Source organism: Xenopus laevis, chromosome 9_10S (assembly GCF_017654675.1).
Source record: "Xenopus laevis strain J_2021 chromosome 9_10S, Xenopus_laevis_v10.1, whole genome shotgun sequence".
Lineage (NCBI taxonomy): Eukaryota > Metazoa > Chordata > Amphibia > Anura > Pipidae > Xenopus > Xenopus laevis.
In genome coordinates, this window is record NC_054388.1 from 49,042,054 (window position 1) to 49,110,827 (window position 68,774).

The 68,774-nt window shown below is 42.5% G+C and overlaps 1 protein-coding gene and 1 pseudogene across 1 annotated transcript; one reads left to right on the forward strand and one right to left on the reverse strand.

The window, feature by feature from the left end:
- The first annotated feature begins 14,038 nt into the window (after positions 1–14,038).
- LOC108702239 lies at positions 14,039–15,849 on the forward strand (annotated as a pseudogene).
- Positions 15,850–25,941: 10,092 nt separating this feature from the next.
- Positions 25,942–60,737, reverse strand: slc15a2.S (solute carrier family 15 member 2 S homeolog). Its single transcript, XM_018238666.2, has 25 exons — positions 60,629–60,737; positions 52,017–52,120; positions 50,754–51,059; positions 43,923–43,987; positions 40,734–40,821; positions 36,863–37,004; positions 36,452–36,544; positions 36,100–36,199; positions 35,412–35,502; positions 35,106–35,183; positions 34,076–34,158; positions 33,890–33,976; positions 32,558–32,647; positions 32,370–32,414; positions 31,525–31,557; positions 30,744–30,832; positions 30,567–30,648; positions 30,156–30,290; positions 29,835–29,996; positions 29,352–29,398; positions 28,411–28,515; positions 28,136–28,229; positions 27,876–28,022; positions 26,785–26,889; positions 25,942–26,537 (listed from the first exon to the last, which is right to left on the reverse strand). The coding sequence occupies exons 3-25, from the start codon at positions 50,788–50,790 to the stop codon at positions 26,364–26,366; spliced, it is 2,172 nt and encodes a 723-aa protein (XP_018094155.1). The 5' UTR covers positions 50,791–51,059; positions 52,017–52,120; positions 60,629–60,737; the 3' UTR covers positions 25,942–26,363.
- Between the last annotated feature and the right edge of the window lie 8,037 nt (positions 60,738–68,774).

Consider the following 68,774-nt stretch of genomic DNA (forward strand, 5'->3'; position numbering starts at 1 on the left):
ATGTGCAATCTGGGGGGTGGTGGTTGAGGACACTCCACGGTGGCATGCTTTATTCACGGGGGGGTTGGGTCACAACTCAGAGGGATGGTTTCTTCCAGGGGGAAGGCTATAGATATATATATATAAACACTGGGATAACAGTCACCCTACTATAGTTCCAGGGGTACACAGGCACAAATAAGCATTCACCCCAAATCTCACCCTACTGGCCTTCAGGCTGCCCGCCCCTTAACTCATAACAAGGTTACAGATCTATAGAAGCATTGGGGTAACAGTCACCCTGCTATAGTTCCAGGGGTACCCAAGGCACATATAAGCACCCACCCCAAATCTCACCCTCACTGGACTCCAGGCTGCCCCCATAGCTCATAACAAGGTTACAGATATATAGAATCACTGGGGTAGCAGCCACCCTACTATAGTTCCAGGGCTACAGAGGGCACAAATAAGCATTTACTAACTTACTTAAATCTCATCCTAAATGGCCTTTAGGATGGGCTTCCAAGTTTATCTAGGAGATCAAATAACCATTATCTCCAATACTTACCTTAAGTGGCTTTGTGGCCCCCGAACCAAGGCTTCAGAACTACATATTTAAAAGGGAACTTCCCCAAAAAACAGTTGTTTTTTTAAACTAAAAGGAAAACTATACCCCCAAAATGATTACTTAAGCAACAGTTTATATCAAATTAAGTGGTATATTAAAGAATCTTACCAAACTGGTATATATATGCTGCGGCGCTGCGCCAATGAGGCAAGTTGAGAAACTTATAACTGGCAGCAGTGCCCCTCTAGGTACCATTGGCAGCAAAAGTGCCGCTCTGGGTACTTTAAGAGCCGAATTTCCGGCAATTGTACTCTCTGGCCCTCTCCGCCTCCCTCGTGGACCCCCTGAACCCAAAAAAGTGAGCACACGGGGGGGGGGGAGGCAACAGAAAGTTGCCTCTGGTGGCAGAGGGGCCAGGATCGCCCCTGTATATATATATTTAAGTAAAAATTGCCCTTTTACATCTCTTGCCTTGAACCTCCATTTTGTTATGGTCTCTGTACTGTCTCAGAGATCACCTGACCAGAAATACTCTAACTGTAAAATGAACTTTTACCCAATGACACATACTACTAAAAAGGTACAGTATATTATTATGAAAATGGTTTATTTACATGAAGCAGAGTTTTACATATGAGCTGTTTTATGTATTATATTTTTATAGAGACCTACATTGTTTGGGGGGTATAGTTTTCCTTTAATTATAGAAAAAGAGATTCAGAGAAACAGTATGACTCTGACTGTGTTTTTTAAGGCAACACGACACCTCTTTCCCCTGGAAGACACCCCTACATGTACCTCACCAGGATACCCTATGAAGAGTCCAGTATTTTCAGCAAAGTCAATGTTGTTGACCCTTTATTTCAAGGGTCAGCCCACATGTGGTCACTTTACATCCAGGCCAGGTAACTGGACATCACTAACACTTAATCTGCTTTGTTTCCTCCTGTTTTTCAGTTCACTCTGACATGATGGGTTGATTCTAAGCAGGATTTATTCTATTTTTTGCCTGTGACAGGGGTGGGGATACTCTCCCAGTGCTAATGGAATTAGGCCCATGGTTGCCCCAGAAAGGGGAACTAATTTTCTGGGGGGTACAGGAGTAATGCTAAAAAGGCAGTTAATATTCTGATAGCCAGTGCCATCCATTGAGTCAATCACATTAAACAATGAATAAATATTGCAGGAGAAATGTGAGTAGGCAGAATTATTATTCCGCTCACTGCTTGGTTTACCATACACTCCTGAGCTTAATTTATAGCCATTTGGGCTGGGAGGCGCAGCAACTCTGCACATTCACATATTTAAAATGTATAGGCTGAAGCTGCCCATAAATATATCGATGGTGCCACCTTCTGGGTATATACAGAGAAGCAGGGAGCTGGCAACATTGTTTCAGGAGTCAGACCTAGCAGTGCAGAGAATGTAAACCGTGAGATAATTGCTGCTTTGAATAGCAATTACATTTACACACAACACTTACAGTCCTGCAGACTATTATCCTGTGTGTATATATGTGTGAAACTGTGGGAAGGTAACTAGCACTATATAGAGGGGCAGAGGAGGATTGTGTGTGTGTAGGAATAAAGGGTACATGTTACCTAAAAAAAACAGAAGGTGCAAATTGGCACTAGTTTGTAGTCGGCAGAAGGGAAAAAATGTGACAAATATTTAATTTAAGGCTGTTGGCAGTTTGTACTTAGCAGAGCACTTTAGTAAGTGAGGCTGTTCTTGCCCTGTAATTTGGGATTGAATGGCTGGGGACGCTACAGGGCTGTGCGTTTCTCTACCATTAAAGGGAAAATCTTGCTGCTGAATGAGCCAATCAATCAGATGCCATTGTGTCTCCACCACACCGGCCCCTCTGCCATTTACTGTACTGCTGGAACTGGGGGAGGTGGGAAGGAGATGGGCGCACTGGGGATTTAGCTCTGCTCTGGCAGCCAAGTGATTTTTGCTGTGAAACACTCCTTTATGTGCCCTCCTTGCTCTGTTACCCCCTCTCCCAGATGAAATATAGTGGGCACAGGAGAATGAGAGAAATTGGTGTGTGGTGCTGCATAAATCACAGAGGACCATGTTAACTAAGCAGTGCTCTTCTGCTCTGCACTGCTGCTAAGCTCCAATATACGGAACCATAGAACAACCAGGTCATTATATCCGCAGGGAGATAAATAAGGTTCTTCATCAAATAAACTCCTGAAGTCTCATATGTCTGATTCTAAACAAGTTCCTTATAACTTGTTTAACAGGGGGAAAGACAGAAGCCCAGTTGAAAGGAACGCCAAAGAACACCAAAAAATTAAAGTGTTTTAAAGAAATGACAATGTTATGTACTGTTGCTCCATGCTGGCAAAACGAGTGTGTTTGCTTTCGAAACACAGCTATAGCTTATATAAACAAACTGCTGTGTAGCCATGGGGGCAGCCATTCAAGCACAGGATACACAGTAGATATAAGATAAGTTCTGAAAAATCCCATTGTATACTATAGATCTTATCTGTTGCCAGCTGTGTATCCTGTGCTTTTTCACCTTTTTTCCAGCTTAAATGGCTGCCCCGATGGCTACACAGCAGCTTTTTTATATAAACTATAGTAGAGGTTCTAAAGCAAACAGATCAGTTTCACCAGTGCAATACTACAGTAAATTATATTTTCATTACTTTAAAACACTTTCTTTTTGTTGATGTTACCACCCAGTGTTGTTACTCCCTGTTTAGAATCCCATCAATGTGCTATGTTCCATTAACAGTTTAGACTTCATATATTTAATTATTATAAAACATAAATGGTTTTGTTTATTCTACATCAGCAAAGCTGCTTGATCTTTTCTCACTGGTACTTCCAGTCCAGACAGCAGTGCTGTAACTATAAAAATGCATTTGAGATACAGTGTTATAAATTTTGCCATCTGTAGCTCTGTTTCTGTATGGGGATTCAGAATTCCTGCTTGAAAACAAACTGGGACTGCTGTGCCTTGATAGAAAGGAAGTAACAGCAGTGACATGAGCCCTACGCAATATTCTTCCCCACGCAGGCACAAAACATAACTAAAAAATGACCATTGGGACAGTTTGTGTGAGTGATTTTTTACTCTCTCCCTGCGCAGGTTCCTCACTGGTGTTCAGTCAGTTAGGACATCACTGTCAGCATTAATTCCTGGAAAGAACTGGTAAATTAATTTCACTTCCAAATTACTTACAGACAGTGGCCCTTCAGCTGTCGTTAAACTGCAACTCTCAGAACCCCCAGAGACCAGTGGCCCTTCAGCTGTCGTTGAACTGCAACGATCAGAACCCCCAGATACTTTGGGTAACAAAGGATGCTGCACTTCAACAATATCTGGCTGCAGGCTGGGCAAATAATGATAAAATCCTGAGACCTTTTACAGCAAAGGGATTTTCTGCACATTTCTTAAAATGAACTTCACATTTTCTAACCCAATAATTAATTCATCACCACAAATGTGTATTATTCTTCCTTTTGTGACCTGTCCACATTCTTCCTCTTATTAATAATGTAGCCTTGGATAATAGTGCCAATTTCAGCTTGTCTTGCGCATAATGGTTTTGTGGCTAATGAGAGCATTTTAGTCTGCGGAGAATGGGATTAGCGGCGAATTTCAGACAGGCGGGTGTAGATTGTGGCCTATTGAATGCATAAATTACTATTGCATTACTGTATACTGTATTAAACACTTCCATTAGCCTAGTCATTTACTCACAGGCACATACTGGGGTCTATTAATATGTTAGCCTGGAGGCTAACACACTGTCCATTACCTTGTTTAGTAGGGAAATAACTCTGTGTAACTGAGTTATATATTGGCTTATAATTTACTAAGGGGCTCTCTATCTGTTAGTGAACTACAGTACCCAGCATGCTCTAAGTGTTGTTGGAATACAATTCTTCAGCTGTTGGCTGATGTTGGGATGCAGAGTATTATAGAATTGCAACAGGTGTCCCTCTGGTTTAGTGTTGTTCATTTTTGTACGACAAGGTTGTGTGTTTTTGTTTAATAATCAACTTTGTTTTTGGCATTAGGTGGCAGGGGTCATTTGAATGTGAGAGTGCAGTAGGGAAGAATGGGAAACAGAAGGTCTACATGAAGTAGGGCAATATGGAGACAGTAGGTAAAGGTAGAGCCATTAGATCTCCTCTTGGGCTAAGATAAATTCGCTACTGTGCAGTGGCGTAACTAGATATTACTGGGCCCCACAGCAAATTATTTTTCAGGCCCCCAAAATGTTTAGAGGTTGACTTGTTTCTCCAATATTTATTGAAATTGTATATGAATTAGGGCCTCATGGGGCCCCTATACCTCCTGGGCCCCCCTGCAGCCGCAGGGTCTGCTTCCTCTATAGTTACGCCCCTGCTACTGTGACCAAGAGGAATATTCACTTGCAAACCAGAAAATCTCTTGGTCTCAATAGCGACTTCGATGTAATATGTTTCTTTTATGTTCCCTTAGAATTGCCCCCTTTAGGGTATACATTACTACTATTATGCTTATTTTATATTTTACTTTATGTATTTCTATTTCTTTTTTATTCTCTTTTTTCATTAGGCAGGCGGGTAGTTTTTTCTTTTTCCGGTTGCCAGCTGGAGCCTTACCAAGGCAATCAATGACATTGCTAGAGATGTCGCGAACTGTTCGCCGGCGAACTTGTTCGCGCGAACATCGGGTGTTCGCGCTCGCCGGAAGTTCGCGAACGTCGCGCGACGTTCGCCATTTTGGGTTCGCCATTGTTGGCGCTTTTTTTGCCCTCTCACCCCAGACCAGCAGGTACATGGCAGCCAATCAGGAAGCTCTCCCCTGGACCACTCCCCTTCCCTATAAAAACCGAAGCCCTGCAGCGTTTTTTCACTCTGCCTGTGTGTGCTGAAGAGATAGTGTAGGGAGAGAGCTGCTGCCTGTTAGTGATTTCAGGGACAGTTGAAAGTTTGCTGGCTAGTAATCGTTTTGATACTGCTCTGTTATTGGAGGGACAGAAGTCTGCAGGGGTTTGAGGGACATTTTAGCTTAGGTAGCTTTGCTGGCTAGTAATCTACCTTCTACTGCAGTGCTCTGTATGTAGCTGCAGTGGGCAGCTGTCCTGCTTCTGATCTCATCTGCTGACTGCTGCAATAACAGTAGTCCTTGTAAGGACTGCTTTTATTTATTTTTTTGTTGTTTTACTACTACTACTACTACTACTACTATAAGAGCCCAGTGCTATTAGTCTAGCAGTGTTGGGGAGTGGGACTGGTGTGCTAATCTGCTGCTCCTAGTAGTTCAGCAGCACCAACTTTAATTTTTTTTTTTTAATATTCATTTTTTTTTATTTTACTTTTTTTATTTTACTACCGCTGTAGTAGTGTATAAGTTGACCTTTTAGGCATTATTTGCCCTGTAGGCATTATTTGCACACTTTTTTCTTCAACCCGCCATCGAGCTGTGTGACCTTGTTCACATTCTGTCTAAATATCCATAATATTACCGTCTCCAGAAAAAACACCGGAGTCACTTTTTTCAAGCAGCATTCATATATTTTACGTAATCCGTATCCACCGCTGTAGTAGTGTATACGTTGGCCTTGTAGGCATTATTTGCACACTGTTTTCTTCAACCCGCCATCGAGCTGTGTGACCTTGTTCCCATTCTGTCTAAATATCCATAATATTACCGTCTCCAGAAAAAACACCGGAGTCACTTTTTTCAAGCAGCATTCATATATTTTACGTAATCCGTATCCACCGCTGTAGTAGTGTATACGTTGGCCTTGTAGGCATTATTTGCACACTGTTTTCTTCAACCCGCCATCGAGCTGTGTGACCTTGTTCCCATTCTGTCTAAATATCCATAATATTACCGTCTCCAGAAAAAACACCGGAGTCACTTTTTTCAAGCAGCATTCATATATTTTACGTAATCCGTATCCACCGCTGTAGTAGTGTATACGTTGGCCTTGTAGGCATTATTTGCACACTGTTTTCTTCAACCCGCCATCGAGCTGTGTGACCTTGTTCCCATTCTGTCTAAATATCCATAATATTACCGTCTCCAGAAAAAACACCGGAGTCACTTTTTTCAAGCAGCATTCATATATTTTACGTAATCCGTATCCACCGCTGTAGTAGTGTATACGTTGGCCTTGTAGGCATTATTTGCACACTGTTTTCTTCAACCCGCCATCGAGCTGTGTGACCTTGTTCCCATTCTGTCTAAATATCCATAATATTACCGTCTCCAGAAAAAACACCGGAGTCACTTTTTTCAAGCAGCATTCATATATTTTACGTAATCCGTATCCACCGCTGTAGTAGTGTATACGTTGGCCTTGTAGGCATTATTTGCACACTGTTTTCTTCAACCCGCCATCGAGCTGTGTGACCTTGTTCCCATTCTGTCTAAATATCCATAATATTACCGTCTCCAGAAAAAACACCGGAGTCACTTTTTTCAAGCAGCCATAATATATTTTACGTAATCCGTATCCACCGCTGTAGTAGTGTATACGTTGGCCTTGTAGGCATTATTTGCACACTGTTTTCTTCAACCCGCCATCGAGCTGTGTGACCTTGTTCACATTTTGTCTAAATATTGATAATATTATCGTCTCTAGAAAAACCACTTGAGTTACTTTTTTTCAAGCAGCATTCATATATTTTACGTAATCCGTATCCACCGCTGTAGTAGTGTATACGTTGACCTTGTAGGCATTATTTGCACACTGTTTTCTTCAACCGCCATCGAGCTGTGTGACCTTGTTCACATTTTGTCTAAATATTGATAATATTATCGTCTCTAGAAAAACCACTTGAGTTACTTTTTTTCAAGCAGCATTCATATATTTTACGTAATCCGTATCCACCGCTGTAGTAGTGTATACGTTGACCTTGTAGGCATTATTTGCACACTGTTTTCTTCAACCCGCCATCGAGCTGTGTGACCTTGTTCACATTTTGTCTAAATATTGATAATATTATCGTCTCTAGAAAAACCACTTGAGTTACTTTTTTTCAAGCAGCATTCATATATTTTACGTAATCCGTATCCACCGCTGTAGTAGTGTATACGTTGACTTTGTAGGCATTATTTGCACACTGTTTTCTTCAACCCGCCATCGAGCTGTGTGACCTTGTTCACATTTTGTCTAAATATTGATAATATTATCGTCTCTAGAAAAACCACTTGAGTTACTTTTTTTCAAGCAGCATTCATATATTTTACGTAATCCGTATCCACCGCTGTAGTAGTGTATACGTTGACCTTGTAGGCATTATTTGCACACTGTTTTCTTCAACCCGCCATCGAGCTGTGTGACCTTGTTCACATTTTGTCTAAATATTGATAATATTATCGTCTCTAGAAAAACCACTTGAGTTACTTTTTTTCAAGCAGCATTCATATATTTTACGTAATCCGTATCCACCGCTGTAGTAGTGTATACGTTGACTTTGTAGGCATTATTTGCACAGTGTTTTCTTCAACCCGCCATCTAGCTGTGTGTATTATCGTTTCCAGAAAAACCAACTGAGTTTTTGTTGTTGTTGTTGTTTTTTTAAAAATAATGCCAGGCAAAGGCAGGCCGCACGCAGAGGCCGTGCTAGGGGCCGTGCTGCTATGCAATCCTGTGGCCCTAGCAAATTGCCCAGTTTTAAAAAGCCAATGACCCTGAACTCCCAAAATGCTGAAGAGGTAGTTGACTGGCTTACACAGCACACCCCATCCTCTACCGTTTCTAACTTTACCACAACATCCTCCTCATCCTCCACTGCTATGGCCACCCACGTAACACTTCCTCCACCACCGGTGCCCCTTCTTCACTGGGGTCAGAGGAGTTATTTTCCAATGAGTTTCTTGAACTGAGTAATGCGCAACCATTATTGCCAGAAGAAGATGAAGGAGATGAGGACCTTACACCAGATTTAATTCTGGCAGAGAACACGATAGAGATGGACATAATGAGTGATGAGGAGGAGGTCCCCGCTGCTGCTTCCTTCTGTGATGTGTCAGAAGAAATTGATGCATCTGAGGAGAATGATGATGAGGAGATTGATGTTTTGTGGGTGCCTAGTAGAAGAGAGCAAGAGGAGGGTAGTTCAGATGGAGAGACGGAGAGTCAGAGAGGCAGTAGGAGAATAAGACTTAGAAGAAGCAGGGAGGACAGCCCGCAGGGATCAGTAGGGCAACAACATGTATCGGCACCTGTGTTCAGCCGGCCAACGCACCCGCCATTGCCGCCAATACCGCCAACTCCGCCAACTTCTACTGTTACCGCCAGATCGCACACTTCCAAAAAGTCAGCAGTGTGGGATTTTTTTAATGTGTGTGCCTCTGACAAAAGCATTGTAATTTGCAATGAGTGCAGTCAGAAACTGAGCCTTGGTAAGCCCAACAGCCACATAGGTACAACTTCTATGCGAAGGCACATGAGCGGCAAGCACAAAGCACTTTGGGAGCAACACCTCAAAGGCAACAGGCAAACTAAAAGCCACACTCCTTCTGGTCCAGCATCTTACTGCTCTACCTCTGCTCTCCTTGACCCGTCTGAACCACCCTCCACTCCGCCTTCCACCTTGACCACCTGTTCCCATTCCCAGTCATCTGCCACCAGCCAAGTTTCTGTGAAGGCCATGTTTGAGCGTAAGAAGCCAATGTCTGACTGTCACCCCCTTGCCCGGCGTCTGACAGCTGGCTTGTCTGCACTCTTAGCCCGCCAGCTTTTACCATACCAGCTGGTGGACTCTGAGGCCTTCCGCAAATTTGTAGCAATTGGGACACCGCAGTGGAAGGTACCCAGCCGCAATTTTTTTTCTAAAAGGGAATACCACACCTGTACCAACATGTGCAGAGCCAAGTTACCGCATCTCTGTCACTTAGTGTTGGGCCAAAGGTCCATATGACTACTGACGCATGGTCCTCCAAGCATGGTCAGGGCAGGTATGTCACCTACACTGCCCACTGGGTGAACTTGGTAATGGCTGGGAAGCAGGGAATGGGTAGCTCAACAACAACAGTGGAGTTGGTGTCACCGCCACGGATTGCACGCGGTTCTGCCACCACCTCTACTCCTCCATCGCTCTCTACCTCGTCTTCTTCTTCTTCTTACTCTGCTGCTGGGTCCTCCTTCTCCTCCTCCACACCTGTGCACCCCCAGCTCCCCCTAGGCTATTCGACGTGCCAGGTACGCCGTTGTCACGCTGTCTTGGGGATGACGTGCCTGGAAAGCAAAAACCATACCGGATCTGTACTCCTGTCATCTCTGCAGTCACAGGCCGATCGGTGGCTGACCCCACACCAACTGCAGATCGGAAAAGTGGTGTGTGACAATGGAAGCAATCTGTTGGCAGCGTTGAGACTAGGCAATTTAACACATGTGCCCTGCATGGCACATGTGTTAAATTTAATAGTCCAACGTTTTGTCTCCAAGTACCCAGGATTCCAGGACGTTCTCACCCAGTCCAGAAAGGTGTCGGCCCATTTCAGACGTTCCTACACAGCCATGGCACGCCTTGCTGACATTCAGCAGCGCTACAACATGCCAGTCAGGCGTTTGATTTCTGACAGCCAGACTCGCTGGAATTCAACGCTCCTTATGTTGGAACGTCTGCTGCAACAACAAAGGGCCGTCAACGAGTACCTTTTTGAACTGGGTGGTAGGACTGGATCTGCACAGCTGGGGATTTTTTTCCCCCGTTACTGGGTGCTTATGCGCGATGCCTGCAGGCTCATGCGACCTTTTGAAGAGGTGACAAATATGGTCAGTCGCACCGAAGGCACCATCAGCGACCTAATACCCTTCGCTTTCTTCCTGGAGCGTGCCGTGCGACGAGTGACAGATGAGGCTGTAGACCAGCGTGACGAGGAGCTGGAAGCGCACGATTTCTGGTCGGAATCACCAGAACGAACCCAGGCACCTGCTGCAACGCAGGGAGAGGTGCCAGAAGTGGAGTCAGAGGAGGAAGGTGGCTTTGTGGAGGAGGAGGAGGAGGACCAACAGGAGCAGGCTTCCCAGGGGGCTAGTGGTGACCTTTTGGGGACCCCTGGTCTTGTACGTGGCTGGGGGGAGGAGACCGTGGATGATGCAGTCCTTGATAATGAGGAAGCGGAGATGGATAGCTCTGCATCCAACCTTGTGAGAATGGGGTCTTTCATGCTGTCATGCCTGTTGAAGGACCCCCGTATCAAGAGGCTTAAGGAGAAGGACCTGTACTGGGTCGCAACGCTACTAGACCCTCGGTACAAGCATAAAGTGTCAGAAATGTTACCAACATACCACAAGTCCGAAAAGATGCGGCATTTACAAACCAGCCTGCAAAACATGTTGTACAATGCTTTTAAGGGTGATGTCACTTCAGGAACTCATCAACATTCCAGGGGCAGAGGTGCCAGTAATCCTGCCACGAGCACACCTGCAATGACAAAGCCCTTTGGCCAGTCTGTAACGTCAGACATGCAAATGTTTTTCTGTCCAAGGCAGCGCCACAACCCTTCTGGATCCACCCTCAAAGAACGCCTCGACCGGCAGGTAGCGGACTACCTGGCATTAACTGCAGATATCGACACTCTGAGGAGCGATGAACCCCTGGACTACTGGGTGCGCAGGCTTGATCTGTGGCCAGAGCTGTCACAATTTGCCATGAACCTCTTGTCTTGCCCAGCCTCAAGTGTGCTCTCAGAAAGGACCTTCAGTGCAGCAGGAGGGATTGTAACTGAGAAGAGAACTCGCCTAGGTCACAAAAGTGTCGATTACCTGACCTTTATTAAAATGAATGAGGGGTGGATCTCGGAGGGTTACTGCACGCCGGAAGACTTGTTCTGACTTCTATGCAGCTGTCCTTCTCTTCAAGCCTCATGACTCCACACACAGCTGTCCTTTAGCGTCCTCCTCCTCCCTCCGCCACCGTTACAAACTAGGGTGCAAACCCTACTGGTTTAATTTTTTCTGGCCTCTGTGCTTCAGTGGCTGCGACCAAAAAAATGCCTATTTTCTGCATTTATATGACATAATTTTTCTGGCCTCTGTGCTTCAGTGGCTGCAACCAAAAAAATTTATATTTTCAGCATTTATATGGCATAATTTTTCTGTCAACTGTGCTTCAGTGGCTGCGACCAAACAAATGCATATTTTCAGCATTTATATGGCATAATTTTTCTGGCCTCTGTGCTTCAGTGGCTGCAACCAAAAAAATTACTATTTTCAGCATTTATATGGCATAATTTTTCTGGCAACTGTGCTTCAGTGGCTGCGACCAAAAAAATGCATATTTTCTGCATTTATATGGCATAATTTTTCTGGCCTCTGTGCTTCAGTGGCTGCAACCAAAAAAATTTATATTTTCAGCATTTATATGGCATAATTTTTCTGTCAACTGTGCTTCAGTGGCTGCGACCAAAAAAATGCATATTTTCTGCATTTATATGGCATAATTTTTCTGGCCTCTGTGCTTCAGTGGCTGCAACCAAAAAAATTTATATTTTCAGCATTTATATGGCATAATTTTTCTGGCAACTGTGCTTCAGTGGCTGCGACCAAAAAAATGACTATTTTCAGCATTTATATGGCATATTTTTTCTGGCCTCTGTGCTTCAGTGGCTGTGGCCAAAAAAACTGGGCAAACAATGCCTACAAGGTCAACGACGTTGCCCAGCAAAGAAGGCATAAGGGCTGCCAACCTTTTAGTCTCCTTTTGCTGGTGCCATTATCTACATTGTCCAAATCACACTCTCCAGGCAAGTACCCTGTGTAGTAAAACAGAGGAGAGTAAATGCCACTGCTTTGATGTGGGTGATAAACAAATGAGGGTGTGTAGACTTGTTACCCATTATGGACTGTAGTTTGAAATGATACAGTGCTGCTGGGGAGTGCAAGTTCATTTGCTAGGGCTGCACCCATATTGCTATTACAGCACTCATGAATTATTGAGATATTATTAATACAATTCTACTGGGATTGTATTTCATTCCTAATGGAAATGCATATAATATTCCAACTAGCTCACAGCCTGTCCTGTAGGCTATACACTGCCATTATCTAGAGACATATGCCATCTACAGGAAGTTGTGGAAACTGCCCCATATATACTCGTCACCCGTAGGATGGAGTGTTATACTGGAATGATTTTAGTGAATGGACCCTTGTGAAAGATAAGGATTAGCAATAGGCCTTAAGCCTTAAACTTGTCCAAACACATCTATGCCCCTGCTCTGTCTCTCACACTGCATTTTACATAGTTACATAGTTACATAGTTAAATAGTTAAATTGGGTTTGAAAAAAGACAAAGTCCATCAAGTTCAACCCCTCCAAATGAAAACCCAGCATCCATACACACACCCCTCCCTACTTTTAATTAAATTCTATATACCCATACCTATACTAACTATAGAGCTTTGTATCACAATAGCCTTTGATATTATGTCTGTCCAAAAAATCATCCAAGCCATTCTTAAAGGCATTAACTGAATCAGCCATCACAACATCACCCGGCAGTGCATAAATGCCACAACCTCACTGTCCTGACTGTGAAGAACCCCCTACGTTGCTTCAAATGAAAGTTCTTTTCCTCTAGTCTAAAGGGGTGGCCTCTGGTACGGGGATCCACTTTATGGGTAAAAAGGTCCCCTGCTATTTGTCTATAATGTCCTCTAATGTACTTGTAAAGTGTAATCATGTCCCCTCGCAAGCACCTTTTTTCCAGAGAAAACAACCCCAACCTTGACAGTCTACCCTCATAATTTAAGTCTTCCATCCCTCTAACCAGTTTAGTTGTATGTCTCTGCACTCTCTCCAGCTCATTTATATCCCTCTTAAGGACTGGAGTCCAAAACTGAACTGCATACTCCAGATGAGGCCTCACCAGGGACCTATAAAGAGGCATAATTATGTTTTCATCCCTTGAGTTAATGCCCTTTTTTATGCAAGACAGAACTTTATTTGCTTTAGTAGCCACAGAATGACACTCCCCAGAATTAGACAACGTGTTATCTACAAAGACCTCTAGATCCTTCTCATTTAAGGAAACTCCCAACACACTGCCATTTAGTGTATAACTTGCATTTATATTATCTTTACCAAATAGCATAACCTGCATTTATCAACATTGAACCTCATTTTCCAGTTTGCTGCCCAATTTTCCAGTTTAGACAAATCACTCTGCAAAGTGGCAGCATCCTGCATGGAACCTATAGTTCTGCACAATTTAGTATCTGCAAAAATAGAAACAGTACTTTCAATGCCCACCTCCAGGTCACTAATAAACAAGTTGAAAAGCAAGGGACCTAGTACAGAGCCCTGCGGTACGCCACTAACAACACTGGTCCAATTAGAAAATTTACCACCACTCTGTAGTCTATCTTTTAGCCAGTTCTCTATCCAGGTACAAATACTATTTGTTACAAGGGCTGTGGGCTCAGCCTGTGCAGCACTAGCGTGGGGCTGCATTGTGCACCCTAGTAACAGAGGTTCTCAAAGTTGTGCTGGGGGCTATGCTATCAGTAAGGAGGAATGATTGTGTTTGCTCTCACATATAGGATTCTGTTCTTGAATCTCGCTGTTGATCTGTTGATCCTTGCAGGCTGTAGTGCCCCGGACTGGCTTAATCCAACTGAGGTGAGTGCCCAACTGCTAATGTGTGCAATTACCCTCCCCTGGTATATACTGTACCTTATCTTATAGATGCATATGAAGGTATCTTTATCCCTTTAAGAATATGTATGTTTTAATTTAAAGCTAGACTTATTTCCATCTGAAACGATCCCAAGCCCACCACCCTTCAAAAAGCTCTGATACTCTCTCTGTACTGTCTGCTGCCCGGCTGCTCTCTTTCTGCTCAGGCAGGAACCTCCCCGTAGTAAATTAATTCAATACTTTCTCCTGTGTTGCTTTCCTTCCCATTGTCAGACAGGATCCGACCCCTGTGTTAGTAAATCCTATATCGCCTCATACTTACCTAGGTAAGAGCAGTGTATCTGTCTTTTCCTCTTCTTATGTTGCTCTCTTTCCCATGGTCAGACAAGACCCTTCCCCTGGTTAAGTGAATCCAGACTACCTCAGAACTTACCTAGGTACAGAGCAGTGAACCTCTGTTCTTCCTAATGCATGACTGTCTTTCCCATGGTCAGACTGGAACCTTCCCCTGGGTAAATTAATCCAGTCTCCTACAGCATTTATCCATGTATAGAGCTGGATGATTCTCTGTACTTCCTGCTGCTGAGCAGACATGGAAACTCCTCCATGGGTAAGTGAATCCAATTTCCCTCAAGTACTTACCCAGGTACAGAGCTCTGATGCTCGGTACTTCTTCTGGGGTGCTCTATACGTGCTGATTGGCTGGTGTTCTTGCAGGATGAGGTCCCCTCCCACCAAACGAACCTGCAGTACCTGAGCAAAGCGGTTGCAGTTTACACAGAACATCATATTCAGCAGCAGAAAAAAACACCAGTTCCAGCAACAGCTGCTCAGGGAACACAGGGTCCAAAAGAGAGATGCAAGAAATGCAGGCGACATATCCCTCCACAGTTCATCTTTTGGGCCCTATCTCACTCCAGTTTTACCCATCTCCAAAGGGGCCAATCTGGGAATGTCAGAGAATTCCTCAGCCGATAAGCAGCATTATACTAGTACAGAGACACTGTCCTACCCCATGTTCAAAGCATAAGACTCCCTCCCTCCCTCCTCAATTGGACTCGGGAGAAACATATTAAGTGATGAGGTACTGGACTGCTTGGTGGAACCACAAGTCATCAGGAAGGTAACTGAGCTCTTGCTGCAAAGGCGCAGCCCTTAATATCCAGGTGAATGTCATGCTTCCTGCTGCATTATTTAGAGGTTGTGAGTATCTTACATACAACTTCAGACTCAAAACTAAAGACTTTTTTGTTGCAGAATAGCATTCTGTACAGCAGTTCCCCTAATTACTTGCCTCTTGCTTCAGCACCCCTAGTCACTCACCTCTTACTACAGCACCCCCTAGTGACTTGCCTCTTTATATCTGTTTTAATGGAAAAATATCTATATAATAGGCTGTGCTTTTTCTCGGAGATGATTGGATCAGAGGTTACTTCAAAGAAAACCTGTGAAAAAGTAGATTCATCAGTATAACCCAGCGACAAATGTTTCCCATTGGGCTGCAGTTAAAAAGTGCCACCATCGAATATGATCCATCGTTACTATTATCTTAAACAATGACCTCACATTTGATTTTACCAGTCAAAATATAAAAATCCAGTTGGCTTATTGGACGACAATGACCTGAACTTTCTATCCATCGCTCTTGTTATGCAGTCCTATCATTGTGCTGCAGTGCTGTTGCTGTACAAAAGCTGTCGGTTGCCTGACTCCTGCTCATCACAGTTATATTCTGGGTCACACCGACGGCTCCCTCTTGTTACTGAAGTGGACCCAGTCAGTCAGGGATCCATAAATACAGTATTTGACAAATAAAATATTATGTTCTCTAGAAATGATACCAAATCTTCTGGAGTGCCGACCAATGGAAACTTCTGTGCCAATTTAGGGCATTTCCATGATCAATCTCATTACCAGTGACAGCTCAGGTTCTGATGGGAATCAAGCTGATTTATCCAGTAGAGAGGTTCTTTAAATTTTGTTTTGTCGTTTTTGCCATAACTTATTTTGACCTCTTTTTTTTGCAGATTTATAAATTCTGCTAAGTTTCCCCTCGTTTCCCAAAACTTTCCATTCCTGTGTTGCTATTGGCCCCTGTGCTACATTATTCTTTTGCATTGTGCCTCCGGCAGTTTGTTGCCACTGGTGAATGTAAGAGTTTTATGGGTCCACGTGACTCTTAATGTGCCATAATTATGCTTTTAGCAGTGCGATAAATTAGCTCCTCCAAAATGAGGGATGTTAGTCGATTTCACTTAAGCTTGTTTTCTTGAATACATTTTGAGCTGCTACATTGCAATCTCTGTTGACTGTGCTCACATGATTAAATATTTAAAGGGCGAGTTGACATGGTAATGTAGACCGGGGCCACTCCCCAACCTTCTCTGTATAATTTTAACATACATTTTGACATATTTAGTGATGAGAAACCACTGGTTAAAATACAACTCCCAGAACTCTCTGTTAACCACTGTTCCCCAGTGTTTTACTATCCAAAAGGATTTGGTCAGATGGTGGGAGCAGGTTGTGGCACAAAGAAACCACTGCCCATGGATAATCTGCAGGCTCCCCCTGCACAGGCAGGTATTAATTGTGGGTGTTTAAGCTTAAGCAGTTCTTGCACTACATTTACCATAATTCTCTCATGACCAGTGACTTACTTTTATAACATTCTGGCTGCTGTGAGTCCAAGCAAACTAGCCCATAGCACTGAAAGATCTAGTCTGTGGATATGGATATTGCTTCCATAATTCACAGGGGGAACTGGCAGCAGGGAGCAAATTGACAACTTCATCTGATTAACAGAGCAGCTGATGATTTAGTTCTTCTCATTCCCTTTAACTGCTGTAAGCTCCCGGGGATAAAATCTCTTACTCTGGTCTCACATCCAGCAGAGGACTGAGGGTTGGAGGGAAGATGCTTGTTATATGTATGGGGGGAGGTATTTTATTTAAATTCTTGAAAATACAACGATGACAAACCAAGCCCCACCTACAGGTCCGCCCTCCCCACCCCACAGGTCCACCCCACACGACATACTAAAAAAAAACATTGGTGGCTATGGTTCCCAAATGTTAATAAAAAAATATCGGTGGTCAGGGCCCCCCCATTGAAAAAAACAGTTGTGGTCAGGGCCCCTCATTAAAAAATATTGGTGGCTAGGACCCCACATGGAGAAAAAAAATTGATGGCCAGGGCCCCCCCCCCCACGTTATAAGAAAATTGGTGGCCAGGGCCCCCCTTAAACGTCCATGTAAAAAAACTTGCCCCCCCCCAGAAGTTTAAAAAAAAATTGATGCCCAGGGTGCCACCACACAACAGGGACCACAAAGGGTTACCTTTAGGGGGGCCCTGCCATGTTACACTTACTTCATTAGTGTGGCCCACCTGCTGTCAGTGAGCTGCCAACTACAGAAGGGAGGAGGGGGGCACAGATGGCTGCATTTTCTTCCAATGACAGCATTTTCTTCCCTTATTGGTCACAGAATTTCAAGTCCTGGTAAAGCTGCATGGTGATTGGATGAGCTGGAGGAGAAGTTCAAACCTCAGCTATCCAATCCCTGAGCAGCTCAACTGGGATTTAAACTCAGTGACCAATGAGGGGAAGTAATGGACAGAAGATACCTGCCCTTGTGCTCCCGCCCTGCCTTCCCGAAGGCAGCAGCTCTCAGAAAGCAGGGGGCCCCTTACCCTCGGGCCCCCTACAACTCTCCCCCCCCTGTCCCCCCCTGATGGCTGCCCTGTACCTACATATCAAAAACTTCAACAATGTATTCTTCTGTACATATCAGAAAATGCAATTTATCTGGTTTTATTAAAGACGATATCTCTGCCAGTTTTGGTGATAATTTCTATAGAAAACTGAATCTGGCTAGTGCTCAGAGCTGGTAGCACTCAGCACATTGCACTGTAGGATATAAACTAAACAGCAGCTAGGCTGATAGGGAACTGAAGCCTGTCTTGCGCGATTGGCTATACCCTCTTACTGTGCTTCTGGCAGGGACTGATAGGACACGCCCACCCCTCATTTGCAACACGGACAGGAACCGGATCAGAGTTCATGGCAGCCATCTTCCGGGTCTTTGTATCTTTTTCTGGTGCTTCAGCAATTTCCGTCAATTTTGTTGCATGCACAGTTGTCACGAACCGTGAAATTGCTCCAACTGCACATGCAATGCCATGCCGGTCTCATTCTCAGATTACCGAAGACCCAGAAGATGGCTGCCATAAACTCCAATCCCTGAATCTGCACCGAGGGGTAAGTAAAAGTTAGGGCCATTTGCCCAGAGTAGCAGCTAGGCTGGGGGGAGGAGAGAGAGAGGGGGTCTATGTGGGGTAGGGTTTTTTTTAATAAGGGGTTTGTTTCTCCTTTAGGTTAACAGTAAGACTGCAGCATTACCTTAATCACTTAGAAATCCTTATCCTCCCCTAACTCACTTTGCCCCCTCCCTCGGGAATTTGCTTTGGCCTTTGACTTATGAGCATGCTCAGATCTTCTCAGCTCAGAATACTAAATACACCCTCCAGTCTAACAGCCAATGAAGAGATAGCATTGCTGGTTCCCATAGAAACTCTAGCCATCTGGTCCTATTTTTTTCTCCTAACCACCTCTCCTGAGCTCAGCTTAACTAATACAGGGTTGTGCCTGTGTAAATCTGCATTCTGCAGTGCATGAACTTTACAGCATATATGTCCTGTTTGCAGATGTCAATGATACTGATGATGTGTCAGAGGGAAAATGGCCACGAGTCAAAGCTGCTATTTGTTTTAGGGAAATGTGATGGCGCTTGCAAATGGAGGGGGTGAATGCAGCACAAATCATGTGGTTTGGGTGGGGAAGATATGCCAACTTATATACATGGTAGGAAAATGTAAGCTTTACATGTCATTTAAAGCACAATCTGGGTTGGCCAATATAATACCTCACCCAACTATACATCGCAATAAAAAATGAGGTAGGAAAATGACAAATAATTCTCAGTATTAAGTTTCACTTGCACCTTGTACCCCCAACCCAGAAATCTTCCTCATCAAATTTTCTGACAAGGGTAGGGGGACAAAACTGTACATTGCCTGCTGAGCCAAATCAATATGTCCTCTGGGGCAAAGACTCACTTTTCATTATGAAGGTCATGTTCATAAGCTTGGGATTGGATACAGAGTTCACCCTTAAATTCTCCTACTCCTTCACCTCCTTCTTCAAGTTGTCCCTCCTTTAAAACTCCTCTAACCCCAATGGCATCTTAAAAATCAGATCAAATTCAGTGTCTGTTATACTGAGCAGGACAAAAACATATTTTGGGTTAAAACACAGAACCTACTATATTAAGTTTCTGGCCACAAGGTGCCTCTCTCTCTCACCTATCAATTTCTTTTTCACCACATTCTTCCTCCTCTTCTTCACCAGGAATGAGGGTGGGAGGGAATATGTTTGTTATACGTATGGGGGGGGGGTATTTTATTTAAATTCTTGAAAATACATCTATTATTATTATTATTATTATTATTAAACAGTTGTTTCTGCCTCCAAACACCCCACCTCCCAAAAAAAACTTGAGAACATGAGCCATGCCTGTTGTACATGATCAGCCCTATTTACTGTATGTGCCGTGCTGCTAAACTATTTTTCATTACTATACACTTTAAAAAATAGTATCTGCAGAGTTTGGATGGATCTGGTCACAGCCTCATTGCACCCTGTCTAATGGTTGAAAATGTAATGGTGAGCACGACTTTCCTTTTCTTGCAATATTTTATAAATGAGTAGTAGCTAGCTCCATGTTGCAGCTCCACCGTCAGGTGATCCCAGTGGTGGCCAATAAAAGGGCCACCCTTGAAAGCAAGCAATTTACATGTAAAATTAATCCCTGTGTAAAATGCAGAATTCTTAATGAATCAGAATATTGTGCGTGCAGAACTGCCCAGACCAGGGATGACTTTAACCTAGTTGGTATGATTTTCCAGCACTTTTTTTAAATAAAATATTTGCTTGTTAGGCTTTTAGACAACTGACAGGCAGCGTGCAACGGGATAACGTTCTAGAAGAGATTACCATAAACTGTTTTAAGTAGAAATTATATTTCTACATGGCAAATAATTTAATAGTAGGTGTAGTAGAGTAATAGAAACCAACAGACCCAACAGTCACAACATGCATGATGCTGATTCTGTGTAATTGAATCATTAATTGAGGCTTGTTCCAAATAATAGCAGTGTTCAAAATAATAATAACTTGTTCAAAATAATAGTAGTGTGGAGTTCAATTAGTGAGGTCATTTATTCTGTGAAAAAACAGGTGTCAATTACAGCCCTTATTAAAGGAAGGGAGGCAGCAAATGTTGTGCATGCTGGTTATAGTGTATTTCTTTCTGAAAATAAAGTAAAATGAGTTAAAATGGGTCGTTCCAGACATTGTTCAGAAAAGGATACTTTGATTAAAAAGTTGATTGGATCCGGAAAAATATATAAAGAAGGGCAGAAAATGATAGGCTGCTCAGCTAAAATTATCTCAAATGCTTTAACCTGGAAACTAAAGCCTGAAAGACGTGGACAGTAAACAGAACAGTTACAATTAGAAGACTCCTATGTGAAGCAAATTTATCGGCAAGAAGTCTCTGCAAAGTCCCATTGTTGATGAAAACACATGCTGAAGAGGTTACAATTTGCCAAAGAACACACTGACTGGCCTAAAGAGAAATGGTGCAACATTTTGTGGACTGATGAAAGCAGGATTGTTCTTTTTGGGTCTAGGGGCCACAGACAGTTTGTCAGACGACCCCCAAACACTGAATTCAAGTCACAGTACAGGGTGAAGACTGAAACATGGTGGCACAAGCATCATGATATGGGGATGTTTCTCAAACTATGGTGTTGGGTCTATTTATCACATACCAGGGATTATGGATCAGTTTTTAAATAGATGAGACACATTGGTTATTGTCCCTGAAATGATTGTAACAAAGTGATTGGATGGGGACGTGAGCCTTAATTTCTCAGGTGAATTTATGGTTAAGATGAAGTTCCTGAGCAAACCCGCCTTCTCCCTCGGACCCTATGTATGACATTTAAGACATCAAAGATGAATTTTGTTCCATCATCAGTCACAATGCACTTGTCTGTAATGCATCTTGTCTCCTGACCAATTGATTTAATGAAGATTTATGGTCTGAAAAACATATCAGCACTCGCTACCCACCAGCCTCTGCCAGAGCCCACAGCGCAAGAAAATGGAATCGCAATGAAGGGTCCGGAGCTTTATCTTCTTGGCTTCAGACAAACATCGCACTGCAGATATGAGCATGGAGCAAGATGGATGGTTGTTTGATATTAAGTCTGTCATCTTCAATATTCTTGTTGGGTGGGGCAGCACCACTTTCTAGAGAAGATCAAGACTCCAGGGGCCATTTGATCAATACACATCTTCATCTGTCCTTATCTGTCTGTGGAACAGCTAACTCATTCCCCAGGGAAGAAACAAGTTAACGTAAGCCCTGTACTGTAAATAATGAGGATATTAGACGTCATTGAGGAGTTCTGCAACCATATAAAGGCACAAGGCTGCAGGCTGAGTTATACAGGGAACTCTGAGTATATAATATATAGGTCCCTAATACAGACACTGCATTATATTTATTTATGCCACAACTTGGTTGCTAGGGTCAGTCAGGCCATAGAAACCTGAGAGCTGTTTAATTGTTACAAAATGCTTGGCGTGTCTCTGTGTCCATCATATTAACATATAATTTTAAGGTGCCGTGGCTCTTAATAAATAGAGACAGAGCTGACTGGGTGCTTCTCAGTGTCCCTAACATAACAGCAGCTTTAGGGTAGGTTTATATGGGGGATTTTTGTGTCACAATAAGAAGGAATATCTGAATATGCTAAAATGCTGTATTTACTGCACCGTGGACTTAACATGGGGATGTTTGGTGTATTGATACACTGTTTTCTTCCCTATCGTTGTATGTCTGCCCCTTGGCATTCTCTAATGACAGGAAAGGAACGGCTCCACCGGCATTTATGTGGTTAAATCATAACCTACGTATTTTGCTGATTTACAGGCTTTGCCAATTCCTTCAATTACACAGAATGTACACAAAGTATTTCATTCCAGTAGTGCCCATAGTGGGGGGATTGGTAATTTATGGATCTGACTCCTCCCGCTTGCAATAAATCAGATTAAAACATCCATGAATCATCTTTAGGAAGGAATCCATCAGGCTTGAGGACACAATGCGTAGGACACAGGGAGTTGCTGTAGTGTTATATAGGCATAGGGATTTAACTCTTCCCGTACCAGTGCTGTCAGAGCTGCTGCAGTGTCACTTCATTATATGGACATAGGGATTTAACTCTTTCCTTACTGGGGTATCAACTGCTGCAATGTCACTACATTGTATAGGCACCCTTTTCTTTGTGGTTGCTCTAGACCTGCTATGGTAGCTTTAGGGATTTAACCCTTTTATTACTGCAACACATTTTACCCTTTGTGAGTTACAGTGATGCTGGTACAGGTATAACTGCACAGAGTTTACTTTTTCATTGCTGCAGGCATTTCAGCTGTTGATTTCTCAATCTTAAAGGGCCAGAGGCTTACATTAATCTCTTCATTGGTACATGAATACCATCAGCGGCGGGGGGGGGGGGGGTACTGTAGTCAGTCATCCCGTAGCAGATGGGGGCCTAAGGGAGTGTTTTGGATGTTGCAAAAGGGGCAAGGGCTTTTCAGAGAGCTAGTGGGATTTATTTGGATTGTGGGTGGAGTTTTGACTGAGTGGATGAATGGGCCCTCCAACTCAGGGACCCTACTTGTAGAGCCAAATTGGTATCCCTTGGGAGGAGGGTCCTACTAACTTTGTAGTATGGTTCCTGATCATTCCTGATGGTGGCTCTGCATAAATGTGACATATCCCTGATGTTTTTAAAGCTAAGACTGAATTGTCCTATTGAATAATATCTAAAACTGGATGGTAAACTGTCCCAATTACTGTAATTAATAGGAATCTTCAGATAAAGCAGCAGTGGCTCTATAGTGAAGTCATCTTAGTAGATTTAAGGGAAAGCAGAAAGAATCTACATTTAGGGTTGGGGCAGACGGGCAGATTTCGGGGACATTTAGTCGCCTGGTGACTAATCGCCTCTTCTGCGGGGCGACAATCTACCCGAACTGCCTTCCGTTTGCCTTCCGCCTGCTTGAATGAAGAATCGCCTACGCTAATGCACTTGCGGTGCTTTGATTTCCGAAGCACCGCGAGTGTATTAGCGCAGGCGATTCTTCATTGTAGCAGGGGGAAGGCAGTTCGGGGAGTCACCAGGCGACTAAATCTCCCTCAATCTGCCCGTCTTTCCCAACCCTCACAGTACATTGCCACAATTTGGCACAGGCAGACTGCATTCCCAGCAGCTCTGATTTAAGCACAAAGGTGTCTGTCCCTTTGTTTTTTATACGCAGATCCTAATGTTTTTGGAAAGAGGCCAACTCAATCTGCCCCATTGTTAATTGTTAATCCAGTCCTGAAATAAAGGAGACTGAAGTCTTTATCCCAGAATCCTAGAATTGCTTGACAAAGAGGTCCCCCGAAATGTTGCACCGCATTCCGCAATAGACATTTAAGGTGTTGCATAAGTCCTGTGTGCCATTGGCATTTTTTAGTTTGCAGTACTAACAGAATTAAGACGTAGTCTGACATCAGCAGTTGAAATGTGTCTATAATTGACGGACTCCCCCACATGATAGGCAACAGCCCAGAGTTGTCATTTCCCCTTACCTTATCACAGACAAAATTCTCAGGCCTCAAAATGTCACTAATTATGGAACATCCCCCTTCCTGGCTCTGCCCTTAACATCCTGTATATAGAGCAGCAAGTTCCTAGGACCCCAGGTGAAACATGGGGGGGGGGGGTGAGGGGGCGAGTGTTTTATTAATTTAAAGAAATTTAGCACTAACTGCATGTTTTTTACATTTGGTAGAGTTCTGAAAATCCAATTACAGGGTAGTGCTGCCCAAATGAATGATAGGACGTTTGTTATTATTTATAAGCGGATGCCAGATGAATAGAATTGGCCGCTGGGTGGAATGATGAATGGGGGGATGTGCTGGGGATCTTCATATCTCTGATAATTGCCTTTTATTAAAGGTGGAACAAATGTATTTTCTCTCTCCCTCCAATATCTCATGTCCAGTTCTGGAAATAAATCCAGAACCCCAGTTCCAGGAGGATGTTATATTGAGTCGCTGGATTCTGGTGTAGATTGTCTCATTTGTTAATAACAGAAGATATTGTTTGTTTTTTTTATTGATTTATACTCACTTTTTTACACTTTCTGCTTTTCTTTTTTCAGATTTTCGTTCTGCTCCTTTATTTTCTGTTGCTTTTCCCATCACCCTGTGTCATGGTTTCAGCTTCTTCTACCCCAACCCCTGTTCACTTTATTTCACATTGTTTACCCCTCGTGGTCTTTAGCTTGTACATGAGTGGATCAGTGGATGATGAGTGATCATGTGTGGATTTAGGCATGTCTGGGTTAGGGTTGCCATCTGGCCAGTATTTTACTGGCCTGGCGGGTAAAAATGATAGTTGATCCCAATGTTATTAATAGGGAAAAAACATAAATATATAGGGAGGCCGGTATTTTTGTCCAGAAAAGGTGGCAACCTTAGTCTGGGTGGATCAGGGGGGTGACTAGTGTTGGCCATATATCACTTTCCTAGCCAGTAAAATACCAGCCACAGCTGGGGTCAGTTTGACAAATTTACCTGCAATATACTTCATTGTAAAGTAGTCAGTTCAGCCCCAGGCAATTGCTTTCTCTCCTCCATACTCACCAATTCCCCTTGATCATGCGGCTCGGTCCCCTTGATGATTAGACTCTGTGATGTCATGGCCTCAACCCCATTATGTCACAACCCTCCTCCTTGTGTATCTCCCCTGCCCGGACAGTATAGTTTATAGAAAAAGGTGACAACCCTACATGTAACTCTGCATTCATGGACCCTCCATAGGAAAGCCCTTCACCCAGGAGCCCCAGGTGACCAGTGGGCTAATAATCTAGGCACTCTGGTAGGGCTCTTCTTATTTAGTAATACGGGGGCCCTATCATTCCGTGTGGTGGCCCCAGTATCACAATGTACATTTCAGTGGAAGAGATTATCCCTAAAGTAGATTGGTCATCCCACATACCATGAAGCCCGGCCCAGACTGGCAATCAGTGGGTTCTGGCAAATGCCAGAGGGGCTGCCAAACCCAGGGGTGTCCAACTTGCGGCCCAGGGTGGATATGAATGTGGCACAGCTTGAACTTCCATCAATCCAGGAAATGTCATGTTGCAATGTCACACACAGAGAGCGTACAGTATGTACGTGGTTGATAAATGTGTACATGTGTGCTTTAAATTTTACATGGGGTGTGTGGCTTCCTAGAGCAGGAAAAGCAGTTAACACTGCTTTCCCCTCACTGAAACAACCCTTACACATTAATGGAATCTGAAGGGACCAAGTCTTACACCTCACTGTCTGTACAAAGTCCAGGATCCAAGAGAGAATCAGAACCCTAAAGGCCATGTTGTTGCCTTTCCTAGAATGAACATTCTATTGAGATGGTGCACATGGACCTAGGGCTGAACCAAACTTTATTCAGAAACATTCTTCTTTACAGGCTTTCTGCTTCAGTCTCAGGTGTGAATGTAACAAGGATGAAAGCAGAAGCCCCTCAGGTTCAGTTTCTTGCCCCTGAGATTTGGTTGGGCCCATTCATTCCTATTGGGTGGCCAGATGCAAATCTCCTGGAAAAGACTGTATAGTTTTATTCATAAAGGGCCATGAGATTTACAGAAATAATATCATGTATCACGAATCTGTACAACACAAATCAGAATGTCCATATGGAATAAAAATACTGGTGAAAGAATATTTGGACACCTTGGGTCCTTGCAGATATTGCTGTACTACAGTTCCCAAAATCCTCTGAAATTGAGTTAGTGGGAGTTGTAGTCGAGCAACATTAGCATTGGAGCAGCAAGCCTACAGGAAATTCATTAACTGTGCATGTGGACATAATCATAGTTTTTGTTTTTGGACCTTGGCTGAGGAGGAGCATGTTTGGTCCCAGTATGAAGAGTTAACTCCTTCCTCATACAGCAAGGTTTGGGTTCAAATCCCCAGGAATAAAACATTGTTCCTTGTGCTTGTGGTTACATCGTGGTTTATTTCTCCTCCATCGGAATTGCATTCAGGTTGTCATCTTGCAGCTGCTTCTTCTCCAATTCTTTCTTATCCTTCAGGTCATCGGGATTAGCAGGGACATAGAAATAGCCCATGATGGAGAAGATGATGCACACGGCAACCAGTAGGGCAGCAAACAGAATGAACTCTGCCCACTACAAGGTGAGAAATATAGGGTGAAATTTGTGACACATGGTACCAATCAGCTCTGTTGCTCCACGTGACCAATGCTCAGCTCTGCTTGGCTTAAATCACCAAAGAACTTGGCTTTTATGGACCTGCCCAAATGATTGGATCTTAGCATGTATTATTGTATTTGAGGGGTCCTTTTCTCCAAAGTGTGCTTAATTCTGGGATGTACCGTAACTAGTTCCATTTACTTCACCATAGTGAAGTTCTTACCTGCTCAAGGGACCCGGCTTGTGCAACGATCAGCACAATGATATTTCCGATGGCGATGGTGAACAGCCACCCGGCCTGTAACACTGATTTCATACTGGTAGGAGCCTGTGGGCATACAGAGGAAGACATCAGTATGTTGCTTATTATACCACCTGCATAAAAACCACTGAATAGTATAAAAAACCCTCCAAATCCATTTGGCATAACCCATAAGAGATCATTTAAAACCCAGGGGGCAAGTGAAAGAGCACTAAGAGGACCAAAAGCAGCCTATCAAAGACCATGCCTGATCAAAGTGCATAGGCCTGCTGCTATTTGCAACTACACCACAAAGGGCAGGCAAAGGGCACTATGCACACTTTGTGAGGCCTTGTAAATAACCTTTCAAGCAACAGGCCAATTAGGAACCTTATGTGGATGAGCAAATACTTAAAGGAGAAGGAAAGCTACGGAGGCATTTTATTGCCAATAGATTAGCTGCAATAGTGCTAGAATGCTATATTTATTCTTTAGAATGTTTTACCATACCTGAGTAAAAAGCTCTAGAAACGCTCTGTTTGTTTAGGATAGGAGCTGCAGTATTAACATGGTGTGACATCACTTCCTGCCTGAGTCTCTCCCTGCTCTGGGCTCAGATTACAGTAGAGAAGGGAGGGGTGTGGGGAAGAGGAGCAAACTGAGCATGCTCTTGCCCAGGGCAATGAGGTTTAAGATGAAGGCAGGAAGTCTGACACAGAAACCCATGAGTACACAATAGAAGGAAAGAAATGCAGTGTTTCTTTTGACAGGGGACTCAGAGCAGCACTACTTTGGGGGTTTACTGGTATATTTAGATGGACCTTTCTGATAAGGTTTACTTAGTTTTAACCTTTCCTTCTCCTTTAAACAGTTTGTATTCTTACTGCTGTCTTCCCCATGGCTAGGTATGGGCAAAACATGGTCTTGATGGTATTTCCCATTGCATATCTCAATAGAACAAACTGAGGAGGGGAGTTTAGATTACATTCCTAGTGGTAGGTTCTGATGGGAATGTGAAGTCTTTGCTCTGAGAAAGGTCAACGCTTGTGGTGGAGCTGGGGCTTGTCTGTTACCTGGGAGTAAGAGAATTCCAGGCCAGTGATGGAGAACATGACTTCTCCGGCACTAATGAGCACATACTGAGGGATTTGCCAGGCCACGTGGAAACTGTTGGCAGTGACATCTTCTGTCTTCTTCAATTCAATGGTGTCATTATTCACCTGATGAGGAAACAGAGGAGCCTCCATTATTACCACTGTCTGACTATGGGGTCTCCCTGCAGGATGTCACTGTGGAACTATGGGGCCTCCCTGCAGAATTGCACTGTATTTACCGTTATGAGTATGACTGTATAAGCAGCACCAAAGTTGAGTAACCCAAGATCAAGTTCATAAGTTCTGGATCCAGTCAAGCAGTTTGCAGTTATCCTGGTTACCAAGTGAAAGAGAAATAGTGAGCTCAGTAACAAATAAACCATGGGGTCATCAGTGTTCAAGAAACAGGGAGTTCCTATAGGCTGAAAGGAAGGGATGAGGGTTTTGGGGGGGGGCAGTGGCAAGAGAAGAGTTGGACCTTAACATTTGGATATGCTTAAGAGAGACAACATACTTTCCTCTCTTCAGCTTCACATATGCAGACGCGTTTCCGCTTCTAGCACTTACAGTTGATTCACCAGTAGTTATATTTGCCTCATTGCTGAGCATATTAATAAACCTGTAATGCAAATACACAGAAATTGTGACACCTCGATGATGCTAACGCAGCTGAGCAGCACTCCTGGTGCAAACCTGCACCCACAATTCAATAACTGCATTTATAAATAGAAACCACTTAAACAGTTCCCTCATATGGATGGATTATGTCCCATTATCCAGTCATCATCTTGCTCTACTGTCTCCAAATAGGCTGTCATCTTACCCTACTGTCATCATCTTGCTGTACTATGTCAAGATAGGTCATCATCATGCCCTACTGCCACCATCATATCTTACTGTCTCCTGATAGACCAGCATCTCACCCTACTGTCAGCATCTTGTTCACCAATCTTTAGCTTCGTTAACATCTTGCCCTACTGTCACTATCTTGTTCTATTGTAACAATCCTGTCCTGCTTTCTCCAGCTATGGTATCATCTTGCTATACTTCCCCCTGCTAGGTCACTATCTTGCTCTACTGTCATCATCTTTGCCAACTATCTCCAGATATGTCACCATCTTGTCCTACTGTTGCATCATCATCTTTCCCTACTGTCTCCAGATATGCCTAAAATTTGCCCTGTTGTCATCATATTGTTCTACTGCCTTAAGATATGCCAACATACTACCCTACTCTCTCTCTCTCTATCTTGTTTTACTATCTTGTGCTACTTCACCATCTCACCATCTTGTTCTACCATTATCATCTTGTCCTGATGTCTCCAGATGGCTCACCAGCTTGACTTACAGTCACCATCTTGCCCTACTGTCATCATGTTGTTTTGCTATCTCCAGCTAGGTCACATGTTGCCTTACTTGCCTTTTTTGACTATACATGTTATGTATAGGCTCTCACCTGACTGCTGCTAATCCATTGGCTGGTTTGGTCTGTGATTCTTCAAACTGAAAATCAAAAGAAAGGAGTGGATTTTACAGTCATGTAAAAATACATTGACTAATTAGTTTTCAGTACTTTTTAGTGATAAAACTCTACATAACTGCACTTATCTTCACTCATTGTTAAGTCAGTGCTGTTAAAACTATCTAACAACTTGAACTAGTTCTCATTTCTTGCTCTTTCATAGACTCAAAAGTGATGGTGGGGGGTAGCTTACATAATTCTTGTGATGCAGAGAATCATGAACCAGTCTCAGACTGCTTCCCCAGATGCCCCTCTAATTGAGCCTGTCTAACTTGGTGGATAGAATTTACAGCAGAGTAGGGCTAAGGAAAGTCCTTGATGCTCTACTGCTTAATGGAAGAAAGGAAAATGATAATAGTAGTGTACACTGGCAACACCAACCATCAGTAGATACAATGTGGCATCTCCCTCACTCACCAGATGGCAGTTTAGGTTGTTTCCTTCGCTATACACAAGAAGACTAAAGCTGCTTTGCTCATGGACATGAATCTGGCAGTTTGAGGTTACTAGTCCTTGTGTCAGTTTGACATTAAACTCATTATGTGCGTTGAGAAGGTCCAGTTTCACATAGTGTGGAGCCTGAGGCAAAAGGAGACAAACATTATATGTGTCTGTTCTTCTGCCCTGGCTTGCATTGTAACTGACTGATATGTAAACCATTAATGGCTGCCATATGCACCCCAGAACCCCAAGCATCAGGTAAGACAATAGATTATTTGCTCAGCAGGGAGTACTTACCACAGGATTTGTGTCATGCAGACTGGGCTGTTTGATGGTCTCAAACCCTGGAATCTCAACATTAAGTTCACTGTTAGCGAGATTTAGAACCTGTAGGTAACTCTCCTTGGCTTTGGGCACTGGGGGTAAAGTTTCCTGCATGGGGGAAACAGATGACAATGATCATGCTTAATACAAGGATACATTTACGCTTAATTTGTGGATATATATAGTTTTCTAATGGATACATCCATGCTTTCTAATCCATCTACATTAATTCTTGACTATGAACATTCCATACTTAAATATAAAATCCCTGTGTCATGAATGAAGTACTGAATGGCAAGAATGAGTGAGTGGAGTTATGAGAGCAGGAGATGATACAAACAGAAGATATGGGGAGTGTAAATACCAGCAGTTCTAGGCACTCACATTGATTTTAATTTCAACAACAGTTGCCACTGCAAATGCCAGTGCTGCCAGGATCATACCAATGGCCATCTTCGAAATGGCCCTGGGAAGAAAAGAATAGAATGAACATGAATCAAGTCCCATGATGGTATTGGTAACGTCCCATGATGGTGAACAGATCAGAATTGTAAGACTCACTTGAAGTTGACTTTGCAACATCTGATCAGAGGATAAATGCCAAGGTCAAAGACAGGAATGAGGATGAGGATGAGAAGAGGGTTGAGGATCTGCAAATGAAGACAGAACACTGTTATAGCCATACTTCTGATTGTAAGCTTATAGGGTAAAAGTCTGAAACTGCATGGGATGTACAAAGGGCAGTTTGTGGCAGGTAATATTAAAAAATAAAATTAATCAAAATAATTTAAGCATTTATATGCTGTATGTAAATTAAACATTTGCTACTGTGAATAATCGGTTTTGCCACCTTACGGCAGAGGTTGAGGGTAAGATTAGAAAAAAAGACCAGTTTGGTTTCATTTGCCTGTCCATCAAATTCAACCTTTTTTAATATATAACCTGCCTAACTGCTAGTTGATCAAGAGGAAGGCAAAAAAAAACATTTGAAGCCTCTCCAATTTGCCTCAAAGGGGGAAAAAGTTCCTTCCTGACTCCAAGATGGCAATCGGACTAGTCCCTGAATCAACTTGTACTATGAACTATCTTCCATAACCCTGTATTCCCTCACTTGCTAAAATGCCATTCAACCCATTTATAAAGCTATCTAATGTATCAGCCTGTACGACTAATACAGGGAGAGAATTCCACATCTTCAAAGCTCTTTTTGTCAAAAACCCCCTCAGAAGAATATTTAGCCAGAACTGCCTTTCTACTAATTAGAATGTGTGCCCACAAAGTCAGATATAGATTTGATTGAATGCTCTGAATAAGAAGTGAAGGGAACATCAGTTTCCCTTACCTGAATCTGGTCTGGCTGTAAAACGAATCCCCCCTGAAACACAAACAGAATGAAATATGAGAGAATATGAGTATCCCACCCTTTGCTGGGTATTATGGGCTGGTGAGTCTGAGCTTATTGCGCAACTACTACAGGGTATTCTATTGAGTAGGTGTGGATTTATCCCAGTGGGTTGGGGACTACTGATTTCTACTGATTAGTGATGGGTGAATAAATTCGCCTGGCGCAAATTTGCTGGGAATTTCCGATTTTCACCACCGAGAATAAATTTGCCAATCTCCCATGAAAATTCGCCGGCGTCAATTTCTGATTTTCAAGATTTTTTTGTGAAAATGTTCGAATTTCATGATTTTTTCATGAAAACTTCGAATGTCACGATTTTTTTGTGAAAACGTTCGAATTTGATGATTTTTCCATGAATTTTCCGATTTCATGATTTTTCCTCTAATTTTTTGCCATTTGGCGAATTTTGTGAAATTCTGTAATTTTATTGCGAAACGGGAGAAATTCACCCATCACTACTACTGATTTCCTTCTGTCAGAGGAAGCAGACAATTATTTCCCAGTTATTCTGACTTATTTCAAGGGTCTGCCGAGTGACAGAATGAGATTTAATGAAAAATCCTCATGGATGGGTCAATTCATTTTGTTTGCATCTTGTGTGTAAATACTGGGCAACTGTGACAAAGGGACTGATGGGACTAATACATTCAGCAGAATTAATGCACATGAAAGAACAATAATAATAAATCTCTGGTTTCCCACCTGTATACCCCAGTTATTAAACTAAAACCCCCAGCATCCTCTGACAGACCTTAGCCCAACAAGCTGCTCCAGACACTCACAAAGTCAGAGTTCATCCTGGTGGCCTGAAGAGTCCATCGGGAGCCCTGCAAAGGGGAAGTAAAGCAAGTGTTAAATAAAGAGAATCCTATAACCCTTTGCACAACTGCACACATATAGGAATGTAATTGTATCACACAGAGAACAAACATGTGCCCATTAAATACCCAAATAGAAAAAGGAGAGGTACCTGTTGATCAAAGAGAGCCCAAAACATGGGCAGTGGGATGTAGAGGAAAAGCACCTTCGTAACCATTTTCACTTCTGTGATGAGACTTTTCTGCAAGAGAATCATTAGGAGTCCTGTGAATGACTGACAGGGGGTACAGGTCTTGGGGTTGGATGGGATATATTTTCTGGTGCAATTAATGTCTATATATCCCAAAGCAATCTGTGTATTACAGGGCCCCCAAGAGGCACCGAAACCTGCCTGCTGCAGGGTTTAATAAAATGGGTAATTATTTTAATATGATGTAGAGAGTGATTACCGTATATAGCATATGTCGTCCCAAGTATAAGCCGAGTTACCTCCAAAAACTGGGAAAGCTTATTGACTCGAGTATAAGCCGAGGGTGAGAAATGCAGCAGCTTTTGGTAAGTTTCAATCAAAAAATTGAGGGTTTCTGCTCCCATTGGAGGTGCCGGCTTCTCGTTTTTGGATGCCGGTGACCATTCTTGGACGCCGATGAATATTCTTGGAGACTATTCTTAGGCACCGGCTACTATTCTTATGCGCCCGGCGACTATTTTTTGTGCTTGACCCGAGTATAAACCGAGGTAGAGTTTTTCAGCATAATTTGGGGGCTGAAAAACTCGGCTTATACTCGAGTATATATGGTATTTGCAGTTTTTAAGTTATTCAGCTTTTTATTCAGCAATCTCCACAAACTGGTTTCTAGGATCCAAATTTCCCTACCAACTATGCATTGATTTTAATAAGAGATTGCAATATGAATAGGAGAGGGCCTGGATAGAAAAGTGAGTAATAAAAAGAAGCAATAACAATACATTTCTTTTTTTTAGATGGGATCAGTGACCCCAATTTAAACGCAGGAAAGAGTCTGAAAAAGAAGGCAAATAATTCAAAAACTTTCAAAAATATATGAAGACCAGTTGAAAAGTTTCTTAGAATTGGCTGTGTTTTAATATACTAAACGTTAACTTAAAGTTGCTCCCATACACATTTTAACAACTAACCCTACTCTCATCATCATCTTGTTTTACTATCTCGTGCTAGGTCACTATGTTGCTGTACTGTCCCCATGTTGTCCTACTATTTCCATTATTTTATATTGTTCCCCATTACATTCTCTTTTACTGTCTGTCCACCCAGTGATACAATAATAGCAGCCTAATTTTACTGGCCTGATGCTGATCTGGAGAACCAAGGCCTTGTCTGTAAAGAATAGTTATTGTCCAATCACGGGTGTAGGTGCTGCTCATGATAAATATTCTCTAGGGAACAATGTGATTCAGGTAACTCATAGCCCCCACCCCCCTGGTACCACTATTAGCGACTCACTTGATACTTCTCGTCAGCCCAGTCTAACCAGTGCTCTCTCTTGGGGTACTGCTTGGATCGATGCCTCCAGCGGTTCTTCAGTGCAAACTAAAGGAAAAGAGGGACAAGTCACCTTTAGGGGATATTGGAGTAAATATCCCAGTGGGGCCCAGAGCAGGGACTGACTGGACAGATGACACTACTTACCCCAATACAGCTGAACACTGAGGCAAGGATGTTGCCCTGAGGTGGGTATTTCTTGTACATACCACTGCCAGCAACAAACACAACTAAATGAAACAAAACACAAATACCCAGATTAATAGGCATGTGTGTTCTGGGGCAGAGCTCCTGATAATGGAGCAAATTATGTTTAACCAATATGGTACTGATTTCAACAATAACTGCTCTGTATATTTCCATCAGTAAGAGGATTACCCTGCTGCATATAATGACATATAACAAGACAAACAGACAGAGAGTAACACATGAAAAAAAATCCCAATGAGAATGAGAAATGAATGAGATTATGGCTGAGTTAATCTTCCCTTTAATTGGTTTATCCTCATTATAAGCAGTTTCTGTGAGTTGTGTTGTTAAAGTAATATTTACCCTAATATTAGAGGGACATTTATCAATTCAATCGACGTGGGTGCAACCAGGACGACAGTACAGGATGTATTGGGCTGTGATGCAACTGGCACCCATTGCTGCACCCTAGCATGCTGATTTAAATAATATGCAAACTAGAGGGTATGGTCATGTACTGCCCCCAGGGTGCCCCTCATGAATATAGCACTTCTTCATGTAGGCATCAAGGTAACCCTAGGCATAAAATTCTGCATAGGGGGCAAAGTATAAAGAACATAGTGTTTTGCACACATTTTTTCCCTTTGGTACCCTGCCCTGCACTGTGTAAATGAGACTTTTTATTGCTCACTGCAATACCCTTAATAAAATTGTAAAATGAACCCCTTAAGTGCTGCAGGTTGCAGAATCTGCTTTGCTGACAAAGATATACCAGCATGCCAGCACCGTGGGTTGTATATTCAGACAAACATAAATGGTCAGAACCAGGAGTCCTATTCCTGGTATTTGGGATAAATGGCATGTAACGTGGTGCTGGTTGTGGTCACCTTAGCTAGATTTTAGGAGGGAGGAAAACTGATTTTAGACAAAGTAGTACGCCTTTTGTGCACCAAGAAACAGGAAAGACAGGAAAGACAGTGCTACTCACTCAGAGCCACTAACATTAATGCGGCTGGAACCCCAAACGCCAGTGCATAGCAGTCCCCTCCGAAGCACTGAACGTCCCCTGTGGGAGAAAGATCAGAGTCAGGCTTGGACCATGAGCCAATAGGAAATAATATTGGGCAATGACAGCAGTTCTGTCTTTCTCTATGGCAGGACCTTTATATATATAAATATTTGTATTTATTTGTATTTATATATTTGATCTTGGCACCCAATTGAAATGATTCAGTTTTTGCCACCTGGACCCAACGTAGGTGAGGGTCCTTGTCACAAAGAATGTGGTACTGACCTCTGAGTACCGGGGTGACGAAGGTGGAAATGAGACTCCCGGCATTGATGGACAAGTAGAAGATGGAAAAGAATTTGCTGCGCTCTTGTGCCTGAAAAAAGGGGAGACAAATACACTGACATGATCAGGAATGAAAGAAAGGCAAGAGCCAACCACGCATTGGTCTTCAGACTCCTCCCCAGTTTGTGGCCTCCCAGGTGTTACCATATTAATACATATCAATAACAGTTTCAATGCATTTCATTCGGCGCTCCCCTGCAGTGGAACCCAGGAAAACTGTATTTGTATTAGTCTTAATGCAGGAATGACTCCAATCTCCTCCCTACCCAGTGTTCTGTGAACATGTTGCTCTCTTTACCATTATCGCAAAGCCTTGATTCTCTGTACTTTCTACTCCTGGACTGCTCTTTTTTGTACTGTAGTCACAGGGATATGAGAAGCTTGGCCTTAACAGAAAAGTAAGAAATATACAGCAGATTAATGAAAAAAGAGCTCCCCATCCACCCAACAGGTGTTTTTATTTGTGTCCTTGACTGGGCACTCTCTTAGGACCAAACTCCTCATCCTGCTTGACCATGGGAAAGAGAGCAGCCCAAAGCAGGAGGCAGAGTAAATCTAGGCTCCTCACATGCGAGGCTAGATAAACATAAAACACCAATAGTTTTTTTAATAGAAGTGAGGAACTTACATGCTCTTCATCAAACTGGTCCCCTCCAAAAGCAGCCACGCAGGGTTTAATGCCACCCGTACCAAATGCAATAGCAATAAGGCCTATCATTGACAGCGCTCTGGAATAAACAAGCAGAGTTATACAGTAAGTTATGACTCAGCAGCATCATCAGCCCACGTGCCAGCTGGATGGATCCTTTACTCACCAGTGGACTAGAGTAATTTGAGATTGAATGGCTTTGTCTAGTCTAGTGCTACAAGTCCTTGATTCTATAGGATTATGAAGGAAAGCAAACAGCAACCCCTTTCTTTCTGAATAGGAGAAACAGTTTATTTCCTTGTTCAGAGAGAAATTTGGGTCCTTTACTTACACGTGCACCTCGGTACTTCCCATGGTAGGAATGGCACCCACTGACTTTATGACATGGCCAATGACATACAGGATTGACAGGTAAAAGATGGTGCTGGAATATAAAATAGAAAGGTTTTATGAGCATACAATAGCAGAAATAGGGGACGTAAAACAGTTAGGACTCATGAGTGGGTATATGAATTGGTGCTGGTTCTGACACACTGGTAGTTTCATCGCTGCAGTTTAGCTGAGTGAAAAACTCTCATTCAATATCAGGGGCCCATGCAGGTGAAGAGGTACAGGTACTGCTGCCAGGCAGCTCAGCACAAGGGCAATGTGCATGTAAACTAGGGGTCTGTAAAATACTACAGATTCTCTATTTGTAGTTGAACTATCCCCTAATACATTATTATGGGGTACAAAGACTTACTTGAATTTCCCCAGCCAGGCATCAGCTATAGGGGCACCAATAAGGGGGGTGAAGTAGCAGAGGCCGCTGAAGGCATGATACACTGTTGTTGACAGGTTTTCATCCCAGTGCAGATAATTGAGGAAATACAAGGTGAGCACAGCTGGAAGAAAACACATGAAATGCAGTGAAAGCCAATGCAGCACAGCGGCAGAGTGAGTAATGTAACCGGGGCCTTAGGTTCAATTCCAACCAGAACTCTGCCTGCAGAGAGTTTGTATGCAACCATTCTGGTATCTCCTTGTACACAAGGGCCAATCTACTTTGTTCTGGTCACGTGATTTTAACTCACATCCTTAAAAGAGTTAGAGGTCTACCTTGGGATTTATTTGGAAACATGATAAATGTGATGGGGTATATAAGGGTGTGGCTGGGCTACAGTCACTTTAGTGGAAGAAAGCAGACAGGCCCATTGGTAATATGCAATAAGTCTAGGCTGACATTCAAAATAGACCCTGGAATTTTGGGTACACAAAGACCCAAACAGCCCCCCACCAGCCCACTAAATAGTTACTTTCTTTAGCATCTTACAGCAGCCCCTCTGTTAGAACCCACAGATTGCCAGTCCGAGCCTGATATGCAGAAATAGGCTAAAGCTTTGTAACAAGCAAAGAAAGGGTTAAATCATTACATCTGATTCTCTGGCTGGAGAGGTGCCAGATCCTGGAAAGTGAGAATTCTCCCAACAAACAAAGTAACAGGGACAGGTAACATTGACAGAGACATGAGGTTTCTTTGTATCCAGCCTGGCAGTAAGTAGCTGAGGCATGGGGCTGGCATCCCGGCGGTGTATAGATCTCAGGAGTTGTATGGATTTCATGTCCGGACTACTACCACACTCTTCTGTAGCCACTCAGACTTGGCCTCTTGTCTGATAGGAAATCATTAAACGAAGGAACAGGTGTAACAAGCACCCCCAAAGCCAGGCTTTGTGCATGACAAAACAGTATTGGAAAAAGCATTGCTTGGGTCCGAGCCTGATATGCAGAAATAGGCTAAAGCTTTGTAACAAGCAAAGAAAGGGTTAAATCATTACATCTGATTCTCTGGCTGGAGAGGTGCCAGATCCTGGAAAGTGAGAATTCTCCCAACAAACAAAGTAACAGGGACAGGTAACATTGACAGAGACATGAGGTTTCTTTGTATCCAGCCTGGCAGTAAGTAGCTGAGGCATGGGGCTGGCATCCCGGCGGTGTATAGATCTCAGGAGTTGTATGGATTTCATGTCCGGACTACTACCACACTCTTCTGTAGCCACTCAGACTTGGCCTCTTGTCTGATAGGAAATCATTAAACGAAGGAACAGGTGTAACAAGCACACCCAAAGCCAGGCTTTGTGCATGACAAAACAGTATTGGAAAAAGCATTGCTTGGGTACAATATTAAAAGGGCAAGTTTACCTTCATTAACCTTTAGTTATAAATGCAAATTAGATAATAGTCTTTCTTCATTTATATTTCCTCCCAGTGGCTGGAATAAGAGATCAAATGAGAAATAGGAAGGGGCTGAACAGATAAAATAACAAAATAATCAGCTTTTAGAATGCAACCAAAGAGCATTTTAAGTTCAGTATGGAATAAGACTGGAGTAACATTTAAAATACAAACACAAAAAAACCCCAATTGCAAGTACACTAAATCTTCATTGAAATGTTAAGTTCCCCTTTAGTCCTGACTATAGGGGAAATACTAGTCTAATCCTGAGAACATTCTAATGCAACATTCTAACATTCTAACATCATCTAAACAAGGGATCCCCAACCTTTTGAACCAGTGAGCAACGTTCAGAAGTAAAAGGAGTTGGGGAGCAACACTAGCATGAAAATGTTCTTGGGGTGCCAAATAAGTGCTGTGATTGGCCATTTGGTAGCCCCTATGTGGATTGTGAACCTACATTAAGGTTCTGTTTGGCAGTGCACCTGGTTTTTATAAAACCAAAACTTGCCTCCAAGCCTGGAATTCAAAAATAAGCTCCTGCTTTGAGGCCACTGGGAGCAACATCCAAGGGGTTGGAGAGCAACATGTTGCTCACAAGCTACTGGTTGGGGATCACTGGTCTAAACCTAAGAACATTCTTATGCCCTGACTACATGCTGGTGTAGTGCTGTAGGGCTGCCACCAGGGGGTACATAGGAAATTGCTGTCAAATAGCACAGGATGAGATGGCAAATTGAATTTTTGAATCATAAATGGGTTTGGGTGGACCATGGGTGGAATTTTGGTATAACTGGGATACTGGAGGGTGTTTAATGGGTTTTTATTTTGATTGGGACCTCCTATTAATTGTTGGCAGGGGCCCACATTCCAGGGGGCCCAGTTGACCATAACTAACAATTGGGGCCCTCTAGGGGAAGAGGCCTGCTAACCCAGCAAAGGTGGCCCTGTGTAGATCTGTGATCTGATTGGCTACAGGTTTCTGTAGTCCTGTGAATGTTGCTCTGATTCGTTAGAGTTTAGTCTAGTCCTGTGAATATAGTAATACTCATTCGATAATTGGCCATAGATGCACCTAGAGTCTAGCTGTGTCAGAGTGATGCTTTAATCAAAAACATTTCAAGCCTGCAGTGTCCCTTTAAATGTGCAGGAATTGTGGACGGGTTCCTATAGAACATGAGGGAGATACCGGTTTATCCAGCAACTAAAATCTTGTAAATTCCTTTGTGAGTTCCAGGATGCTCTAATATTTAGAATTTATAACTCTGCAGTTATTAACCCAGCCATGATTATCTCTCATTTATTGCAACCCTATCGCTGTCCTTGTATTTTATTGGCCATAAAAAGCCAGAGATAATGGGCGATAGCATGCAGGGCAGGTAGTTTCTGGTTTTATTGGGATTATCAGTTTATCCGTGTCTTGGAACAATCTAATTTCTAAGATGGGGAGGCATAGTCACAACTGGGCTTTTCTGGTTGCCATCATATAGGAAGCAGAGAGCAAGTATCTCTGGGTGACCTGAAATATTTATTTAAAAAAAGGGCAATTTGCATTTCCAAAACATTGGCAATCCCTACTCCCAGTCTCATTGATTGCTAGGGCCACTTGCAATGCCCTGTAGATTTCAGATTGCTACCGTCAGTTGTCCTAGTAACCATCCAAGGGCAAGAGCTACAGAAATGTTTTAAACCTTAAAGGGATACTGTCATGGGAAAAAAAAAAATTTTCAAAATGAATCAGTTAATTCTGCACTGAAATCCATTTCTCAAAAGAGCAAACAGATTTTTTTATATTCAATTTTGAAATCTGACATGGGGCTAGACATGTTGTCAATTTCCCAGGTGCCCCAAGCCATGACAGTATGCCTTTAACTGAAAGCTGAACATTCCCTTTAAAGGCAATCTCTACTACCTGTGATGCTACTAGATGTTACTGGGCTCCACAGCAAATTAATTTTATGGGCCCAGTATATTCAGAGGTTGTCCTGTTTTACCAATATAACTTGAAATTGTTCACTAATTAGGGCCTCATGGGCCCCCCTATACTTCTCGGGGCCCCCTGCAGCCACAGGGTCTGCTTCCTCTGTAGTTACGCCCCTGTCTACTACTGGGATCCTGTCTCTGTTCATAGGTGAAACTTACAGATTATGTTTTGTGATCACATTGGAAGGGGCAAATGAAAATCTCCAACAGATATTATGTCCCCATCAGCCCATTAGTTTGGTGGATAGAACGTCATTTATATCAATATCACAGGCTGTGAGCACAGCTTAGAATCAGGTTAGTAAATGAAGCGGTCAGCACGAGGGCCGTGAGCACAGTATCACTTTCCTACAGCCTCACCCAATTGATTTCCGTGGCAGTGGCGATGGGAAATTGGGAAGCCATTTGGCTCGTACCTTTCATTCCATAGTAGGAGAATCGTTCACAGAACTCGTTGACAACAATGAACATTATACTCAGGGGGTAGTTGGTTCCACATAGTTTCTGCAGGTATAAAACAGACAAAAGAAGGGTATAAGCTCTGCCCTAAATACCATATACAATGTGCCAGTGTGGGGATAAATTGCCCAGTGGCATCGATTAATAAAACGTCATCATCCTATAGACACACATTAATGAGTATTTTACTTTTTCAGGCATTTAATTAAGTCAGTAATTAGTGATGGGACGAATTTTTTCCACAATTAAATGAACACCCATTTACTTTAATGAGCGTCAAATTGTCAGCAGCGGCTGAATTGTTGTCGGTATCGATTTTGATGCCAGCGAATTAATGCTGGCGTGAACATTTGCATTTCGCGAATTTTTCTGCATATCGCGAGTTTCGCAAGAAATTCTCAAGCTTTTCAGCTAAGCAAAACAGGACAAATTTGCCCATCACTAGTTGTAATAGAGGGCACTCAAGCGGGGGAATCTATTAGAACTGTCCCTGTGCATTGTGGGATTATGTTAAAACAAGGGTCAGTAAATGAGCACATTCGGCCTACAGTAAATCCATTGCAGCAGTAATACACTGTCCAGAGAACTTTCTGCAGCAAAGTCACTGTCCAGTGGAACACACTCTCAACCAGGTAATGGTTATATATTGGATTCTATACACAGGGGGATTATTTGGATACATCATAATTAGAACTAGAGGTAGGCAACAGAGGCACTTGCAAATTTGGGGCTAGGCCTGGACTGGGAATCTGTGGGTTCTGGCATATGCCAGAGGGGCTGCTGTAAGATTCAATAGACAGTCAATATTTAGCAGACCTGTGTGGGGATTTGGGGCCTCTGTTTACTAGAAATGCCAGGACCTATTTTGAATCCCAGTCCAGATATGTTTGGCTGGGGTACAATCTGAAGAAGAAAGTGAAGAGTGAGCAGAACTGCAGAGAACCACCAGCGGCCAATAAGTAGCAGGTAGTGATGGATGGTGGATCTTTTAGGCTGAGTGGTAATGGAAGTAAGGTGCACACCATTCAGCACAGACCTAAGGGGGGAGTTCAGTAGCATATAAGTGGTTAGGGGGCAGTCAAGCACGGTGCTGAGACAAATAGTATTACCTTGGGTGCAAATACTACTTGGCTCTAGATAGGACATAACTTTTTCATCCTGGGCCATGGCTTTTTCTATCTTGGGGCTCCATTCTAATTATTCAGCAGAGCCCACTTCCCAGGGTGGGCTAACTAAGTAGTGTGAAGCCATATGATTATTGATGGTGGCCATAAATAGAATGCTGGCTTTAACTTCACTCTGACATTCTTCATTAAAACATCAATCTGCCCCCCCCCCATCCATATAGCTGGTTCCTCCCCAAGACACGTTAAATCTGGCAGGGTCACATCAGGCAACAGAAAACAGCATCTCCCACTGTCCTGAAATAACTTGTCCTACTCTTCTCTGTGCCAAATGTTCTTTTCCTGTAACTAATTGCAATACAGTGTGCTGTATCTCCCAGTGTTATTATTATATAGACTGCTTTTAATTATTTGCAGCATCTGCAATGATTATTGTCTACATCACACAAAGATTCAGGTGAACTTTCCCTTTAACCAAGGATCAACTGGAGCAAGCTGAAGTTCAGGTGACGTTATCAGGGAGGTCTGATGTACCCGGAGCAACAGGGCCACAGGGCTGAGTGGGGCCAGCATTGGGTACCACCTCCCAGAGGGAACATGATCTGCATTCCAATTGGCTGTGTGATTAACATTAACACATCTGGGGCCACAGTAGAGTTAAAGTACTTGGCAACAAAACTGGAAACAGCTTTTATTGCCCCTTCCAGCCAAGCCAATTGAGCAACATGTACATTTCAGCAGCCGCAGGGAAGGGACTGGGTGAGCGCAGGGCTTGTTAGCTTTTAATTAACTCCAAGCGAGTTACCGCTGTAAAGGGGAGACACGTATAAATAGACGTTTGGCTGCAGCCGCCAGTCTGTTCTGCCAATTTGCACAAACCCCCTTCCCTGGGCTAAGCTCTGCTACCAGCAAGGTAGAAAGGTTCTTATCTGCGCCAGTAAATATTGGGTGAGAATGGGCAAAATGCAATGTTTTTTCGGTAAAAAAAGATCTGCATTAGGATATAGGACAAGAGGACATGAACCTATAACTAAATATAATAATATATATCATGAATAATTTATGCATCACATCTGCATCCTTGTGCCCAAGGAGAAGCTTTCATGGACTGCCTGCTGATGCCAATCTCTCGTGTACTAACTGCTGCCTCATTTTCATTCTGCTGCAAGATAAAAATGAAAGCAGAGATCTGATTGGCTGCTGTATGAACCAAAACGGGTGCAGTTTAACACCAATGACAGTCAGGTATATACCGTAGGTTCAAATACTGTACGGGATTTCAGGATCGGTGATTCACTGTCTGAAAGTCTCATGGAGGCAAATTTACTAAAGGTCTAATTTCAGCCTCGGAAAGCTCTGCCACACTTTGTGCAACTTTGTTAGATGTTAATTCGCAGCCCATTTATCAAAATGTGAAGTTATGTCACGCAATTGAAAATTCGTCATTGCGGGCATTTCTTAGTGAACTTTCGCTAGCGTTACTTTCTGCTTAGCGCAACTTCGTTAACACACTTATGCTTATGTCAATTTAAATATGCTGGGTACATATACCTGTAGGCCGTATATATATGTCTATATTAGTGATGTTGGTGAAATTGCTTGAAGTGGCCATTTATTATCCATCCAATGAAGCAAAATAAATACAACAGAGATCCTCTATTGTCCTAGACATGAGCTTGCCCTAAAACAAATGTGGTTAAACATTTAAATATGGCTTGTTTATGTAAAACTTAATAAAACTGAAGCAGAGCAAACAAACCCACGGAACTAAAAGTATGTACTGTAAATCCATGAATACTGTATTCTATGTGTGAAATAAATTATTTCAGTTGTTTAATAGATTAATTCCAAAAGGAAAACATTTACCATAAAGACTCACCATTAACTCTTCCCTTCCCTGACTCTAGCAGGACAATAAAGTTAGATATGTGATAATCAGGAAAGTCATAGCAAGTCAATGATTGCTCAGATTGCTTTTTAGTGAACTGAGGGGGTCTATAAAGGGGTAAGAGTGGAACTTACTGGCACTTTCATGGTGGGGGATGAGGATGTTGTTGAGAAATACTTGCTCAGTCCACTCTTCTGTCCTGGGAAAGAAAACACAGAGGTTGTATGATCCAGGCACGGTGTGAGGGAGTGGGGACTACATTTTGTCTCACTTCCCTTATCCCTCCCAGGGGTACAGGGGGGTTTTGGACTCTCCAACTTATCCCTTGCCTATGACAGTCCACAGGGTCCTGCTCATTCACAGACTGGAAGGGGTTCCGCAAAAAGTGGGAATCCATTCTAAACAAGTGCTCGTTTGACCTAATGGTGCCGTTGTTGGAACAAATCCAGAAAGAATCACCTGGGTTGTCGGCACAGATCATGGAGAAGGAACAAACAATGCAGAGCGCGAGGTTTTGGAGAGACTAACTAAACTGACGGACTCCCATGCTGCGTTCCGCGCTACCCTGGAGCCTAGACAACCCACGGGACTTGATTTGGCCTTGTCCCGCTTCTTTAGATCTCTGAGACTTAAAGTACAATTTTCAAACATTTTCAAACATGAATACTATTGTTGAGGGTGTGGGGATTAATACATTTTGTGCTAAAACGATGGGTTTGAAACCATTAAGTAATTACATGCCAGATGTTAAAAATGCCCCTGTTGAAACATATATTAAGATGGTAGGTACGGCAGATATCAAAAAACTGGAATTAACCTATAGAGGGGGTGATATTGCAACAACTCCACCCAACTTATCCAAAGATAAGACTGAGGCATTGAAAAGGTTAACCAATAGGAAAGATTTGATCTTTAAAGCCGCCGACAAGGGGGGTGCAGTTGTTGTAATGTCAAAAAAATATTATGTGGGTGAAATCCAGAGACTTCTAGCAGATAGCACTACATATAAACAATTAGCTGGGGATCTAGTTTTTGAAATTAAAAAAAAAATTCAAACTTTGGTGTCTAATGCTAGACAATGTGAAGTGATTGATGAAAATTTGGTGGGTTATCTAATACAGGACAATCCTGTGACTGCTGTGTTTTATGTCCTGCCAAAAATACACAAGAATTTGAACCAACCACCAGGCAGGCCAATAGTTCCTGGTATAGACTCAATATTCACCCTCTTAGCGAGATTTGTAGACCGTATGTTACCTCAGCACAACATTCATATGTACAAGATACTAGTGTTTTTTGGAATAAGCTTTCATTAATTGAATTGCCTACTGATGAAATTTGGTTGGTCACAATGGATGTGGAAAGCCTCTACACCTCCATCCCACATGATGGGGGTGTAGAGACAGTCTGTTTGTATTTGGAACAAGAGGAGACCCTTGATGGGGCCCAAAAATGTTTTTTTTTATAAAACTGCCTTGAAATGATTCTACGATGGAATTATTTCATGTTTATGGATGAATTCTACAAATTAAAGGGACGGCCATGGGGTTGAACGTGGCACCCTCCTATGCAAATATCTATATGGGAAAATATAAAGAAAATTTTATCTTTACCAATTGGTGGTTCAAAAAATATTGTCTAAAATGGCTATGGAGGGGGCCATGTTCATCGCTTGACCAATTCTTTTGGGAAATTAATTCTGTATGTACACATATCAAGTTTACAACTCATGCTAATCCTAAGGAGATAGCTTTCCTGGATACAAGAGTAAATGTGGTTGGTAATAAGCTGCAAACTGATCTCTTCATGAAAGAAACTGACAGAAATACTATACTCCACTTCTCTTCCTTTCATCCATCACAGACAAAAAGATCATTACCAAAGTCTCAAATAGCCCGAGTAAAAAGGATAGTGTCAGATGAGGGGCTGTCACAAGTGAGGTTGGAGGAAATGACAGAGAAATTTATTTCTAGAAAGTATCCTAGAAAAGTTGTGGAAAAACACAGAGGAGAGATAGAAAAAGTGGAAAGAAATAGTTTATTAACGAAGTCAGTAAAACAAGAGAAGTCTAGGATTTCTTTCGTGTCGGCTTATAATTCATTGAGTGACTGAATCTGAAAAATAATTAAAAAACATTGGAGTATCCTACAAAACAAATCTGGGGTAAATACCAGTTTTCCAAAATCCACCAGTTATGTCCTATAAAAAAGCACGTACTATTAGGTCTATGTTAGTGAAAGCAGATTTTGGTCCAGAAATAAAAAGTAAACAAACAGTGTTACGCCCAGCGAAAAAGGGAACTTTCCCCTGTTGTATGCGCAACTGTTACAACAATGTTCAAAAAGGCAAAGTTATTTACCATCCCAGAAATGGGGCCCCTATTCTTATCTCTGACCAGTTCTCATGTACAACTACGTATGTAGTATATCTGATTAAATGCCCGTGTGGCATGATGTATGGCGGACAGACATCACGTATGGCCAGAGATAGGATTAAGGAGCATAAATCGGCCATTAAGTATAAAAGAATGGATCAGCTGGTGGCTTGGCATTTTGCAGAAATGGGACATGCTGTACACCAACTAAAATTTCAGATTGTTGAGGCAGTCCAAAGCATGAGAAAGGGTGGGGACTGCTAAAAAAAAATACTTTATAGGGAAGCCTGGTGGATTCGGAAACTGGACACCCAACGGATTAAATATGGAATATGACTTGGTTCCTGTTTTTAGATAGTTAACATTTTAACATTGTTTTATTGTTTTCTCTTTTTTCACAGTATTTGTGTCGATACAATTGGCCACATAGAGAATGGGACACTGTAACAAGAGAAGTGGCGCTTTGTATCAAAAATTAGACACATTGTTTCTTTTTTGTACCAATGTTAAAGTAACACTAGATGGTGCTGTGTGGCAGTAAGATAAAAGGAGGAAATGTACATATGATTATTAGTTTGACAAAGAGCCAGGTGGGCTCGAAACGTTGCTCTGTCTTTGTTGCCCTGCATTTGAAAAATAAAGGCATTTTTTAATCGTGGTGCTGCCCAGTTGAATTCCTGGAAGGGGTGTAAGGACAGGGTGACTTTGTGCCCAGGATCATTGTAGCTATTGCGATTTTCCACTGCCTTCTGTATACACAGCTGAGGCTCCTTTCTATTTGATTAATATCAGAGGGGGGTGCCAACCGGCCACAAGACAGGGCACAAACGCTCCCAAATTCCTCAGTGAAACCTTGCTACCAGTACCATGGCTGAGTTACCTGGTCACCCCTTTAAACCAAACACGACATGATATGACTATTTATTTAAATGAACACTGCACTGACTTCTGAGCAGCCACGCAGAACACATCTAAATTGAAAGGGACAGTTGTAGAAGTCTGATAGATGTTCTGCCCATGAGACTTGGGGGCCTATATATCAAACAGTGAAAATAGAGTTTACCCACAAATCACCAGCACTCTACTTGCTAATCAAAGTGATTGGTTGGCTGTTGCTCAGTTCTGCTCTTGTTACATAGGAAATTTGTAAATGCCAGAGATGTGGGTCATGAAATTTTGGTGCATTCCTATTGCGGGGTCACATGAGTCCATAAACATCATGAGATCAGGGGCCAAGTGAATCAAACCTCCCCCTGACTCGCCCTCACTTAATGCTATGGAATTACATGGATATAGCGATGAGAATTTAGATTCAATTTTAATTCAGATTAATCAGATATTAAGTATGAAAGCTTAAACAGGCCTGCTCTGTTGAACATAAGTACTGCGGCAGTCACATGATGTGAGTGTCAGTCTCGTCAATGTCAGCCTTTTCATTTGCAATTTTATCACACGTATAATTTGTGATCTGTACAATGGACTTACAACATCATTTGTGTATGTGTGTCAATGTGATGAAATGTGTCTCACTTTACTGCTCTGCTGTATTTCTAAGACAAATCCTAAATAATAGCCTACATACAAATTATTATACTATTAGGCAAGTCCTTGATGGAGAAGGACGTAGCAGTATTTGTGGATAATAAACTTGGCTGTAGCAAGCTATGCCAGTCTGCAGCAGGAAGGGCCATTGTCCTGTATAAATTAGCAGGAGGAGAGGGTCATTCTTCCTTATTAAACAGCTCCGGTAATGCTCCATTTAGAATCCACCATGCAGTTTGGTCTCCAGTGTTCAAATGGGATATAAATGATACAAAGAAAGCAATTAAACTGATAAAGAGAATGGAAGGGCTCAGTTATAAGGAAAGAATGGCCAAGTTGTAATTGGTTACACTGGAGAAGAAGCAGTTAAATGTGATCACAATGTATAAATATATAAGGGTCAGTAATGAAACAGAAAGAACAAAGAAGAGAGAATAAGCTGATAAAGGGAATGGAAGGGCTCAGTTATGGGGAAAGGTTGGCCAAGTTGGGATTGGTTAGAATGGAATAGAGGCAGTTAAGGGGGATAAGATCACTATATATAAATATATAAGGGACAGTAATGAAATAGAGAAAGTACAGAGAAAAGCAACTAAGCTGATAAAAGGAATGGAAGGGCTTGGTTACGAGGAAAGGCTGGCAAAACTGGGATTGGTTACACTGAATAAGAGGCAATTAAAGGGGACCCGTCACCTGAAAATATTATACAAAATCCTATTTTACAACATTAGTGAAGCAAAATGAACTTTATTTAAAGAATATAAATTATTTGAATCTTGTTTCCTTCAGTCTGGGAATTCATAATTATAGCAAGCAGGCAAGGCAAGCCTTACATCATTAGGGCAAGCCCAGAATCTTTTTTGTGCACCAGAATGGGGGACCATACCTCCCAACATTTTGGAAATAAAAAGAGGGACAAAAAAGTCGGAGCTCATTTTTTGTGGCCACACCCCCTAATTACCATGTTCATTTTACAAAATTTGGCAGATTATGAAAGTTTGAACATATTTCTGTGTTTTTTTTCCAGGCATAAGCATAGAGGAGGGTCAGATGATATTTGATTGATAGCTGAGATTTTTTAAATGAGTTTACAACAGTTTTGAATGCTTTAATAAAAAATATCAATTGGATTTCATGCTTAATTTGAAAAGGACTTTTGTTATACAGCTTTTTGTGTCTGGATGACAGGTCCACTTTAAGGGGGAAATGATAACTATATTTAAATATATAAGCGGCAGTAATGAAACAGATTTCATCCATCGATCGAACGATCGATCGAACGACTTCAAAAAACATAGAAAACTGCTCAAGAAAGTCCCCATAGGCTAACACAGAACTTCGGCAGGTTTAATTTGGTGAAGTATTGAAGTCAAAGTTTTTTAAAGAGACAGTACTTCGATTATCGAATGGTCGAATATTCAAACTATTTTACTTAGAATCAAAGTCGAAGTCGTAGTATCCTATTCGGTGGTCGAAGTATCCAAAAAATTCACTTCCACCCTTGAAAAATCTGCCCCTTAGTATGTTTTAGAATGGCTAATTTTAAGCAACTTTTCAACTGGACTTCATTATTTATTTTTTATAGTTTTTGAATTATTTGCCTTTTTCTTCTGACTCTTTCCAGCTTTCAAATGGGGGTCACTGACCGCATTTTAAAACAAATGCTTAGGGCTACAAATTTATTTTTAATGCTACTTTTTATTTCAGTTCATGGTTGCTAGGTTAATGTAGACCCTGGCAACCAGATTGCTGAAACTGCAAACTGGAGAGCTGCTAAATGAAAAGCTAAATAACTCAAAAACCACAAATAATAAATAAAGAAAACCAATAGCAAATTGTCTCAGAATATCAAGCTCTACGGCATACTAAAAGTTATTTTAACGGTAAACAACCCCTTTAAAGCTGAACCACCCTTTTAAATACCATAATAATATCAAAAGAAAAAGCAAAGCTTGTACTCTCAGCACCCTTTGATTCTGTTACAAAACCCAGGAATTATTTTGACACTTAAGTATATGACCCTCACTGCATTAAAACTGGGTGAAAGTAACCAATGATACAGATGGGGGGGGGGCTCCACGGATTCAGCAATAACAGTAGAACCATTTATACATTTCTTTGAAGCTGACAATTTGGGCCCTGGCACCAAGTCAGGCACAAATAGAAAAATGTTTATTAAAGTAACCTGACCCAGCACTGAAATGCTATATTAGAGTTAAAAAAAAACTTGATATAGTTTATCAGTTACTGGCTGGCAGCTTTCTGTACTGAAGTTCTGGACTGGACTGTCCTACTAGGACTCAAAGGTGCGTCCAACAAATAAACAGCATGAAACCATTGAAAAAAACTCTGCAACACTTATTAGCCTTACTCTTGGCACAGGGTGAAGAAAACATTCGCACTGGTATACAGAGCAAGTAACACTTACAGACTTGCACAGGGCACATACAGGATGGGTAACACTAAGAGACTAGTATAGGGCACATACAGGGTGGGTTAACACTCAGAGTCTTGTACAGGGCCCATACAGGGTGGGTAACACTCAGAGACTAGTATAGGGTACATACAGGGTGGGTAACACTCAGAGACTAGTATAGGGTACATACAGGGTGGGTAACACTCAGAGACTAGTATAGGGTACATACAGGGTGGGTAACACTCAGAGACTAGTATAGGGCACAATCTGGGTGGGTAACACTCAGAGACAAGTACAGGGCACAGACAGGGTGGGTAACACACAGAGACTAGTATAGGGCACATACAGGGTGGGTAACACTCAGAGACTAGTATAGGGCACATACAGGGTGGGTAACACTCAGAGACTAGTATAGGGCACATACAGGGTGGGTAACACTCAGAGACAAGTACAGGGCACATCCAGGGTGGGTAACATTCAGAGACTAGTATAGGGCACAAACAGGGTGGGTAACACTCAGAGACTAGTACAGGGCACAGACAGGGTGGGTAACACTCAGAGACTAGTACAGAGCACATACAGGGTTAATAACACAGAGAGGGTAAGTAACACTCAAAGGGCAGATTTAGGTACCTTTGTCCATCTCCTCTTCTATTTGTGTCTTGTCCATGGTTAAGGTAGTAGTGCCAAGACTTACTCAGCCTGAGGTCTCTGCTCAGAGGGCATCTCATTATTCCATCTTCTGCATCTTTCCTGTCAATGATTGACAGTTGAGTTCAGCCCTCTTCCTGCCAATCAGATTGGTCCCTTTACACTTATCAAGATGAGAAGAGACTCAGTTACTTGCTGTTAACCTTTGGACCAAGGCACACGTGGGGTCCCTGCTGAATTGTGCCAGAGTCTTCTGTATTCTGTCTTCTGTAGTCTTCTATGTCTGATCTGTCAAGTTAGTGTTTGTAAGACTCTGTGATCACACATAGTCATGTGATACGGGATTGGGACACACTTTCAACGCTCAAATAAATAACTTAAAATTGGGAGGTTTAACCTGTTGTTTGCAAAAGAAACCCATCTGTACCTCCTGCACAGCATAGTATCCCTGTATTGCACTACAACCCCCAACCCTGTATCTCTTCTATTCCTGCACAGCATAGTGTCACTGAATTGCACTGCATACCCCCTAATTCCTAACCCTGTGTCTCCTCTATTCCTGCTAAGAACAATGTCACTATGTTACACTACATACCCCAGAACCCTGTGCTCCCTCTACTCCTGATAAGAATAATGTCACTATATTGCACTACATACCCCCTAATGCTGTGTTCCCTCTATTCCTGCTTAGAATAGTTACTATATTGTACTACATACCTCCACAGCACAGTGTACTTTCTAATCTGTTTTGTATGAAATACTTGGCATTACACATAATAGTGCTGGAAGGCGTTGGTGTGGCACTTACAGTAACAGCCAGTTCTTTGGGTAACTGTCAGTGTAGCACCGGCAAGTGATTTTGTGGCAGAGAAAGTGCAAATGTAAATCAATAAAGAGCAGGAGGGATTTTGCTTTGTGGCTGTTACATGGAATGAAGCTTATTGCACTGGGCATGTAAAAGGAGCCCATGGACACAAGCACTGCACTTGTATGAGCAACATTTGCTCTAGCAGGAAGCATTTACCGATTTCCCTTTTATTATGATTAGTTACTAGCAACACCTTTACAATAACCCTTGCTTCTCCCCCATTTAGGGAATTCCATTCTGGCAAAACAACTAGTCGGGAAAACCCCTGTAAAGGCATTTAATATACTGTAAAAAAAAAGGAGCCTTTCTTCCACCGCCTTTATTAATATTGTTGTCTCTATTTGTACTTTTTCCTTATTTCTAAACAGTGCACCTACCTTCTGGTGATGCAGGCAAGATGAGCATCTTTCTTCTCCATGACACTTCACAAGTTTAGATTTTGCAGACAGGCCGAGAGATAAGAACAATTCTCAACATTCCTCTGAGAAAATATTGAATATATGTGACTATTGAATGTACTGATACAAATATTATAAATAAATATTGTAAATACATATTCATAGACTAAGGCAATGTGTGTATATGCCACTACTTGTTCTGTCTCTTGAAATAATGTAACAGAAATCAGGCCATGCTTCTTTACAATTATGTTGTTTCAGGAGTCAGAACCAGTAGTGCATTGCATATAGACAGAAAGACACTCCTTTCAATAGCAATTATATTCACAAGTCGTCTTGATTGTTCAAGAGATTAAAACACGAGTTACAACATTTCATCTTTGTACATTTATATGTATACATATAGTAAGGAGTTGCCATATTGTTTTCCTTAGATCAGTGATCCCCAACCAGAGGCTGGCGAGCAACATGTTACTCCCCAACCCCATGGATGTTGCTCCAAATGGCTTGAATTCCTGGCTTGGAGGCAAGTTTTGGTTGAATAAAACCATGTTTACTGACACTTTGATACTACTCTAGGCTGCCAGTCCTTGTATGATTTCCAAATAGCCAATCATATCCCTTTTTTGGCACGCCATGGACTTTTTTCATACATATGTTGCTCCCCAACTCTTTTTATATTTGTATGTGGCTCGTGGGTAAAAAAAGATTGGGGATCCCAAAAACATTCCAAAAACATTCCTTCTGTGTATATATGTAGTTATATGAGTGGGAGGTGCATAAATGCTGCAGATTGCCCGTTGGCATAAGGATTAAGTACTTCCCTATATTGGTTTTATCATTAGTCGAAGATAATGCAGAATTATCAGTGGTTAATAACAATGTTCATTATCTTTATAGATGTGGAAGGAGAATGGGTTTAATGAGCAGGAGTTACTGCGGCTCTAATCATTCTCTGGTTGCTGCAGACAAGTTGCGTTGTTGCAGGACTATGTTTATATTCACAGTTACACGATAACCCATGTTATAAGCACTGGGATTCACTCCAGGTATTGAGCATAAATTGCAATGAACAAGATATTATTATATGTACCAATGAATGACACATAAATATAAATACTGCTTAAGTTGTGTCACGGTTTGGAACAGTATGATATGAAATGATATGATGTCAGAGAGTTCAATACAGTAGGTTAGAGGAAAGTCAAAGAAAGTGAACAGAAAGGGCAATAATGCAGGATAACTTCAAGATCTTTGGGTTCAGAATAAGATCAAGTACAGGGGGTTTTGGTTTTAAAGCTGGAAATCCCAGACTTTCTGGCCTGGGAGCTGGATACAGAGAAGTTTAATTTCATGGCCATAGCAAGGTCTAAACTCTCCAGCTGCCCCCAGAGCAGCACATTCATAAGGCTGAGCTTACTGTGAACTTCCAAATACTGTATCTAAACAGTAATTACAGGGAATCCTGGGCTGAGCACCATGGCTGGCTTTAGAGTGGGGCAGAAAGTACATTTAAACTGCTTCTGTATCATATGAGGTGACTCATGGGTATATACCCATCAGGGATGACCAACCTTCAGTGCTCCAGCTATTATTCACCTGCAATTCTCATCTTTCAGTCAAACTTAGGGGCTGTTCCTGCTGAATTGTGCTTAGTACAGGGGAAGGCCTGTGCTGATCCCTGAATGTCAGTCGATAAATCTACTGATGCTCAGAGCTGTCAAACATTCAAAATAAGATCATAAAAATAAACAATACTTCTTACCCCTAATGCCAGATACTGGCTGACCTTGGACTGTAGCAAAGCTGTAAAACGATTGGACTTCCACTGGGGTGCAGCCTTTCTGGTGTGGCTCATTGGATCTTTCCATGTTTCTTCTCTTTATTTTGCACCATAAACTGTATGTACTATATGTATATTACACTGGCATTATATTGAGTTGTCCCATGGTACATCAGTGAAATTGTACACTTTCCCTGATGCCAAATGAGCCCCAACAATCATATCTCACCACAATATTTCCATCTTTTACTTTCATCTTCCCCTATATGTCTCCATCTTGTCCTAATTTCTCCATCTTGTCCTACTGCCTCCATATTTCCCTACTGACTCCATCCCATCCTACTGTCTCCATCTTGCCCTGCAGTCTCCATTTATCCATACTGTCTCCATCTTGCCCTACTGACTCCATCTTGTTCTATTTCTTCCAAACTGCCCTACTCTTCAAACATCTCCTACTTTGTAGGGCCCTATAATGGGTTGGGTGGGGGGGAAGGCATATTCCCCTATTCCTGCCCACTAATCACAGCTCTGAACATAACTACTAGTTTAGGTTCTGGGTGCTCAGCACCTATGTACACATGCTTTACACACCCTGTGCACCCATGGTTGTTACACCAGTGGGATTCCTGCATTGTCTTGGACACACAGCTCCTTTTGACCAAGCTCAGAGTCCCAGCACAGAGAATTATTTGCAGCTCAGATTCCTTGCACAGAGAATTATTTGCAGCTCAGATTCCTTGCACAGAGAATTATTTGCAGGAGAGCTTAAGGCTAACGACCTAACGACACGGATCAGGAGCGCAGGCTCTGGTGCTGTTTGTAACTTCCTATAAGCAATGTATTTACTGCCAGTTCTATTAAAGTCCTAAATTCTTGTGACTGGCCAGTCTGGCTGTGTTTGTTTTGCAGGGTAATATTTCCTCCTGGGAGTAGAAGGAATGATGTTCAGTTTTGTTCTTGCCTCAGATGTACAGGCTCTGCCCCTCTGGCCTCTCCCTAAATGGGCAATAACTCTGCTGGCCAGACCCAACACCCAGCACTGCATAAATCCAGGCCAGCAATCCCTTATCTGTTAGAATATTCTAAACGATTACAGTGAAAATAATGAAATAAATCTCAGTCAAATGTCGCGGCGGCAGCACGCACATCGATTTCCCATGAAGGATAAGCCCATTACGCAGCGCAAGCCATTAAACAGAAACAAATACAGAGAAGTACAACAAATCCATTCTGCAAGAAACCCACTCACATTGCGATTGTTCTAAAAATGACTGGTTCCTATTGAGCGCGGATGCATCCGTTATAATCTCGACAGAAAATACAGCCATCAACAGTGGGCGAAGGATGTTCTATACATTTTTCTAGAGTTTATATGACTCTAGAAACAATGTAACTAAAGTAATTTCTCGTCCAGGTCTGTTAATCAGGTGGCTATATTGTTTCAAGAGTCAGAACTAGGAGTGTAGAGACAACACATGTTAGTTACCAATGTCCCCTCTAAGGCAGTGATCCTCAACCAGTGGCTTGTGAGCAACATTCCTGGCTTGTAGGCAAGTTTTTAAGGAACAAGTACCATGTGAGATACCAAACAGAGCCTTTTGCAGGTTGTCAGTCCAAATGTAGTTATCAAATAGCCAATCAGTACCCTTATTTGGCACAGCCTATGAGCTTTTTTTCATGCTTGTGTTGCTCCCCAACTCTTTTTACAGTTGAATGTGGCTCATGGTAAAAAAGGTTGGGGACCCCTGCTCTAAGGTGTGCACGTATGTCTAAGGTGTGCACGTATGTGCACACAAGTATGCGTGAAAACACAAAATTCTGTATTAATTCTGACCTGAGTACACAGTTTTTAAAACTGTGCACAAAAGTTTAAAATGGGCACTCAAAATAATTTTTTTGCACACTTGACTGAGAGGGAAAGAGAGGGAACATTATTAGTTACTGTACATATTTTAAAGTGAGAGTTTTTGCACCTTCACAGGAGAAAAGCAACACTGATAAGAAACTGCTGAGGTCGGCACAAATGAGGTTCTATAAGGGTCAGGCCACACAAGCAGATTCGGGGAGATTGTCGCACCGAAAAAGAGGAGATTTGTTGCTGGAGCGACTAATCTCCCCGAATCTGCTTGTGTGGCCAGACCCGAAGAAACATCACTGCCCTATCAGGCACAGACAAGGTACAAGATCATTATGGATAATGAGTTTGTTTGCACATAAACATGGGGTTACATCCTTCTTTAATGCTCTCTCTCTAAGAACACAAGGTAGCAGCCAAAATGCCTTATGGAAACAAGTAATATACAGGGCCATTACTGCCAATGCTGCCATGAGGCAAGGTGAGAACCATGATTCAGGTGGCAGCAAGTGGCCGGTTACAAGAGGAGGCAAAAAGCTTCCTCTTGTAACTATAAGAGGCAAATTTCCGGGTTTTAATAAGGAAATTTAGCTCCACTAGTGAAGAGAATGCTATTGTGCTCATTGGACTAGCGATCAGGCCTGAATTTGTGTAGAGGCCACCAAGGCCGGGCCTATGGCAGCAGGATTTTAGGGGGCGGCATGCCAACCACACTCACATTGGTTCATAAAAAAACTGGGGATGCGCAGGAGATGTGATCGTTTTTTTACATTTCCCGTGCGCCAATTCCCATTGCTCTGATCCCAATGATGAAAATTTGAGCGAATAAAAAGGGAGGGGACGGGGGCAACAAATGACAGTGGGTGCCCACTATGTAAATATGGCCCTGCTAGCGATACTGCCCACCCTTTGACCAGTTCCAAAACTGATGCGAGAGAAGGGGCGGCATCTGGGCTCCTGCCTTAGGCAGCAGCAGCCCCAGGATCACTCCTGGTAATATAGTCAGTTCTAGCAGCCATCATGGGTCAAGCACAGAGATCATCAAGTACAGTAATGGTTAAAGTGATCAAATATGGCTGTATAATGTAAAAACAAAATTCCAACATATTATTCCTTTCAGAACTATAATTTCACTGCCACATACCCAGCCTGTAGCCAACTGTGCCCTGCCATATGCCCAACCTGCAGCTAAGTGCACCCTGCCATATTTTCAATGTGCCATATTTTCAACTGTTCGCTGCCATATACTCAACCTACAGCAACTTCATTGTCTTTACAACTTACAATAAAGTTTACTTTGACGTTGACTTCTTAGACCATTTCTTTGTGCTGTCCACAAGCTTCTCTCACTACAGACTTCTAATCAAAGTCCAGTGGTTCTGGGTGCAAAGTTGGCCCCAGGAACTTAATGGAGAAATGATCATGTTTGTCCCATAAAGCCATAAATTATGATTACAATTTTTCATGTTTGGTTTTGGGCAACACTATGGGTGCAATATTAGGCATGTGAATCCCTTCTGTGGTCCTTCTCTCTCCCCAACCTTGATGGTTAATTACATGTCATTACAGACATTGTATTCCTGCACTGGGATTCACTGCCCCTCAGTCCCTTCTAATCTCGTCTCTGGCCTCGTTGTCTTTATTGCACAGATAACAGAATCTCATAAAATTTTAAATGTCCATAATCAGACATTACAGTGTCCAAGATCCAGCTGACTGGGCTTTAAGATTCCCTAGCGGAGGCCGAGCAAAGAAACCATGTCACTGCAAAAGCTTTTGAGGAATGTTTCCTAACTGGTTGATAGAATGGATGCTCGGACACAGGGACATCAATACTGTAATAATAGGGGGTCCTGTATGGTGTTTGCCATTTACTCTAAATAACTTCCTAATATCCATTAATTTCTAATCCTCTCTGATGTTATAGTAACTTGTAACTGTCACTGCTGCACAAATATTACAGCTCCCTCTCAAAGGAACATGAGGGATCAGACAGGTAATGTAAAAGCATTAAGAAAATGCTTTTGTGGCAAAATTATAAATAGTATACAAAGACAATGTTATGATAGATGTAATAGATGTTATAAAAGATTTAATTGCGGGTGTTTGTATAGCTTTAAGGTGCATTACTGTGCTGCCACTAAACTCTTTGTTATGTTGATACCCCACACAGGGCGAGAGGGATTAGATAAATTGGCAACATAAATGAAAAAAAAATTATTGTTTACTGTGGCATTAAAGGACAAATCGCCCTGTTTGGATTTTGGTAAATAAATAAGCAGCAGTGATAAAATTCCAGGAATTGTCTCCCAGCAAAGTGAATGAGGAATTGAACAAAAGAGACGCACAAGAGCAGCGGGGATGGGTTTCCTCTGTCTGCGTGTGGCATGACACCGACATTCATGTCCTTTATTTGTCTACGACTTTGTTTCACTTATCGGAACTGAGTTGCAGTAAATGTTGCGGAGTAAAGTCATTATCAGGGAACGCAGAGAATAACCTTTAACTGTTGGGTACCAGGACAATACCTGACAAGGATCAAACCTCTGCCCTAAACTTTAACTGAAGTATCGATGAACAACAAATAGCCTCCCATCTTTTGTAGCTGTGATGTCATACAATGACATATATCTGTGTCACCTGCCTGTATGTCATAATGTCAGCAGTGCCTCCTACTGGAACTAAAGTACTGCCTACAAATGGATTTAACCGGTTCAGTTTGGATTAAACCTGGGTGGATTTGCATTTGCCCCAGTAGAAATTGGGCAACTGATTATTTTCTTTCCTTAGTATTTTCCATAGTGCAGAGTTTTGATTCCATGTACTTCCTACTCATGGGTTGCTCTCTTTCCCATGACCCTAAATAAGTGAATACAATCTTCAATACTACTTACCAATGTACACAAAGGAAACACCCCTTTGGTAAGTAAATCCAATCTCATCCCAATACTTACCCCAGTACAGAACTCTGAGTTCCTGTACTTCCTGGCCTTGTGTTTTTCTCCCTGCAGTACGTACCCAGGTACAGATCTCTGATTCTCTGTATTTCCTGCTCCTGAGCTGCTCTCTTTCCCAGGGCAGAAACATCCACTTTGGTGAGTGATTTCAATCTCTCCCAATATATACCAGTTTATACCCTGATTCTCTGTACTTCCTGCTTTTGGGTTGCTCTCTTTCCCATGGTCAGTTAGGAACCTTCCTTTGGTAAGTAAATCCAATCTCATCCTTCTACTTACATAGTCAGAGTCTCAGAATTTTCTGCTTCTTGACTGCTCTTTTTCCCATGTTCACGCTGGGAGCAGCTTAATATGCAGCGTCAGACTGGAGCCCATCAGGGATTCCGCCACAGGGCCCTCTCCCTCTCCCCCACCCCCAGAGCCCCCCCCCAGCAACTCCCCCCCCACAGGCCCCCTCTCTTACCTGTGCTGTAGCTTCTGCCACTATCGGGGCCTGGGGGGGATGTGATCAGCGGGTAGTGCAGGCCCTAGGCAGGTTCGAGTTTGGGTTGGCAGGGCCCACCGGGTTTTTGTCTGGCGTACTTTTTGTCTACCCTGTTAATAAGCCATTGCCTCTAGCAAAAGCACTTGCTTCTCGCTTTCTGCCATGGAGATACTGTAGATGCAATGTGATTTTTAATTTCTGAATTATTTGTGGTCCTTTTGCCAGCGATTGGTTCATAGTGGGGCAAATAGTAATATTAATTTCAAGTACACTTACCCTTCAATGTAGCTACAAAGCAGATAAAAAATGTATTATATGAAGCGTATCTTCTATCCCATCGTATGGAGACATCCTGAGCCAATTGTTATTTTCAATGGCCCTTAACAAGTGAATTTTCCCTTCCAGTGGCTCAGTTTTGCCTTTTACTTGTTAAACGATTGCCGGGTGCCCAGGGACAGATGGGCACATCTCTGACTGACAAACACCTGTTCCTTTTCTCTTAGGGCAGCAGGAATGAAAATTTTTCTGTTGCTGCTGCCATAGAGTCTGGTCATGAATCAGTACCAGTGTCAAACATAATTACCTTCATCTCCAAAAGTCTGCATTCTACTCATACCAATAAAGAGCGTCAGAATCCCCTAGCAGTGGCGAACCCTGACTGCTGTTTAACAGCGACCATGTGGGGACACACCAGTCTTTTGTACCAAAGGAGGTATAATGGACCCCATTATTTAAATGAAATAGATCTCAGCACCCTCTGACAGTACATACTCCCATTAGCACCCATTTCTGTAAGGCAAGGAATTCACCTGCCTATAACAATGCATTTAAAATAACTGGGGCTTTTGTAATGAGGAAATTTGCACCAGGGTAGTAACTCATAGAAACCAATCAGTAATTCGCTTTTTCAGACAGTTGCAGGTAACACAATGAAAGCCAACATCTGATTGGTTGCCATGGGTTACTGTGAAGGAGAAAATGTGTCCAATGTTTATAAATTACCCCCACTGTGTCTTTCTTTGCTCCCCATCACACTGCACAGTATAAGGAAAAACAGTGAGACAGAACAGGTGCCTTATTGCCCGTTTCCTTCCATTGACCTGAACAGGATACATCTGAAAGTACCACTCCCTGGCACTGACACATAGTAGGTTTGGACCTTGGGCAAGTAGGGGGCAATTTAGCTAAAGTGCCCTGTGTGCCATCAGTCTAGTGGTTAAGGGACGAGACTCTGCGTAATACTTATATCCAAGCCACTCTCCTGTTCCCCCTGTTCATTGGAACAGTAATTCTGCAGGAGCTCCCTCTAGTGGCCCCAGTTAAACACCGGAGAGAAATAACTTTGTAGTTTTGTGTTGAGTAAAACAAAGGACCTCCTACTTTATGTGTTTAATAAGATTCTGTTGCAGAAATGGATTTGATTCAAGCAATTGCATTAGGAATTTAGCATTCCATTAATGTAACCCTAGTTTGTTTAATTACACAAAGGGGTAAAATGAGAATTTCACTTACCTTCATATCATAAATTCCAGGTCACTAAGGTAACAACCCTTGCAACCACTAGCAGACCATATTATCCACACCAGAATCTGGCAACTACTTGGATACCTCTACCATAGGCAGGGCCACCATCGGGGGGGGGACTGGGGAGAGACTTGTAGGGGGCCCCGAGGGTAAGGGGGGCCCGGCCACGCCGCACTTACTTGATTAGCCGGGCCCCCTGTTTTCGCAGAGCTGCTGACTTCGGGAAGGCAGGGCGGGAGCACAGGGGGAGGTATCTTCTGTCCATTACTTTCTCTTATTGGTCACAGTGTTTAAGTCCCGGTTGAGCTGCTGGATTGGATAGCTGAGGTTTAAACTTCCCCTCCAGCTCATCCAATCACCATGCAGCTTTACCGGGACTTGAAATTCTGTGACCAATAAGGGAAGAAAATGCTGCTCCCCTCCTCCCTTCTGCCGTTGGCAGCTCACTTACAGCAGGTGGGCCACACTAATGAAGTAAGTGCAACATGGCAGGGCCCCCTAAAGATAACTCTTTGTGGTGGGGCCGTGGGCACCAATTTTTTTTCCCATGTGGGGTCTGAGCCACCAATATTTTTTAATGGGGGGCCCAGACCACAAATGTTTTTTAATGGGGTAGCAACATTGTCTCTGTATACAGTAAAGCTGGCCATAGATGTTGAGATTTTTAAAAGATCAGATCCTCATCGTGAGACCACGATTTTCTCAGAACGATCGTACGAATTTACCATCAACTAAAAAGACCAATTTGCCAGGAAAACAAAGGGGAGCTGCCTGGCCCTGTAAACATAGATAGATTGCACTGGGACCGACAAAGATTTTTTGACCTGGCAGATTAATTTCCTGACAGATGTTGGGCGAAAAATCGTAACATGTACGATCGGTCGAATCCCACTAACTGCATGATAATTTCGAAGGATTGGTCGGACTTCCGCTAAAATCGGTTGTTCGGCAAGAAGAATCGTCGCGTCTATGGGGAGCTTAACTCAGAGTGGGAATACAGTAGTTTGTATCTGTATAACCCAGATTGGGAAAAGTTTGAATTGATATAACCGAGTGCAAGTAGCAACATTGAAAGTAGTTGTATTGTCTCTATATTGTCCAGAGTGGAAGTAGTTACATGGTCTCTGTATAACCCAGAGTGGATGTCGTTTGTATCTCTATAACCCAGAGTGGAAGTAGTTTGTATGTGTATATCCCAGAGTAGTAGTTACATTGTCTCTGTATAATCAGAGTCAAAGTAGTTGGTATGTGTATAACCCAGAGAGCAAGTAGCAACATTGTCTCTGTATAACCCATAGTGGGAATAGTGTGTATCTGTATAACCCAGAGTGAAAGCAGTTTGTATGTTAATAACCCAGAGTAGAAGTGGTTAAATTGTGAGTGGGAATAGTTTCTATTAGGATAACCCAGAGTAAAAGTTGTAACATTGTATCTGCATAACCAGTAGTGGAAATAGTTTTGATTTGTCTAACCCACTGTGGAAGTAGTTACATTGTCTCTGTATAACTCAAAATGGAAGTAGTTTGTATGTGTGTAGCCCAGAGTAGTAGTTACATTGTCTCTATATAGCTCAGAGTCAAAGTAGTTGGTATGTGTATAACCCAGAGTGCAATACAACATTGTCTCTGTATAACTCAGAGTGGGGATAGTTTGTATTGGTATAACCCAGAGTGGAAGTAGTATTGCCTCTGTATAACCCAGAGTGGAAGTAGCTTCAATCTGTATAAACCAGAGTGGAAGTATTTTGTATCTCTATAACCCAGGATGAAAGTAGTTTTATTGTCTCTATATAATCCAGAGTAGTTACATCATACATGGTCTCTGTATAACCCAGAGTGGTCATAGTTTAAATCTCTATAACCCAGAGTGGAAGTAGTTACCCTTTAGCTGTATAACAGTGAGTGGAAGTGGTTATTTACATATGTAACACCTTATCTCTGTAACCGAAGAACCTTTCCATGTAATCAATTCATTACCCACATAAAACATTATTTCTAACAACACAAGCTCATGTTCTCATTAGTCATAGTTACAGGGCAGCTCTCTATGGGATTCAAATTTAGGCTCCTGCTGCCCCCTAGTGGGGCATCCAAGAGAGCAGCCTTTGCCTTATAAAAGTAAATAACCTGGTTGTAGATTAGTGACAAATCACTGCATCACCCAGCTCTATCCACTGTTTCCAGAATGGGATGGTCTCCATCTATAGACTCTGAAAGACACAAGCACTGTTTAAAAAAAAAAACTAAAACGGTTTGTTTAACAATTTTTATTATATGTCTATTTAACATTAAACTTCAACAAATCTGTTTCTGGGCTTTTCGCTTTCCAGTGTTCAGTCAGTGAGTGGTGGAGTTCAGATGTGAAAGGGCTAGCAGAGTCATGCATGTGTATGGGCAGGGGAAGAAAAACATACCAGCCAGATGGAGAACTCCTCTGGCCATAACAACAATGTATTTCTCTATTAGGGCTTTTAAACACACACACATATACACATATACATATATACATATATACATATATACATATATATATATATATATACAGGCCTGGACTGGGAGTCAAAATAGGCCCTGCCATTCCAAATACAGAGAGGCCCAAACAGCCCCCCACCAGCCCAAACAGCCCCTTACCAGCCCACTATATGGTACCTTTCTATTGAACCATACAGCAGCCCCTCTGGCATTTGCCAGAACCCACAGATTGCCAGTCCGGGCCTGTATATATATATATATATAGCCAGTGTATGTTGGGAAGTGTAGTTCAAAAGCGGCTGCCGATTGCCAGGGTTTTTCTTTCATGTAAATATCGGCCTGTCCAGTAGTTGGCATATCTCTTCTTCCACTTGAAATCAAATCCTATTCTATATTCAGGCCAGTGTATATATTTTGGCATTTGGAAAAAAATGTCCCTTATCAACGAGGGGAAAACAATCAAAACAAGAATTCTTGCCCAAACCACTTAATATTTTAGTGACATTAAGTTTTGACTTTTATTTGCGCTTTCCACCGTCCACAGCGGAAGCCGAATCAATTGCGCCCCCATAAATCCATTTGTGCTGATTAAACTCTCCGTATCGGCCTGACCTTTTAGCAGCAACATTAAATGCAGCTGGGAGGGAGGTTATAGAAGCAGAAAAGGAAAGTTGGAGAGGGGAGAGAGCTAAAAGGAAAGTTTGTTCCCAATATGTATGCAAAATGTATTATAATAGCTGTAATTTCACTTATGTCCTGGAAATGTGCTGAGCCAAATGGCAAACTGTTCTGCAGAGTCAGCACCTCGGAGCCTAAAGAAATCTCACTCTGGCTCATAAAGGCTTACGGCCAGGAACAAGTCATTTGGGCTCAAGTGCACATGGCATATTAACCATTGGCACACTGTGCTCCAGACTGGAACAAGTTGTCGTTTCACAGTCCTGCTGGGCATTTCTATGTTTATTTCTCATATAGTAAAAAAAAGGACCAATCTTGTGTGATAATTAGCATTAGGCCCAGTAGTAAACAAAAGGGGTGAAGGAAAAGGCCAAAGAGTTGCAAAAGCCCAAAGGGAAGATCAATGAACCTGGGTACAGAATTCTCTGCTTTCTACCCCTGAGCTGCTCCATTTCCTATGCTGAGGCAGGAACCTCTCCTGAGTGAGTGAATTAATCTGATTCCCCCCAGGTACAAAACTGTATTCAGACATGGTCATTGAATTTCCCCCAACCCTACAGGTACAGATTCTCTGAACTTGCTGCTCCTGGGCTGCTCTCTTTCCCATAGTTACATGAACATCACCTTGTGCAAATGAATTCAATCTGCCCCCCTGTTCTTGGGTTGCACTTTTTCCCAAGGGATCCCAAAATGAATGGGCTGCTGCCAGAGGCTTTTATTACTGCACTGAACATTATGGGCCAGGGGGAAGCACTGGCTCAGTCTTTTGGTCTACTGGCTATTGGTTTAGCTGGAGAGAAGCATGGCCACTTAAATATAAGACCAGTGCAGTGGGATGTGCATTCCTTATAATCAGGGGCAGATCTTGGATCATATCCAGGGCCAGGAAGAGCATTGGGGAGTTCTTTGTTTTTGTACTGAGGAGATAGATGGAGGCGCTGGTTCTGCCTGCTCATTACAGCCCATAACTGTCAGGGAAGCAGAACATATTTTATTTGCCTGGAAGTGACAGGGAATAAAACAGAGTTGTGCTCAGGGTTTTGGTTCTTCTGCTTATTAATCAGTGCCGTAGTGGTGTGAATCCTTGTGCCGCACATCCCCTTTTTTTCTCATGATCTCAGGGCAAGGGAATACAGAGCAGGGGATACAAGGAATGAGGAAACAGGGAAGGGCATACACAGGAGGGGGATACAGGGCATGGGGCTATAGATAATGGAGATACGGGCAGGGCATAATAGGAAGAGGGTTACTGTGAAAGGTGATACAGAGAAGGGAAATAAAGGAAAGGAGAAAGAGGAGGGGTACAGGGCAGGGCATATAGGGCAGGGGATAGGGGATAAAGGGAAGGGGATACAGCAAAAAAGGGGATAAAAGGGTGGGGGATACAGGCAGGGCCAGATTTACATAGTGGGCACCCCTAGGCCCACTGCCATTCATCGCCCCTGTCCCCTCCCCTTTATTTGTGCAAATTTTCCTCATCTGAACCAGAGCAATGGGGATTGGTGCATGGGAAATTTAAAAAATGATTGTATCTCCAGCGCATCCTCAGTGTTTTTGAATCAAAGTGGGTGTGGTTGGGCAGCATGCCATCCGCCTAAAATCCTGCCACCCTAGGCCCGGGCCTAGGTGGCCTTTCCATAAATCCGGGCCTGGATACAGGAGAAGGGTGGTGGCACATGTTAAGATTTGGGGAGATTAGTTGCCCAGTGACAAATCTCCCCGGAAAGCCTTCCTACTGGCAAGAATAAGAATCGATGGTGGGCTGGCATTTTGCCATATGGCATCTGCCGGCAATTCTTTTTCTTGCAGGTGGGAAGGCATTTAGGGGAGATTAGTCGCCTGAAGAGAAGATTTGTCGCTGGGCGACTTATCTCCCTGAATCTTAATGTGTGCCACCACCCTAAAGAGAAGGGGGATACAGGGAAAGGGGATACAGGTTAGGTTATACGGTGGAGGTTTTTTTAGGCAATTGTCATAAAGTGCAATTTTGGGTGTTTTGGACCTGTGTAAAAAAAATAGTCTGTACAATGTACAAAATACCGTAGATGGGCTACATTACAAACTTGTGTTGTCCACACATTCTCACAGCTCTGCGGCTTTTATATTAATGGCTGTAAAGTATGGCTCCATCTAACAGCTTAACTTTACATCACTGAACTCTCCCTTTTGACATAAATCCACAGTAAGGTCCTTTACGAATTTGTCAAGTCAAGCCCCTGATTCAACATTGGAAGGCGAGCAGTATGGGAAGTAAAAGAGCTGGAAAGGACTGGGTACAATAAGACCTAGTTGGGGAATGGTCCCTCCTTTGTTTAACCAAGTTTCACCATCATAGAAAAGGTTTATTTACTGTTGGGGCATTTAGGTTATTGTGTCCCCTACCAATGATTCATTGGCGAGGGAGGGAAAGAGCTATCACCAACAGCATAGGAATGGTTTATTTACTGTAAGGGAAGCCAGGTTAGGGATTCTCTATCAAGAGAGAGGGAATGGAAGATTAATTGGGAGGATGGGAGATTTCACCATCAACATAGAATGGGCTTATTTACTGTAAGGGAAGTCAGGTTATAAAAATGTGTGTGGGGGGGGAATGATTCATTGGTGGAGGAGGAAAGGAAATATCACCATTAGCATTGGAAGGCTGAGATAGTGTATCTGCATCTAATTGTACAAAAATCGGAGGGCTGAATGCGATAGATCACTTATCCTAGCCTCGCTTAGAATTAAGAACACACTTTCCCAGTTTTTGGCCAGTAAATTCTCTTATGTAAATTGGGCAGTTAATGAGGGAAATGAAATACATGTAGGTTCATCCAGTGAGTTGTGTGAGTCTCACATTTTCTTAGCAAAGATTCATGTGAATCTACAGCAGGAACACCCTGAAGCCAAATTTTTACTTTAATTACCAATTAGGAGCTGCTCGTGGCTAGAGATGTCGCGAACTGTTCGCCGGCGAACTTGTTCGCGCGAACATCGGGTGTTCGCGCTCGCCGGAAGTTCGCGAACGTCGCGCGACGTTCGCCATTTTGGGTTCGCCATTGTTGGCGCTTTTTTTTGCCCTCTCACCCCAGACCAGCAGGTACATGGCAGCCAATCAGGAAGCTCTCCCCTGGACCACTCCCCTTCCCTATAAAACCGAAGCCCTGCAGCGTTTTTTCACTCTGCCTGTGTGTGCTGAAGAGATAGTGTAGGGAGAGAGCTGCTGCCTGTTAGTGATTTCAGGGACAGTTGAAAGTTTGCTGGCTAGTAATCGTTTTGATACTGCTCTGTTATTGGAGGGACAGAAGTCTGCAGGGGTTTGAGGGACATTTAAGCTTAGGTAGCTTTGCTGGCTAGTAATCTACCTTCTACTGCAGTGCTCTGTATGTAGCTGCAGTGGGCAGCTGTCCTGCTTCTGATCTCATCTGCTGACTGCTGCAATAACAGTAGTCCTTGTAAGGACTGCTTTTATTTATTTTTTTGTTGTTTTACTACTACTACTACTACTACTACTATAAGAGCCCAGTGCTATTAGTCTAGCAGTGTTGGGGAGTGGGACTGGTGTGCTAATCTGCTGCTCCTAGTAGTTCAGCAGCACCAACTTTAATTTTTTTTTTTTAATATTCATTTTTTTTTTATTTTACTTTTTTTTATTTTACTACCGCTGTAGTAGTGTATAAGTTGACCTTTTAGGCATTATTTGCCCTGTAGGCATTATTTGCACACTGTTTTCTTCAACCCGCCATCGAGCTGTGTGACCTTGTTCACATTCTGTCTAAATATCCATAATATTACCGTCTCCAGAAAAAACACCGGAGTCACTTTTTTCAAGCAGCCATAATATATTTTACGTAATCCGTATCCACCGCTGTAGTAGTGTATACGTTGGCCTTGTAGGCATTATTTGCACACTGTTTTCTTCAACCCGCCATCGAGCTGTGTGACCTTGTTCCCATTCTGTCTAAATATCCATAATATTACCGTCTCCAGAAAAAACACCGGAGTCACTTTTTTCAAGCAGCCATAATATATTTTACGTAATCCGTATCCACCGCTGTAGTAGTGTATACGTTGGCCTTGTAGGCATTATTTGCACACTGTTTTCTTCAACCCGCCATCGAGCTGTGTGACCTTGTTCCCATTCTGTCTAAATATCCATAATATTACCGTCTCCAGAAAAAACACCGGAGTCACTTTTTTCAAGCAGCCATAATATATTTTACGTAATCCGTATCCACCGCTGTAGTAGTGTATACGTTGACCTTGTAGGCATTGTTTGCCCAGTTTTTTTGGCCGCAGCCACTGAAGCACAGAGGCCAGAAAAAATATGCCATATAAATGCTGAAAATAGTCATTTTTTGCCATACGTTGACTCAACGTATATGGCAAAAAATGACTATTTTCAGCATTTATGTGGCATATTTTTTCTGGCAACTGTGCTTCAGTGGCTGCAACCAAAAAAACTGGGCAAACAATGTCTACAAGGTCAACGTATGGCGAAAAATTACTATTTTCAGCATTTATATGGCATATTTTTTCTGGCAACTGTGCTTCAGTGGCTGCGTCCAAAAAAACTGGGCAAACAATGTCTACAAGGTCAACGTATGGCGAAAAATGACTATTTTCAGCATTTATATGGCATATTTTTTCTGGCAACTGTGCTTCAGTGGCTGCGTCCAAAAAAACTGGGCAAACAATGCCTACAAGGTCAACGTATGGCAGTTGTTTAAAGAGAACAGTAGATTACTAGCCAGCAAAGCTACCTAAGCTAAAATGTCCCTCAAATCCCTGCAGACTTCTGTCCCTCCAATACAGAGCAGTATCAAGCAGATTACTAGCCAGCAAGCTTACTATCATCTGTCCCTGAAATCACTAACAGCTCTCCCCCTACACTATCTCTTCCAAGCACACACAGGCAGATTTTTCAGATACATTTTTGCCCTTGATCCCCCTCTGGCATGCCACTGTCCAGGTCGTTGCACCCTTTAAACAACTTTAAAATCATT

Bases quoted from the DNA above. Each gene is read 5' to 3' on its own strand.
- slc15a2.S (XM_018238666.2), bottom strand. From the start codon at position 50,790: ATGGACAAGACACAAATAGAAGAGGAGATGGACAAAG. The intron at 33,977-34,075 runs GTAAGTAGTGTC...CTTTTCCTTTAG, and splicing joins CAGTGTTCAGCTGTATTGGG to TTTGCACTGAAGAACCGCTG. The intron at 32,648-33,889 runs GTGAGTCGCTAA...ATTCTCTTGCAG, and splicing joins GGGCTGACGAGAAGTATCAA to AAAAGTCTCATCACAGAAGT.